Source organism: Poecilia reticulata, chromosome 12 (genome assembly GCF_904066995.2).
Source record: "Poecilia reticulata chromosome 12, P_reticulata-male-v2, whole genome shotgun sequence".
NCBI lineage: Eukaryota > Metazoa > Chordata > Actinopteri > Cyprinodontiformes > Poeciliidae > Poecilia > Poecilia reticulata.
Genome location: NC_088841.1, coordinates 25334203 through 25398491, shown reverse-complemented (window position 1 = coordinate 25398491; position 64289 = coordinate 25334203). Strand labels below are relative to the sequence as shown.

The 64289-nt window shown below is 39.3% G+C and overlaps 7 protein-coding genes across 9 annotated transcripts; 2 read left to right on the top strand and 5 right to left on the bottom strand.

Moving 5' to 3' along the window:
* Window positions 1–10710: 10710 nt before the first annotated feature.
* Window positions 10711–13905, bottom strand: LOC103473911 (E3 ubiquitin/ISG15 ligase TRIM25-like). The gene has a single exon (XM_008424560.3). The coding sequence runs from the start codon at window positions 13804–13806 to the stop codon at window positions 12133–12135; it is 1674 nt and encodes a 557-aa protein (XP_008422782.2). The 5' UTR covers window positions 13807–13905; the 3' UTR covers window positions 10711–12132.
* Window positions 13906–15889: 1984 nt separating this feature from the next.
* On the bottom strand, window positions 15890–16912 carry LOC103473912 (BRCA1/BRCA2-containing complex, subunit 3). The gene has a single exon (XM_008424562.3). The coding sequence runs from the start codon at window positions 16807–16809 to the stop codon at window positions 16027–16029; it is 783 nt and encodes a 260-aa protein (XP_008422784.1). The 5' UTR covers window positions 16810–16912; the 3' UTR covers window positions 15890–16026.
* Window positions 16913–19062: 2150 nt separating this feature from the next.
* On the top strand, window positions 19063–21884 carry LOC145554370 (uncharacterized). 2 transcript variants are annotated; one of them, XM_081613953.1, is made up of 2 exons: window positions 19063–19324; window positions 21569–21884. In XM_081613953.1, exons 1-2 carry the CDS (start codon window positions 19146–19148, stop codon window positions 21684–21686), a joined length of 297 nt encoding a protein of 98 aa, XP_081470079.1. In that variant the 5' UTR covers window positions 19063–19145; the 3' UTR covers window positions 21687–21884. The 2 variants fall into 2 exon arrangements, with proteins under 2 accessions (XP_081470079.1, XP_081470078.1); XM_081613952.1 differs by having other exon boundaries at window positions 19063–19354.
* Window positions 21885–25354: 3470 nt separating this feature from the next.
* Window positions 25355–31715, bottom strand: LOC145554140 (cryptic protein-like). The gene is made up of 6 exons (XM_081613533.1): window positions 31396–31715; window positions 31269–31315; window positions 30133–30333; window positions 28779–28893; window positions 28565–28674; window positions 25355–26773 (listed from the first exon to the last, which is right to left on the bottom strand). The coding sequence occupies exons 1-6, from the start codon at window positions 31416–31418 to the stop codon at window positions 26664–26666; spliced, it is 606 nt and encodes a 201-aa protein (XP_081469659.1). The 5' UTR covers window positions 31419–31715; the 3' UTR covers window positions 25355–26663.
* A 3014-nt stretch (window positions 31716–34729) lies between these two features.
* On the bottom strand, window positions 34730–40141 carry LOC145554328 (uncharacterized). The gene is made up of 6 exons (XM_081613888.1): window positions 40008–40141; window positions 39244–39691; window positions 38587–38670; window positions 38420–38518; window positions 38132–38337; window positions 34730–37606 (listed from the first exon to the last, which is right to left on the bottom strand). The coding sequence occupies exons 1-6, from the start codon at window positions 40139–40141 to the stop codon at window positions 35380–35382; spliced, it is 3198 nt and encodes a 1065-aa protein (XP_081470014.1). The 3' UTR covers window positions 34730–35379.
* Window positions 40142–44322: 4181 nt separating this feature from the next.
* Window positions 44323–51225, bottom strand: LOC103473913 (uncharacterized). Of its 2 annotated transcripts, XM_008424564.3 has the most exons (3): window positions 51067–51225; window positions 50830–50980; window positions 44323–47281 (listed from the first exon to the last, which is right to left on the bottom strand). In XM_008424564.3, the coding sequence occupies exons 2-3, from the start codon at window positions 50964–50966 to the stop codon at window positions 44653–44655; spliced, it is 2766 nt and encodes a 921-aa protein (XP_008422786.2). In that variant the 5' UTR covers window positions 50967–50980; window positions 51067–51225; the 3' UTR covers window positions 44323–44652. The 2 variants fall into 2 exon arrangements, with proteins under 2 accessions (XP_008422786.2, XP_008422785.2); XM_008424563.2 differs by lacking the exon at window positions 51067–51225 and having other exon boundaries at window positions 50830–51060.
* A 1606-nt stretch (window positions 51226–52831) lies between these two features.
* On the top strand, window positions 52832–57976 carry LOC145554111 (dnaJ homolog subfamily C member 25-like). The gene is made up of 5 exons (XM_081613452.1): window positions 52832–53202; window positions 55114–55266; window positions 55875–56245; window positions 56315–56414; window positions 57213–57976. Exons 1-5 carry the CDS (start codon window positions 52909–52911, stop codon window positions 57333–57335), a joined length of 1041 nt encoding a protein of 346 aa, XP_081469578.1. The 5' UTR covers window positions 52832–52908; the 3' UTR covers window positions 57336–57976.
* Window positions 57977–64289: the final 6313 nt, after the last annotated feature.

Genomic DNA, 64289 nt, shown 5'->3' with positions numbered 1-64289 from the left:
CGTTCAGACAGGATGAAATTCCACATAAAACTGGGAGAGAGGGCAAAAAAGGTTCCCGTCATCAATCAAAGAAACAACAAACCCCTTATAAGGTCGGATAAAATTGGGAGAGGGGGCGAGACGCTACCAATTAAAGCAAACCGTCAAACTCAGAAAGGCTAACACCGTTAGCTAAACTCCAACACGTGTACAAACACAGTGGTCATAAGCTGCGAGTTAGGAGAGGAGGTGCAAATGCTGTCATCACCAACAAACAGTAGCTTAAACGAAGATCTGTCGCAGCCCTAGGAGGGCGATACACCGCAACTCCGGCCAACAGGCAGTTGGGTGTCCAACGACAGCGAAAAGATTCTGAAGTCCAAAAGGCTGATGCCATACGAAGCGAACCACACATGAGAAGAAAAGAAGAACAGAACCTCGGATGACATCATGCTATTTAGCCTCTGATTGATCATCCGATATGTCACAGGTGTGACTCCATTGATATTATTGTTCGAACAGTGCAAGCGCGAAGGGAACATTCAGTGCTTTCAGCACCGCCCTCTGGCGGTCAGTAGGGATGAAATAGAACTCTACTGGTTGCTCGTGATCTTTGGGCCCTTAAACGTCACTGCACCTCAAACAGAAATGCCACTGTCAAGGAAATAACAGCATGGGCTCAGGAATACTTCCAGAAAGCATCGTCAGTGAACACAATCCACCATGCCATCCGCCGCTGCCAGCTGAAACTCTACAGTGCAAAGAGGAAGCCATTTCTAACCAAACTCCACAAGCTCAGCTGTTTGCACTGGGCCAGGAGTCATTTACAATGGAGTGAGGCAAAATGGACGACTGTTCTGTGGTCAGATGAGTCACGATTTGAAGTTCTTTATGAAACACTGGGACGCCATGTCATCTGGACCAGAGAGGACAAGGATAACCCAAGTTGTTGGTGGACCGGTGCAGGTTGGAGTCCTGCTATTGTTTGAAAATGGTGCGAGTTGAGTCGCCCATGTTGTTGAAAACGGGTGCGGGTTTAGAGTTGAGATAAATGATAAATCAATTAATCACACGATAAATTAAACCAATCAACCTCATTTTAATTATCGGCTTTATCGTCTCTTCCTGCCTTTTTTCCTTCTGTTGATGACACTGAATGAAAAAAGGCTCAGCTCCGGTGCTCTCCACTGACCCTCCCTTCGTCATTTCCTTAGAGTATAGCAGGCACGTGCAGAAGGGGGAGCTGGGGGTGCTTGAGAACCTGCCCTTTTTGCTCCTTGTCCCCAAGTGCCCTTTTGGTCAATTAAAAATTTTTTTTATTATTATTATTTTTTTGGTATTATTATTTCCTAAGCCCTCTTCTGACATATAAAAACGTGCTAAAATTCCTTGCTTTTTTGTTTCTTTTTTGTACAACATAATAAGCCGGTCACCTTGTTACCTTTGACCTTTTGCCCGTGACGCAAGACGCAATTGCCTCTCGCGCAGTGAGATTAGGCGGCTAACTCCGGAGTTCAATGTAGCGAACGTTCCAGATTACAGAACTGTTTTTGGTGAATTATAAAAAAAAAAAAAACGTTTTTGGTGAATAAAGTGGAGTAGACTTGCTACTTGTCAGATGACGGAAAACGTTTAAGTATCGTTTCTGCTTCAGCTCGGAGTCGCAGTCTAAGCAGAGAGGTAATGAAATACAACAGACACTGACAGGCCTCTGTATCTGCCTTTCTCTGAAGAACTACTGAGTGGGAGGAGACAGCCAGGTGAGGAAAAACTGTTATCTATTGATTCAGTATTTTTATCATACGGACATTAGGCTGTTGTTGATGTGCTATTAGCTAGCTGCTAGTTAACGACTTTGCTAGCAAAGCTTGATAACTAAAAACCTTCTCCCCTGTATCTTTAATGATATCAGTCATTTTTTAGTATTGCTTATGCAATAAGGGCCCATCGCCCATTCAAAACCGATCATGTCCATTATGGATATATGCCCGCTCTTCTAATTTCCTTTGCTGTATAATTTACATTGCATTTATTCTAGCGTTGGGTAAATGTCCCTTAAGGAGAATAGCACTTCAATAATAGTCCAACAAGATTATTCATTTAGAATTAAAAATAACTCACCCTGAATTACCATGATAGATATAACGAATGTAATAAAAGTGACATTAATGAAGGGGACAAAACTCAACCCAGACTTTAAGTTTAGGGTCTGGTTCGCTGAGTACGAAGTTACATTTGTTTCCCAATTATTCAATGGAAAAAAAAAAACTAAGCTCAGTTAAGTAAAATAAAATTGTAATCAAAATTTTGGAACGTGATGATTCCTTTCAAAAAAGTTTTGTTTAAAAGACTTTTAAATTAAATAACTTATTTTCACCAAACATAAACATTTATTTGCACACATCAGAAAACATTTGCTGTGATTTTAGGCCCTGCTCAAGACGTCATATGAGAATTACAAGCAAAACTTTGAGTCACAAAAAAACTTAGAATAGCAAGAAAAGATTTCTGACATGCGCAAATAAGTTTGTTTTGCAAAAAAAAATATTCATGAGTCAAAAATGTGATTTAAATTTTTTTAAAAGTTTTTTTAAGCAAAACTCAGTAGTCTTTTCTCATGGTGACATGCATTAACAATTCAAATTTTTTTTTTTTTCGTTTTTCTGCAGTTCCACGTTAAAGTTTGATGCAGCTCTGCTTTCCTGAATGGACCATCTTCATCTCCACTGCAAGTGTAGCAAATGGGCAGCTCTTTGTTTTATAGATTACAGTCCACTAAAAGGTTGCATTGTTCCCTTATATGTTTAATATTGTAATTCTGTAAAGACAAAATATGTCTGCTGGTCCAGCTCTAATTTACATATCTTGCCAATTGCGGGTTTGAATATTGCAATACTTTCCTATAACAAAATAGACCCGCGGAAAGACATTACTAATAAAATATCTTACATAGGCACAGTGTTATGCTCTATATGGAGATGTTCGTTAACTTTGATTGTATATGTCACATTTTTGTAATTTATCATTGTTTATTAAACTCTGAAAGCTGAGAGGCTTTGTTAATAATCTGTCCTAGAATGCGGTTAGATGTGCACTTTCTTTGTTGTTGAGCACCTGCCCCTTTAGTGGTCTCTGCCCGGCCTGGTGGATAGTCCAGCGCACACGACACGATTTGTCAGCCGACGGTCAGACCACCTTCAAAACCTGAGACCACACATTAGCCGACAGAAATCCCAGGTATAACGGTTCCATCGAATTGGTCGTGCCGTGTGGTGTCCAGCCACATGGGCAGAAAAAAATGGCTACAAGTCCAGTTAACTAATTTTAAAACCAGGCATTAATCAATGCTTTACTGAAATCTACCTGTGATGCATGTGGCTAGAGTCAGCGTAAAGTCCTGACTGAATGAAAATTAATGGTTGATTTTGGTTGAAGTCGACAAATGACGGTGGATCAACTATAAAAGAAAATAGTTGAACCAACTTAACCCTCCTGTTGTCCTCATTTTCTGTGTATAGGGAAAACGCATACAAATCTCAGTCATTTTGACCCGAGGACAACAGGAGGGTTGAATTGTTTCTGTAGGTAAGCAATTCAATTAAGTTTATCCAACTGAATTTATTAAATTTATCCAGCTGAATGTATTAAGTTTAACCAATTCAATATATTATAATCATCCAACTCAATTTGTTAATTTATTTTTAACAAATGTATTAAGTATGTTTAAGATAACAGATTTAAGTCAGTCTTACTCAAATCATTTAGTTTACTTCAAAAATGGTAAATCAACTTACATAGCACTTTTCCAGTCATTTTGACCACTGAAAGCGCTTTACACTAGAGTCACATTCATACATTTATTTAATGCACAGATCAGTTGGGGTTAAGTGCCCATGGGTCACATTGACATGTGGCATGATGGAGCTGGAATTGAACAGTCAACCTTCCCACCACAAGACAGCTGCTCTACCCACAGAGCCATGGTGGCTTTTACAAGGGAACCCGTCCCTGGTTAGCTAGAGTCATGGTGTCAGACGAGGGAACTTTATTTCAAGTAAAGTCAAAGTGAATCCAGTGTGTTTCAGCTCTGGTCTTCCAAGCCCTGCAAGTTTTAGGCATTTCCCTAATTCAGCACACATGATTTTAATTGATGTCTGATTAACGGTGTTTTGCTGCAATGAAAACATGCAGGTCAGTTTGCCTTGACAAGGTTTGGGGAAGAACTCGTGATCTAAATGTTCAATCAATGTAAGCTGTTTTTCACACCCTTTTCCCCCACCACCCACCCCTCACCTGGACCCATCTACCCCTCAATCTCCTCCCCCTTTCCACTCTCCTCCCCTCCTCCTTGGGCTCTGGGTGAAACCATTTTAATTTAAGGTGAGGGTTTTAAATTTCACATTTTATTTTGTTAAAAGATTTTTTGGCTCTAGTGCCCTTTATTTGATAGTTAATTGACAAGAAAGAGGGTAATGAGAAGAGGGGCAAGACATGCAGCAAGGGTTGCCAAGGCCGGGAATCGAGCCTGCGGCGGCTGCGTTGGGGACTGGGGCAGGGGTGGACAACTCCAGACCTCGAGGGCCGGTCTCCTTCAACTTTTAGATGTGTCTCTACTTCAACACACCTGAGTCAAATAATAAGGTCGTTAGCAGGACTCTGGAGAACCTGCCTGAAAAGAGGAGGTGATTCAGCTATTGGATCCAGGTGTGTTCTACCAGGGAGACATCTAAGAGCTGCAGGACACCGGCCCTCGAGGACCAGGATTGCCCACCCCTGGACTAAGGCCTCCATGTTTGCAATCTGTGCAGTTTGCTGCACCCCTCATCACCTTCTCATCTCCCCCTACTCCCTCACAAAACTCCCCATGCCACTTGCTCCTTCACCTTTTTACCCTCTCTCATCCCTTCTTCCCTTCCCCCATCCTTGAGCTCTGGGTCAGAACATTTATTACTAAGTGGGGTTAATCATGTTTCAAATTACACACTACATGTTGAGAACAGTGGGTTATGATTCCTTTATGTACATTTCTTACTTCTCTGTAAATATTATTACTGACTGTGCATAATGTGTTGACACAAAAACATCTACAAGTCTCTACTAGGAGTTATACAGTCCGACTCCCCCTTTTTACACTAGTGGTTTATCCCAACCAAACAGCCACTTTGCTGCTGGTTTGCTTGCAACCGGCTTCTGAATTGAATTCTCCTCTGAGCAGTTTTATGGTAAGTTTTTCAATATTACTTTGATCTGAAATGTGTTTATTGAAAAATAAGGGCATTGTTTTGTGTCCATAGTAATCCTGGTTATTTTGGGGCAAAACATATATTTTAATAATTGAGGTCATTTCTCATTTTGTACTATTTTCATCCTGCCCACTGCTCCAGGCCTAAGTATGAAATCCTGCGAGATTTTGTGAGATTGAGTTTTTAAACAGTAGGGCAGGGGCTATTTGGTCTGGGAGAGCATGTGGTGGACAAGGAAGTGTAAGGCTGGCTGATCCAGGTGGGCTTTTAATTGTGATAGTAATCACTTGTTTTTCATTTTTATTATGATGTGCTTAGGGACGTGCTTAGATGTGCCTCTGTTCCAGAATAACTGAGTTAGATGATTGCATGACCGTCTGCAGCGAGGAAATAATACAGAAATAAGTAGAGAAATAAATACAGAAATAAATACAGCAAATCTAAATATATATTTATTCTTTTATTTATATATTTCTACTTTTATTTTTATGTTGATTTTTTTATTTATTATGTTTGATATATATTTATTCTTTTATTTATATATTTATTCTTTTATTTATTTACGTCAGATATATATCTATTCTTTTATTTATTATTATGTCAGTTTTGGTCCTCCATAATGATCTGCCAATAATGGTGTTTAACACCAGTGAAGAAACTTTTAGTGGTATGTTATGTAGACCTATCGGACCTAAAAATGTACATAAATCCTTAGCTTTCATTCAATATGAAATCAACCCAAATATGCATGCAGATCCACAGTCAAATCAACATTGATTCAATCTAAAATAAACAGAAATATGTGTGCAGAACCCCATTCAGATGAAGATTGAATCAATGATTCCTAACTGATTCAATGTAATATCAACCCAAATATGCATGTAAATTGACATACAGATGATGGTTGAATCAACATTGATATGTCAGTTATGGTAGAAACCCTAACGTTGATTCAACATACAAGTCACTGACCGCTTTCATTGTTTCAATGTCAGCGTTCAACGTTGATTCAATGTTTCTGGCTGACATTGATTCAATGTTGTTTCAATCATTCTGTGCTATCTGGGATGTTACTATGGAGACATCAATGCCATACTAATACATATAAAAGGAAAATAACTTGAATTTCAGTCTAATTTTCCCATGAGAACAGAACCCATCAGAAGTTGGTATCGTCACATGGCCACAATGATAGATATAAACAGATCAGTTACAGCAGTTAGAAACAGCTCACCTCTCTGATGGTGGAGATCCAGGAGATTTAAAGTTAATGGGATCATCCATTGACCTGTCGCTCTTAAAGGACACACAGCTGGGTTCTGGTTCTGGTTCTGGTCTGAGTCTCTGATGGATCCTGACAGAAACATGATGATTAAAACTGAATCTGTTCAGTCTGGATGAAGCAGCAAAGAGGAGCAGCAGCAGCTTCATCACCACGTCTGTTTTGGCCTGATATAGTGAACGCTGTGTGAAAAGGGCTGTGGACAGTTAGAGATGGTGACCTCACCTCTGACCTTTGCTCTGGCTCTCATCTTCCCCACACAGAGTGGTTTTAGAGGGAGGGACTCCCTCCTCTCTGTCCTCACACTGATCCATGCTGCTGAATTCACATCAGCTCACACACACTTTCTAGCTTCACCTGCAGAGGAAACACACATCATTCATCTGCACATCAACTCTGATCATCCTTTACATCATTAGTGCTGGAAAAGATCAGCTGCTCCTCCTCTGATTGGCTCTTCTTCTCTGCTTCATATCAGTGTCAGGTGAATGCAGTCAGACAGCAGAGAGGCAGAGGAAGCTGCATCAGCTGCTGCACTTCTACTATCAGTCCACTAGATGGAGACATGGAGCAACATTTACATTCACTGATTCAACCTGAACAACAGGAAGGATTTTAGTTAAATATTAAAATCCTTCCTCTCTACAAGTGGAATATTCGCCCCATTAAAGATGAACTATTTCATCATCTGACTGAATCAAAACCATTTTAAGAATATTTTATTTTGAAAAGAAGCAATAGGAAACTGTTGCTGACGTCAATGGTCGAGACTAGAGTTCAGTACCAGGAAATAAAAACATGAATCAGTTCGGAGAAGAAAACACAGAAACATCAGCTGTTCATCATGTTTGATTCCAGTTCATCAGTAATCTAATAATCCTGTAGATTAGCCTTCAAACTGCAGAGATATTAAAGTTTGAGCCGCAATCAGAAGTGAAACTGTTCTCCAAACATGAGAGATTAGAAACAATAAGGAAAAAGTTAAGGTGATGAAAAAGTTGAGGAAATAAACAAATCAAACTTACAGTTTTTTCAAACGATCCAAATACTTAAAGAAGAAAATTTAAACAACAGACTGATACCCGATAAACGGACTGGAGCCACACCTAAACAGGTAAATTCAAACCGAAAGTAAATGTGACTGATGTTGCGTGAATGATGACGTCACAGTTCACCTGGTTTGTAGTTTCCAGGAAGTAGAAGCTCTGAGGTGAAATCAGAGGCAGGTTGATAAAGTCTTCATGAGGAAGGAGCGAAGTTCTGATGAAAATGAGGGTGTACTTACTTTTGATCTTGACTGTTGTGATGATTGATTGTAATAAAAAAGGTGTTTTAGTTTATTTAGTATGTCAGAAAAAAAATTAAAAATGCATTTTTGAAACAAATATTTTCACCATGTTATTTCATTAATTCCAAACTAAATATTTACTTTGCAAACTAAATTTTTGGAAATAAATATACAAACTATACAAATTTATCTTCAACATAACATATTTATATTCCAAACTAAACATTTAATTTTCAAATTCAATATTTATTTTCAAAACTACATATTTAATGATCTATTTTCATGTCTAGTTGTTCAGTCAGACGCTCCATCATGTTGTCATGTTTCAGTTTTTCCTCCATTCAGCAGCAGGTGGTGAACAGGTTTAATCCAGTTTAGTGTAATGTGAACAGGTTTAATCCAGTTTAGTGTAATGTGAACAGGTTTAATCCAGTTTAGTGTAATGTGAACAGGTTTAATCCAGTTTAGTGTGATTGTCTTTCTTGCTACTAGCAGCAGAATGTGCATCAATATGTAACATTGATCTTTAGTGAGTAAATCCTTGGTGATTCTGTCCAGCAGAAACAGAAGAGGCTCCATGGGGACATCTGTCCTTAGAATGTCCTCAATCTCCTGCTTCATTTCCTCCAGAAGGTCTTTATTTGTGCTCAGTCCCAGAAGACGTGTGTGATGACCGACCATTCCACAGATTCCTCCAACATCTATCTGTGGTTGGATCCTGGAAATGAAAGTTTTTAAAGGAGTTCTATTAAATCTAGTTTTTACTTTCCAGTCAAACTCTTTCCAGATTTGGTTTCCAATCCCTTTATGGCACAAAAATGCCCAGAAGAAAACTCCACTCCATGTTTTATCAATCTCCAGTTCAATCCAGTAAATTGATGAACTCAGTTTTCCAAACAATCCACCAATGGAGACCCCAAACTGTTAACAGCAGCACATAAAGTTCAGCCTGTAGCAGAACAATCAGCTTGGACCCACAGAACCGGTGCTGCTACGGCCCGACATGAGAATCTTCCACTTTAGCTACAGCACATTTGGTCAGCTGGTTTATCTCTGCATGCTCTGTACAATGGCTGTGTAAAGGTGAGACTCTGTTTCAGTAATCAGAGTAAGATGAATCTTTGTCATTAAAGTGTTTTTATTTAAAGCCAAACAGTGTAAAAGACTTTACCCACTGAACTCAGTCAGGAGAAGATCCAGTTGCCAGGCAGATTTCAGATGGATGTGATTACTGACATGAGAAGAAGTCAAACTTTCCAGGCCATCATGGAGCATCAGGAGATAACAGAGGGAGGAGCTGAACCTGACACACACTCCTTCCTCTCAATCTGCTGGTAGCAGAGAGATAAAACACACTTTTAAATTTATTTCACTACAGGGTTGAGAAGAGGCTCTAAAACATCTCATTCTGAACTGAACAGACTAAAATCTCATTACCTACGAAGGATTTTGAATAAAAATGTAATGAACATGTTTAGTTTGGCCCACAGACCGACCCAAACATTTTCAGGTCACTTTTAAAGTGTATGGAAGTATTTTGGTGTCATGATCTCGTTGATGTCGTCTCGTCCAGAAGCCGATGTGATCATGTTGATCCGGGTGGATCCATAGCCAGAGGTTCTGCTGCTGCCTGGACCGTCCTACCATCCAACCGGGTCGTGACCCCAGTCTGTTGTTCTGATGTTCTTCTTCATCTCTTTGGATCGTTTGAACAAACTGTAAGTTTACTTTGTTTCCTACTTGAACTTTGTCTTCAGGAACTTTCCTGCTTGTTTCTTCTCTCTGATGTTTGGAGAAAATGTTCACTTCTGATTTAAACTCAAAGTTTAATCTCTCTTCCTTTTGAAAGTTAATCTACAGGATTATTAGATTATTGATGAACTGGAATCAAACAACATGATGAACAGCTGATGTTTCTCTGTTGTCTTCTCTGAACAAACTGCTTCATATTTTTGTTCCCTGGTATTAAATTCTTGTCTCCACCATTAAAGTCAGAATCATCAGTTTTCTGTTGCTCCCTTTCAAAATAAAACATATTGTTAAAATGTGTTTGATTCAGTCAGATTATTAAATAGTGAATCTTCTTCACTTGTAGAGTTTAATGATTGTGAACTAAAATCCTTCCTGTTGTTCAGGTTGAACCAGTGAATGTAAATGTTGCTCCATGTCTCCATCTAGTGGACTGATAGTAGAAGTGCAGCAGCTGATGCAGCTTCCTCTCCTCTGTAAATCTTGTTTAGCTGCTGCTGCCACCAGCAGACGTGGCTCAGTTTAATGTTCCATGTCTGACCATGTTGGAGGAAGAAGAGAGGAAAATATTCTGCTGCTCTGACCTAAAGATCAGGCCTTCTGATGGTTGGTTTTTATTATCAATTTGGTCATAAAAAGTAAATATTTCTGTAAAGACCGTCACCGGTTCTGTAAGAAGGAATGGACCAGAACTCCAGCAATGTATCATGAGAACCTTGTGGAAGGAAACCAGAACATTTGACCCAAATTAGACTGAAGGAAATTCTGACCAAACCTGAGGAGATGGATGCAAACTTCTGAATATTAAGTTATGAAACTGTCTCCAATATATATTTATATATAATTTTTCTCTTTCTTATTTCTGAATCATGAGGCATTTCACATTCTGGGGTAAAAGTTACTCAAGACATCAAAATGTACAAATAACTTGAATTCAGATTTACTAGAAGTTTCCTGTGGAAAACCACCAGGGTCAGAACTGGGTCCTAAACTTTTCTCACTTTACATAAATGATTTATGCAACGAATCTAATTTGTTAACATTTACTTTATTTACTGATACATTATTTTGATCTGGTGAGTTTGGAGCAGCAACAGTTTAATGGAAGGAGAATTACAAATATTAATGATGCGACAAAAATAGATTAACACTAAATTATGGGAAAATTTTATTTAGTAACAAGAAAATAAAAAATGAAAAATATCACTCAACAAAAAGTTACATTGTAATGATTTTATTGATAAGGTAAAAGCTAGAATGTAAAAATCTATTGCAATATTTTCCACAATCAGTTTTTCTGAACATTAAATCACTTTACATGTTTTAATGTTGCCTAATATTTCCATAAATGAATTATTGTGTGTTGATCTGGAGAAACTCATAGAAAACCAACACAGAAGAAAATGATCTGAATTATAACTGAGTCTGATTATTTAATTTAACTAACGAAATATTTCTTACAGTGCAAACTTTAAAATGTTCTGATTTAGTAGAGATCAGAACAATATTGATTATTTACAAAGTCTATAATAAACTCCTTCCATGGTGTAAAGAAACATTGTTAGAAATGAAAGACACAAACAAGTTTTAAAGACACTATATGATTAATTTTATAATTGACAGGACCCCAATTTTTTTCTATTTCTATAAGAAAAAAAAAAGTGGGAGGGCCCCTGTCGGTCAGAGGCCTTTGGAATTGTCTTAACGTTTCTATACGGTGCTCCAGATCATAACACATAGCAAAAACGCTAAACAAAAAATTTGCTTGAAGTGATTATAATATGACGTATGATTGAACGATTAAATCCTCCTTGTTTCTGTATTTACATCAGGTTCTCCAGTCAGGACTCATCTGACCCATAAACAAAATGTTTGGTCGTTCCTTTGGAGCTTCCATGTGAAAAGAAACCAAACCACCAGAAAACATTACAAGATAACAAACTTAAAGGACTATAAAGGTGAACACACTAAGTAAACTGTAACTCTACTAAGGGAGCATTCACACATCCCATTTTAGTCTGTTTTAATCCAACTCCAGTCCATTTGCCAGGAAAGTCCGGTTCGTTTGGGGAGGTGTGAATGTTTAACCAAATTCGGATTCGGACCAAAAACTGGACTCTCGTCTGTCTAAAAACCTCAATCTGGGTTCTGTTGAAGTGAACTCTGCCAGACCAGTAGGAAGTGAACTACAACGCAGGGCATTCTGGGTAAAAACATCCAAAACAAACCTGCTAGCCTAGCGCTAGCAGGAGAAATAGCTTGTGTCCTTTTGCCAATGACAAAAGAGAAATATAATATAATATAATATAATATAATATAATTTTATAAAGAAGGAAGTTGTGCTTGGTGTCTTCAGAGGTTTCCGTGTTGGTTCCTTCAGTGTTTCTTGGTTCAGCGCCCCCACAGGTGAGGAGGGGAACATGTTTTCAGAGGGTTTGGTTGGTGTGACAAAATGCAGTGTGTGAAAGAGAACTGCAACAGCTGAAAATGTAACAACAGAACCAAGTATACTGGACCACCACCCTGACTGTACCAATGAGAACTTTAAAGGGAAACCTGAACTGAATCACATCTTTTATACAAGCAGTTGCCTACTTGATCTCACAAAACACAGCAGTGGACTGCGATGTCAAGCTGTGATAGGCCCTGAATGCAGCACAGAGCGGCTGAGTGAACGTGGTCTGGACTCTGTGAAGAAGCGCCATGGCTTCAGAGACGCTGTAGAAGGACAGAAGTCCTGCTCTGTGATCCAGGTAGACTCCTATTCTTTTGGACTGTGGACCTAAAATCGGAGTTACGCTGTTATTATGTCTGAATTCACGCAGAGACTCTGAACACAGCAACACCCAGGACTTGTCAGTTTTCCCAAACTCGCTATTGTCTCCCGTTCTTCTGATAGTTTTGTAAGCGACTCCAATAAAAGCCCCCAACCCGCTCCACTCCACCTCCCAGTAATGGCGTCCAGTCAGACACTCTCTGCTCAGGACCTGAGATCTGTTCTGAAACCGCTCACTGTGGGCCGGGTACATCTGCTTTATACTTCTATACGTTGCTCTTCTATTCCTCTCAGATAAAACTAGCTGCATGTTCACAGTGTTTGGATCCAGAGTGATTGGTTGGGAGAACTTTAGGAAATCTGCTCTGGCTGTCAGCTCCTCCAGTGGCAGTAAAATATCCGGATTAGCTACTGCACTGGAAACTCTGGGCCAGTCTTGACTGAGAAAGCTCTGCAGTTTATTTCCCACCTCTGAAATCGTCTCTGCAACGTCCTGGAAGTAGCGCCGCGTACGCTGCTTTGGGAGAGATGTCTCCACTCGTTCTCCTGGACCGGAAAGTGACGGGAACATGTGCAGGAACTCGATGTGGTCCTCAGTTTGAGAGAGTCGCTCCAGTTCAGCGTCTTTTCCTCTCAGCTCGGTGATCTCCTTCTCCAGCTTTTCCAGGAGTTTCTTGACCCGATTCTCCTCCGTCTTCTGCTGATTCTCTATTTGCTGCTTGATTAAAGACTTTCTACTTTCAATCAGACGAATCAGTTTGGTGAAGGTCTTCTCCGAGTCTGTCACGGCTTTATCAGCAGATCGGCTAATCGCTACCAACTCCTCCTGGAGAAGCTTAACGTCTTTTTCACAATCTTGTAGTTGCTGCTTCATTTTTTGCCGACTTGGCGTGAGTTGTTTTTGTCTTTCTGTCCTTTCTGCTGCAGCAGAGATGGTGGAATGGTCTTTGTGATCATCAAGGGAGCACAGATAGCAGATACACTGCTGGTCGGTGCGACAGAAAATGGCTTTCAGCTCTCCGTGTCTGGAGCAGATGTTCTCCTGGAGCTTCTTCGACGGGTTGATGAGTTTGTGATTCTTCAAGGCGGGAAAGTCCCAGTGAGGCTTCAGGTGCTGCTCGCAGTAAGAGACCAAACACTGCAGACAGGACCGGAAGGCTTTCAGCTTCCTGTCTGTGCAGAAATCACAGGCCACATCTTCAGGTCCAGCATAGCAGTGATCCGCTGGAGTCACTTGGAGTCCTATTTTCTTCATGTCATCCACTAACTCTGCCAACACGGTGTTCCTCACCAGGACAGGCCTCGGAGTGAAGGTCTGTCTGCACTGAGGACAGCTGTAGGTTTTCCTCTCCTCCCTGTCCCAGTGGTTTGTTATGCACTCCATGCAGTAGCTGTGACCGCAGGGGATCGTCACCGGGTTCTTCAGAGGATCCAAACAGATCGAACAGGAGAGTTTCTCCCTGTTAAGCGTAAATCCTGACAGAGCCATTTCGCCTCCGTCACAGTGTCAGACTGAATGTTGTTCAGTCAAACAGAGAGAAGAAGGGCTGCATTTTTTAAATTTCTCCTGCTTCCTGACAGAGGAGTGGTTCGAATGAAGAAGTGAGTCTTTACTTCCTGCATATTTGTAAGATGACAGAATGACAGTAGCATTAACATACAATCTCCATTATTTAAACGTTTGCAGTGAAAAATGTCAGAAACTAAACACCTCCTCCATTTCCATTGGTTGTAATTGAAAAATTTGACATTTCAAAACTAAATTTGCTCAAAAGAAACATTTTTTGATAGAACATTTTGGCCTTGGAAGGAGGTGGATTTGATTGGCTGTATTGAAATTAGTTTATTTTGTAAAACTTGCCACTGGAGCAAGATATGAAGACGACAGGAAGTGGCAGGAGGATGATGGTGTGGCATGTTTTTTAATGACTTATCATGTGAGCAAACTTATTCACATGTGATTTTAATTTAAGTTACTTCTATATATTTCCAATGGAAACAATTGAATTGTGAAATTGAGTTTTTATTCTATTATCAAAATAAAGACAAAGTTTTGTGCCCATTTTTAATGGAAACGCAGCTCATGTGATTCTGTTTTTACTGACCTGATGGAGCCGGTTCTGTCCAAACCTCCACAGGAATGAAGATGATGTTCTTTCTTCATCACTCAGTCATCAGACTGGTTTATCTTGATTCTATTCTTTCTTTGTTTAATATGACAAGCTGTCTGGTTATGTAAAGAATCCGACTTTGCTAATGCAAGAAATTTCTAAAAATCTATTTTAATATTTTATTCTCTGTCATGGGCCCAAAGTTAGGGAACGACTTGCCTTTGCAGGTCAGAGAGGCCCCTTCACTGTCCACTTTTAAAGTGCGTCTTAAAACCCATCTATTTTACTTGGCTTTCAACTCCACCGGGATCTAGTTTTAAATTGTATGTTTGTTTTTAAACTGTAAGTTTTTATTTTTTATTGTCATGTTGTGTTTTAATGTACAGCAATTTGCATCAGCTGTGGTTGTTTTAAAGTGCTTTATAAATAAAGTTGGTTTGGTTTAAATAACCTGAGTGGTTCATAAGTTCAACATGTTAAACTCTGCAATTTACTTAACAGACGTTGGAAGCCTTAAATTTGCGACAAAAAATAAGATCAAATGTCTATTAAAATAATTTCTCTTCATTAAGTTTTCTCCAAACTTTTATTTTAGTCTTACTGTGTTTTCACACCTGTAGACCTGCTTCGATTAGGGACCAAAATTGCGATATGTGTTATATTTTCAGTCAGTCCTTTTAAATACAAAGCATCTGTAAAGTATATATATTGCTTTACTTTTTCCACATTTTGCTATTTTACAGCTTTATTTCAACTTGTATTATTATTCCGCAAAATTCTACACACAAATATAACATGAAAATGTGGAAAAAAGTCATAATTCAGTGGGGGGGGGTTGTAATTCTGAGAAAGAATTTCTGAGATTTTAAATTCTGAGAAAAAAAAGTCAGAAATATGGAATTATAAAATTAGAAAAAATGAATTCTGAGATTAAATTCTGATTTTTTTTTAAACAAAGAATTGTGGTATTTAAGTTAGAAGTCTAAATTTCAAAAGTAGAAAATGTTCAGTTTTTGAAACTCTAGAAAATTTTAGATTAATCAAACAGAAAAAGATTTTTTTTCTTTTTAATTTTCAAAATATTTTTGAGCTCAGAATTTTTTTTTTCCTCCAGAAAATTTCTGAGATTAATCTAAAAATGTTGAGTTTGGTTTTAGCAGATTTGGAGCTCCAAAATTTCAAAAAAAATTCTTAGAAAATTTCTTAAATTAACCTAAATATTGTCTTGCAAATTTTCGACATTTGGAGCTCAGAAAGTTTTGTTTTTTTCTATACATTTTCTGAGCTTTTTCTGGAAGTTATTAGACTTTTAAAACTTAGAAATTTCTGTTTTTTTCTTTAATTATTCTTAAAATTACCTTGTTTTTTGCAGAAATGCAAAAAAAAACAAGGTTATTTTTTCTTGCAGTCTCAAAACATGACCGTTACCTTAGGGGTGACCAAACACTTTTGCACAAACCATTTTAACCATAAATCTTTTTATTAACATAACAATACATGTTTTTCAGTAATAGCAACAGAAAACGTTTAGAGTTCTGCCTGAAAAGCCGCAGACACCAGCACCGATGCACCCATTATCGGACAGCCGTCCCGCCGGCTCACAGCGCACCCAGCTCCCGCTGCAGCCGCTCCTTCTCCCGCTGGAGCTCCGCGATGCTCTGGCGGTTCTGCTGCAGCCGGTCCTCCAGCCACTGCAGCAGCGGCCCGCTGACGGCGGACATCTGGCTGCACAGGTTCTTGGTGAACACCGAGCCGTTGTGGATCTTGGTGACCGGGTCCAGGTGGGACAGCCCGTGGATCCGGCGGTACGTGTCCTGCTCCTCCTGGCACAGGATCCGCGGCAGCTCCACGGCGGACTCCAGGCACGCCTTCCCGATCGCCTCGCGCGGAACCACGTGCACGGGAATCTCCACTCGCTCGTACTCGGAGCCCTTCTGCGCCTGCGCGGACTGGAAGCAGGTGTAGAGGACGCGGCCCGTTCTGGTGTTCTTGTCCTCGATGAAGCAGGAGAAGATGAGCCCCACGAAACACTGGTCCAGCATCTGGTACATCGCCTGGGTCCGCACGTCGACGTGGGACGGCCACACCGTGATGTGCGGGTGGGAGTGGTACCAGCCCACCACCCGCATCGGTCTGCCGGTGGAGTCCGCCAGCCGCTCCGCCTCGGTGGAGGCAGCGGACAGCTGCTCCGGGGAGATCTCCACCCGGTCCTTCCGCTTGTCGGAGCGGCGGAGGATGATCACCGAGTGGATGTGGACGATCCGGGACGCCTCCACCTCCCCGATACATAAACCCATCACCTCCTCCTTCTCGGTGCTAAGCGCGTGGTTCATGCACACCAGGAAGGCGTCAGACTCCAGGTGGACCGCGCTGACGGCCATTTTTTATCAGAAAAAACAGGTTTCTGTCACCGGGAAGAGAGGAAAACAAAATAACACGAAGGCACGCGCTCACTTCCGGGTTCCTCTACTTCGCTTTTATCTGCTTTAGCGCCCCCATCGGGTCCGGAATGGTTCTGCAGTGACTTCATTAAAGTTTGCCATATTGTCAGCAGATACCAAATATCAACAACAAAAAGTTATGTCATTAATTTAATAAAACTGAAAATAAATACAGAAATAATTTTAAAAAGTTTTTTATATAATTGAACATTACTCATTCACAGAATATATAAATAACAGACATAGAATTGTGAAAAACAAACTAAATTGAACTTTTTATTTAATTTTTTTATGTAACAGAACACGGAAAATTCCCCACATTTATCAGCATTATAAATAACTTACCTAAAATAGCGACATTTAAAACAAAAACCTAAACAGAGCTTTTTATTTTAAGTTTTTTTAAATATAATTTAACATTTAAAATATTTTAGATATTAATGGAATGCATAAATTGCAAACCTAAAATCTGGGGAGGACAAAGAGAGGAATAAAAAATCAATTAAATTGATTCATAATATTACAGGAACATAAAATATTTTAGTAAATATTGAAATTATTCTTTCTAGTTTTTAAAATGAAATCAAATAATTTACTTGAGGCACATTTACTGAATATATATTATTAATTTATTTCTGTATTTACAGTTTGAATAACACATTTAAACAATTATTTCATAAGTTATTTGTTGTCACTGTTGCTTAAATATTAAATGATGAAATATTGCCCTGTTTTTTGTTTAATCCTTTTTTAATTCCCCTGTAGGCAGAAATGTATTAATATATCTATACATTTATTATTACTGATACTTTAATTAAAGATGAGTTGTACAAGTTTATGTCATGGGGGGAGGGGGGGCACCGATGACATGTTCTCATACACCTCAGAAAGTTTGTAGTTGCGCCCCTGCTGTTGTTACAACTCACATCTGCATATTATCAGGTTACAACTACAGATTTATTTATTTTAAACCTTCATGAGTTAAGCAACCTAATCAATAAATAATTTAAAATAAAATCTGAAAAGTGTGGCATGCATTTAGCCCCTTATTTTTGATGCCCATGAAAGAAATTCAGTGATTTATGGGTGACCATCTTCTAAATGTTTTTAAAAAAAACATTTTTCTAAAATAATAAATAAATCAGAGTTTGCATGTCGAGTAGAGAATCCATGGCTGCTTGATTCTTGACCTCTGGTCGGCTGGAAGATCTGGTTTTGGTCCACAGAGGTTTGGTTTCAACATGATATTTAGAAGGTTAAAGTCCAGGATGATGACATCACAATTACATCACAATTTTTTTAAATTTGGAAAAAAAATTAATGTAAAAATAAAAGATGAAAAAAAGCATAAAAATTCAGGCAGTGGTGCCTCCAAGAGGGGGCGATCGGGGGCCCAGGCCTCCCCTGGAAAAACTCTGTGCCTCTCAACCACCTCATGCAAAGACGCATAGTGTCGCCTTCTTAAATCAAGACACAAATGTAAAACTCAGTAAGTCGTAAAAATATTTTAAAAAGTTATTTTCTTAAGTATCATTATTATTTTTACTTATTTTCAGTTCTATTTGTTTACAAGAAACTTTAAACAAACATGCTACATCAATGAGAAGCTTAAAAATGGCCCAATATTTTTATTTACTTTATTTTCAGATCTGCCGCTCAAATTTTAACTATTTATTTTATTCAAAATAAAATAAATATTATTTACTGAATTGACAGACATGTTGTGTCAATTCAAAGTTTAAATATCACCTGATATTATTTATTTTAAATTGTTTTATAATCCTGTTGTGGGCAGCACTATGAAAGTTTTCTGGGAGTGCCGCCGCAGCCGGGGTGCCGGGCCAGAGAGGGCGCCAAAATGTGACTTCAAGTCTTTATTTTCTGCATTTAACAGCTTTTAGTGTGTAAATGATACAATCAATAACAGATGCACAGCATTGATTAGGCTCAATGTTGGGAAGGAGACGTTGTCCCATAAATTCATCCTTTATTCCCAGCAGATCCACTGAATAAAACTCAATCTGAGCAGTTAAAATCCCTGCAGATGTTAAAATGTTTTCAACTTTAAAGAAACATGTCAGATAAAGTCAATAAGAATAAAGAGGAAGAGAGAGAGTGAGAGGAGGAGGAGGAGGAGGAGGAGGAGGAGGAGGAGGAGGAGGAGGAGGAGGAGGAGGAGGAGGAGGAGGAGGAGGAGGAGGAGGAGGAGTCACAGCAGATGAAGAGTTTTTCAGTTGGCATTAAAAGCTGACGGGAACCGGAGTGGTCGTCTCCACATGCTGCTGTTTTGTGGATTTTTGTCCGCGCCGTCACAGCCTTCCTGTTGCCAGGCGATGAGCGCGGCTCGGATCCATGACAAGCAGAAGCTGCGGTGGTTCTGGGAGCAGAGGATCGTCCGGCACGGCCAGCAGATGGACCAGGAGGAGAACCGCCTGAGGAGCAGCGCCCTGACGCGGTCAGAAGACACGTCAGCTGCGAGTCGGAGGTTTTATCCATGCCAACCCAATCAGGACTCATTATTCCCACTACGTCCTCATCAGGCGCTAAAATAAGGACAAACATTTTACAACAACTAAACCAAAACACACAAGTAGATGATTATAAACCTAAAGAGCAGCTTCCGTCAGATTTAAAGGTTTTATGCTTCCTTGAACATGTTGAACTAAATCATTGCTGGATCATTCTTAGGAAATGAGATTCTAATCGGCTCAGTTCTCCTGTTTTAGGGCTTCCGTCACTTTAAATCCAAATAAGCTGCTGCTAGCCACGCCCACCAAATTCAATGCTTACGCATCTTTGAAAAGCACAAGTGGATCCTCCTGCACAACCAACAAGAATCAATCAAGGGGTTTATGTATGGCACATCAAGAACAAAACACTTGACTTTTCCAGCAGCCATTGTACAGCGGATAAAACCAGGTGGCCAAACGTGCTGGAGCTCCGCTTGGGTTGCTAGGTAACGGGCTGGGCTTGGCTGGGGTTGCTAGGTGTTGGTACACTGCACTGTCTTATTTACACTGTATTTCAGGAGTGAAACAACGGATTTACTGTGTTAGCATTTTGGCACTAGCATGCTAGTTACCTTGCTAGCTTAGCAGTTAGATGCTTGTTGTTAGCAGGGGACATCACTTTTCTATACAAACATGCTTAAAATAAAAACCTGAAATAAAAAAATAATTTAAAATAACCCCATAAAACTAACGTGCATAGATTGCACATTAGTTTTATTAAGCCTAGTTTGCTATCATTAAGTTGTTAGATTATGGGATGGATTGAAGTTTTCTCTCATTGTTTCTGAACTTTGGTTTAGTTTCTGGTAAAAAAAAATAATATACATACGTATTTCCTAAAACAATAATAAAAATAAAGTCAAATAAAGTTCTGGCAGGTGAACAAAGCCGTGTGGACAAACTGTCAGACAGGAAGGGAACGCTAAAAATAAAGTGCATTACCGAGGGATGGATGAGTTCATTAAACGCCTCGGTCGTGTTTGCAGCTTGTTTGTCTGTCATCGCGTCGTCGCCTGAGAATGTTGATCAGAGGCAGCGAGGCCGCAGGTTTGAATCCCGGAGATCAGCAAGAGAATCACTTAATTAATCCTTCAGCCAACACGGCTTTCCTCTTTCCACAACATGAGATGCTGGTGCAACGACCGAGGATCAACGCTGCAGGACCAGAACAGACAAAGAGGAGCAAATTTTCCAGACAGATGGTGGATACTTTGTGAAAAACATTTACAAAATGTACATTTGTGGAAAAAAGTCAAAATGTCCCTAAGAATTGGTCAGAACAAAAGTAGGATTTACTAAAAATTTTACAGAAAAGATCAAACATCTCCAGGTTTTCTGCACATACAGGATGTGACCTGATTGACGGACATCTGCCAGACGTCTTAAAAACTTTAAATATCAAACATCAGATTGTCTCATTAATGAAAATTATCTAAATTAGCTAATTAGCCATTTCTTCAGTCTGAAATAGAACCAGGAGAAGGAACTAAGTTCAAAGTTCACATTAATGTTGAGTTCACTTTTCATTTCTACAGTCTTTAAATCATATTTCTCTTTTTAACGCCACATTTCCACAACGGAAGCTGTAGCTAAAAATGTAGTTGCGCTAACCGTACAGCACCAAACTCAACCATTAGTTCTGCCAATGCTAAGCAGTTAGCATTAGCTAAGCTAAAGCTCCAAAGACCTAAATTAAATCAAGTTAATTTAGTAATTAGCTACTTATGCATTAGCATAAGTAGCTAAAGCAGTTTATGCTACCATTAGCATAAGTAGCCACTTATGCTAATGCATAAGTAGTATTACTTATGCATAATTACTAATGCATTAGCATGCTGCGAGACACTTCTCACATTAGCATTAGCATGCTACTTATGCTAGCATAAGCATATGCTAATGCTTTAGCTACTTATTCATTAGCATAAGTACCTAATGCATAAATAGTGCATTAGCTACTTATGCATTAGCTACTTATGCAAGCTAATGCACTAAATATTTTTGAAGTTAGCCAAATCACTCAGAAAAACAATTAGCAAATTAGCGGTAGAGTGCCTACTTCATTTTGAATAATTCTCCACTCATATGATGCAGTAAATTGACTAATAGCTTTTCCACAACTATAACTACCACATTTCTTGGTCTGGACCTGAGCTGAACCTTCTCGCCTCCATTTTGCTGTTTCGCTTCAGGCTCAGGGACCAGTGGCTGCTGCGCCTCAACCTGAGGAACCAGAACCAGCAGCGCTTCTTGGAGGAGAGAAGACAGCGAGAGCAGAAAGCTTCTCGGTTTCTCCAAAGGCCCAATTAACCAACAAACCAAGAGTTTAAAAAAAAACTGATCACAGAAATGAGATCAGCAAACCTGGAACTTCAGATTAAATCAAACATCTGAATGTTTAATATCAGAAAAGATCAAATAAAATGTACTGATATAAATCTGTCATTTTTCAACTCAAACATTTTATTTGTCCATCAAAAACTCAAATCTATATTACGATTTACTTAAACAATATTCAACTATTTTAAAGTTCTGAAATTATAGTTAAAATTTTCTTCATTTCTTCAGCACATTTCCACTTTCCCAATAAACTCCAACGCTACAAAACGAACTGTTCAGATTGATCAATTATTATCAATTACATGAATCGTGATGTTAAAACTGAGTCGTCATGTTTTTAGAGCTGAATTACTTAGAAATTAATTTTATGTGACGATACGTGAAGGACTGCATCCAAAACAAAGGCCAGATGTCAGTTTGAGAGGAGAACCAGTTAGAGGTGATGATGAGTGTCGGGATTTGTTTGCTGAAATTCTGTGGGTCACTTAACCAGTTTCCAGGGGTTTATTTAATCTATATGGTTATATGTGGGTCAGTGTAGTCCAGAGGTTTCCAAACTGTGGGGTGGTGCCCCCTAGGGGGGCGCCGTGCCATTGCAGGGGGGTCGCGGGAAGCCATCTGGATGAAAAAAAACAAAACATGAACGCTGTATGCGCTGGGTTTTTACCTTAGAATGGCAAACCTTCTGTTATTCCTGTTAATTTGATACAGTAAGAGCTTCCGCACTTCCCATATCTGTGTCCTCTGACACTTTTATCAGCAGTTAAAACTGTTTAATCCGTTGTTAACATGTGGTAACCTGTTTTTCCGAGCCGCCTTTAAACCCAACATGAGCGCTATGACGCTCGCGCTGGATTTACGCCTGTGCGGCAGTGAAGGAGACCTGCTGCTGCTGCTGGGCGGAGCTACGCAGGTTTGTGTTAGAATCATGGCAGCAAAACGCAAAGAACTTTTCACCGTTTTTCCCCCAAACTAACAGACTGAGTTGAGTGAAGCTGTTGGATGAAGGTAATGCTAGCTAAAAGATGACTAACTAATGTTAGCTAAAAGATGACTAACTAATGTTAGCTAAAAGATGACTAACTAATGTTAGCTAAAAGATGACTAGCTAATGTTAGCTAAAAGATGACTAGCTAATGTTAGCTAAAAGATGACTAGCTAATATCAATACAGCACCTTAAGCTTAACAGGTAGCCTGTAGGCTACTGGTGTTGTTGTCTATGTTCAGCTACTACATTCATTTTGCTCCCAAAGAAGTTGAATCCCCCACTCCCAGGGTCAGGGGGGCCCAGAAAATGTTTGGAAACCACTGGGGGGGCGCAAGAGATTAAGTTTGGGTACCACTGGTCTAGTCAAAGTACTGTATGGAGAATAATGGAGGGTATTCTGGGTCTTTAACTCTGAGCCCTCTTTCTGGGACTGGCCTGTAGGTGTCAGCAGAGAGCTGCAGTTTGACTCAGAGGGCCTGAACTCGTCATAATTAACTTTCCCTCACAGTTAAACCTGCAGGTGCCTGAATTTTACAGAAACTCTTTTTGTTTTTTTCCCAGCAGGCATTGCAGCTGTGACTCAGGAACTGAACAGAAATGTTCAATGTTCACTTTTCAGATTTAGAATAAAAGTTAGGTTATGACTAAAATTAGCTTTCAGCTCTATTTTCTGATTTATTTTTTTACACTTTTAGGTATTTTTACATAAAAACATGGCCATGTTGTGTATTGTTGAGAATTTTCTTTCCAAACCTCTAAACATTTTGACCAAAGTGGAATTATTTTCAGTTTTTAGTACCATTTAACTCTGTTACACTAAATGTTGTTAATCCCTAGTACCAATGTAATTTTCTAAATAATTTCTGACAGTTCAAATTTACACACAATAGAAAACAAACTAAAACTCATTAAGGCTTAAAACTATTCAGTTTAATATTTTACAGCGACTTGTTGGAAAACTGTGAATGAAAACATGAAAAACTGTTTTTATCACATTTATCTCTTCGCTTTATTTTCTCTGACAGGAAAAGTCGGATATTTGCTGAACAGTTTTTCTGTCAAAGGGAGGCGTCACCATGGCAGCAGGGAGTCGTTTGGCTCCTCCTCCTCCTCCTCCTCCTCCTCCTCCTCCTCCTCCTTCATTAATCTGTTTTAAATCCATCCAGATCCGCCGCAGCTTTTTCTCTCCTCTGCTGGTTTCTGAGTTTCTCCGCTGGACGTCTGACCTGCTGACAAACTGAAACTAAAATCACGTTAACAGCTTTTCATCGACTGGAGCGTTTTTAATTAACTTGTTAGGAGGAGTCGCCTGGGCAACAATGGGGAGATTACGCTCTGGTTACTCTGGGATTAAGACGGAAAACCTGCCTGATTATCTCCTCATCCACACATTTGTGTTTTCTTGTACACTGTAAAAAGTGTATTTGGGCTGCAGTTCATCTTATGGACTTATTTATATTAATTTCACTTAATTTTTTTGCTTTTGCTATGATAACTTACTTTCTTGTGTTCATTTAACTCAAAACTTACACATTTTTAACTTTTTACTTTGACTTTACTTAAAACAATTGAGTTCAATGCCAGTTTCGTATCCTATGTCTGAACAACTCAATTCACTAAGTTCTTATAACTTAATTCATAAGGGGGTTTAAGATAACAGTTTTAAGTCACTCTTACTCAAATCATTTATTTTCTTCTAATAAACATTTAAAATCTCTTTGACTTAATTCTACAGAAAGTCAACTCAAACTTTTAAGTCGTTAAAAACTACATTTTAATTCTCTTTTTACAGTGTCATCTAAATACACAAATCTTTTCCTTAAATGGCCTTTTTGCTTTGACTTTACTTGAAATAATTAAGTTAAATGCCATAAGGACTTAAACCCCAAGTTACCTACTGATCTGCACATTAAGTGAATGTGACTCTAAACTGCTTTCAGTGGCCAAAATGAATGGAAAAAGCACTATATAAATGTATTTACCATTTTTGAAGTAAACTAAATGATTTGAGTAAGAGTGACTTAAATCTGTTATCTTAAACATACTTAACAAATGTGTTAAATAAAACTAGCAAATTGAGTTGGATGGATTAGAATATATTGAATTGGTTAAACTTAATAAATTCAGTTGGATAAACTTAATTGGCTTGCTTGTTAGAAGCAATTCAATTAAGTTGGTTCAACTGTTTTCTTTTTAGAGTGTTCCTCTGCAGCAGGAAAACTCCTGGTTTGGATGTTTTCAGTTGAGGTTAAAGTCAAATGTTTTGGATTTTATTCAGGTGAAAAGGAGAGTTAGATAAATGTAGCTCTGTTAACCCAAAGCATTAACCCAAAGCAAACTAAGTGCTAAAAGGCTAACAGAAAATTAGCTTAGCTGTTAGCCAATTTCACAGCTTTGTGTTCTTGGAAACCAAACAATATTGATGCAGATTAAACAAAAGAGCCGACAGGAACATTTAGGTTTTCAGACAACATATAATAGACGCACTAAAACACACAATCGTCTTATTTTAGTGAAATAAAGCTGCAGACGAGGTGAATGTGACTGAAACCCTCTGCTTTAATCATCCAGACCTCCACTGACCTCCAACAGCTCTGGGTTTTATTTAGCGTCTCGTTGGAGGAGATTAAAAACACGTTCAGGCCACACTTTACTGCAAATTTTTATTATTTTCCACAACTTTCCCTCTTTACCCCATGAACCAAAACAACACATGGAATTTTATGGTTAAATAATTGAAATAAATCTGCAAAGATTCTTTATTTAGATTTGTTTCTTTAGGACTTACAGAAAACCAGGCGACGGACTGCAGAGCAGCAGCTTCTGTTTGTTTTAGATAAGAAAGCAGCAGATAATCAAATCCAACCTCATCAATAAAGTGGAGATAAGAGGCAGGAGAGAAAACGGCTGGAAATACCTGCAGATAACAGAAAGGCTGGAAGAAGAACCGCAAAACCGGTTCAAACGAAACCCTGAGCATCAGCAGCACGAATACGGCTTCAATTAAACAAACCAGGTTCAACACAAAACGTCACATCAGATTAAAACAAGAATCACAGGAAGTTTTTTCCTTCAAAGACAAAATGACTTTAAAACATTTTCCATAAAAATCTTATATACAGCTTCCTTCATTTCCTTTATATGGAAGGATATTAGGGCCACTGAACGAAAAAAAAAGTGACTTTTTCTCAGAATTTTGATTTTAATGTCAGATGAACGTCAAGAAAAACAAACGAGAAATCAGAGTTTAAAACTCTGAGGGAAAAAGCCACAAATTTTGAGAAAAAAAAACAAAAGATTCGGAGACAAAAAAGTCAGTATTACAGTTAGAAATATGAGGTTAAAAAAATAATTATGACATAAAAAAGAAATCATTTCTAAGAAGAAAGTCAAAATTCTGAGATTAAAGTTAGAATTTTTGTGGAAAAAGTCAGAATTTGAGAAAAATTTTACAATTTTGAGAAAAAAACAAATTTCTGAGAAAAAAAGTCACATTTCTGAAAGTAAAGTCAGCATGCTTAGATTACAGTTGGAAATCTGAGGTTAAAAAAATGAGAAAAAAGAAATCGTTTTCTGAGAATAAAGTCAAAATTCTGAGAATAAAAGTCATATTTCTGAGATTAAATTTAGAATTCCGGTGGAAAAAGTCAGAATTTGAGGAAAATTGTACAATTTTGAGAAAAAATAGAATTGTAAGAGAAAGTAAAATCTGAGAAAAAAAACGTCAGAATTCGGAGGGGGAAAAAATAAGATTTTTTTGTGGCACTAATCTTCCTCCATACATTTAGATCTTTCAGGCAAACAGGATTTATTTTGGAAGAACTCTTCTCTCTCCAGTTAGTTACATAAAAGCAAATCAGGAGTTGGTTTTTTCCTCATTAAAATAAATACTGCAGCATCATCAAGTTTATTATTCACGTCGTTTTGGAGCCGATTAGAGAATAAAATCTTATGAACGTCAGAAGACGAGCAGCACAGGAAGTAGCATCAGCAGAGACAGGAAACAGCTGAGCGGAGTCAACCTGACCGCCGATGAAAGATACCAACGAACCTCCTCATCCGAGTCATCTGGGAGAAAACGAAACAATCAAGAGTTTACATCGTTAATATCATGTCTTTAGAGCCATTTCATGTATTTTAAGCCGTTATCTTTTTCTTTCACTTTCTCTAAACTTGGCTTCGCTTATCTCGACTTCCAGCAGCTCTTAAAGATACACGTTTATCTCCCAGGCGGGACAAGGAAAGCCTTCACTCTACACTTCTGCAGCTCGTTTATTTTTGGAAAAAAGACAGAAGTAAGTGATGCTCTGTGTTGGATTAGCTAGCTAGATTAAAATTTTACCCGCTTAATTAAAGTATTAAAAGTTGGATTGATTTTTAGTTCCAAGTTGAAGATTTTATCTTCAGGACAAAACTCAGAACATTGTGTGACTTATGACTATGTGCAGAAGATTTGACACACATAGTGTTCCATAGAAGCTTTATTAAAGATATTTCTTTTCCAAAAATGTTTTATGCCTTTATTGCATCTATCCATAACAAATATTTGTGATTTTTCCTCTTTCTGATCATGAAATAAAGTCATTATTTTTACAAAAATATAAATCCCCTACATTTCATATTTGGAATTGAAAAACTTTTAGTTCGGTTTTTCCATTTTTGTCATCAATGTCAAAAAATAAAATGATGTCTAGAGACACGATTACCTGAAAACATGATGCAGTAATCGTAAATCTAAAGAGCTTAAGAAAATTACAATAATTAACTGTGGATGCTACCAGTAACATGCTAATGCTAGCAAGTATTACTGTTAGCTGACTCTGTTGACTGAGTTAACCTGGTTTAATTATTGTGCTTAAACATTTTAAATGAGTCTAACAATAAAATACAGAAATAAACTGGAAACATTCAATAACCAGAATTATCAAGATTAAAACAAGGTTTTGTTTAAGGCTAACATGCTAACGTGTTAGCCTTAAACAAAGAGCTAGGTGAGCTGGTGTGGGGATAAAGCAAAGAGACATGAGGTAGATATGCTTGAGCATTTTATAAACACGAACCTAAATCACAATATGTAGCTAACATTATTAATACGCTCCCACATGCTAATGCTAACATTAGCAGCTGTGATGGCTCAGTGGAAGCAAACAATTTAGCAGCTAGCATGTGTGAGAAGTTGTTCACTTCTAGATTCTAGTTTGAAAATCACAATAACTTTTAACATTTTTAATTCTCATACATGCTAGCGTTAGCAGTAGCATGTTTGGTGGGTCCAGAGCAGTTTTATAGAAACGAGGGAGTTTGGATCAGTTCTGATGGACCAGATTTTAGTTCTGTTGACAAATAAAACCCATAGGAGGAAATTCAGCATCAAACACTTTTGACATTTTGCTTTAAGAAACAAAGTTTTGGGGCCCAACAATAAAGATCAAACTAGATTTGTTTCTTTGTCTTTTCTGGGTTTCAAAATCATCCCAAACTCCACATCAGTGTTTCTGTGTTAAGGAGTCAAATAAGAAACATTTTGGAGGATAAAAGGCTTGAACTGTAAATGAGAAGGTGGAGCAAATTCATTCAGCCCCATTTACACTCAGAAGGAGTTTTTGTGTTTCAGGGTGAAACGTGTGAAAGGCGGGTTTTACAGCGACTGTGGGTGTTGATTCTCTTCCCCCCCTTTGAGATGACAAAACCTTTCAGGGATTACCTGAACCACACCAAGAAACCAAAAGAATTAAAAACTAGAATAAAACTTTGGAGGATCTCGTCTCAGAATGCAAAGCCGACAGACTCTCAGCTTTAACGCTTTTATATCTAATAAAAACAGAGAATACGTGTTGCTACGTGTGGCGACTTTCTTACCACAGTCTTCATGGAAAACGTGAGGGAAGCAATGCAAGACGCCGTAGAAACAGCGGCAGTAGGAGCAGCCTTTCTGGACCCACTCGCCGTGAGGAACAACGTCACATCGTCTGCAAACACACAAACAGTGAAAACCAGGCCACGGCGACAGACAGAACAAAACCATTATGATGTTAATGTTGCTGGAAACCCAGGAGACCATCAGCTGGGTTACCTGATTCTGGTGTCGTACTCGCAACTCCTCCCGGTGAAGAACGGAGGGCAGGCGCAGAAACTGCCCAGGATGCAGGTTCCTCCGTTTTTACAGCAGCTGCGGCTCTGATCAGCACCTTAGAAACATTAAGAACATTAAAAACATCAACCTGATCCTCCGTTTCCATCAGCCTCAGCAACGACGGAGGGAAACATTTCATCTTCACTGCAAAAACACAAAATCTCACCAAGTAATTTTGGTCCAGTTTGTAGTGAAACTATCAGTAACTTTCCATTTCAATCGGCAGATAAATTAACTCATAACATGAGAAAAACGTCTTGTTAAATAACCGCCAACGGAACTGCAGCTGGGTTGCTAGGTAACAGGCTGAGCTGGGCTTGGCTGGCGTTGCTAGGTAACAGGCTGAGCTGGGCTTGGCTGGCGTTGCTAGGTAACAGGCTGAGCTGGGCTTGGCTGGCGTTGCTAGGTAACAGGCCCAGTGGAACCAGAACTTTTTTAAAATATCAAAGGAATTACTGACTTAAAACAAGTCTATATGTATGTTGCTTTTAATTTAGTTTATTTTATTGCAAATAAACTAAAATATTTCCACTAGAAATTAAACCAAAACTACTTGGTAAGAGATTTTGTGTTTTTGCAGTGTTTACCTGTTGTAAGTATTCATTTAATCCTTGTTTTTTATCTATTTTCCTTCACAATGTCTGTATATATATATAATGTTTAGCTTTTTTTCCATTCAGAACACCTGAGAGTTACAGGTTAATATTAGAAATAAATAAAAAAGGAGCAAAATCTAGAAAAAGTTTTCACTGTTTTTCTAGTTTATAATCTGGAAAACTGAAAACAATAATCTGAATATGAAGTTTTACTGATTTCTCACATAATCGTCTCTGTTTAGCAGATTGTTTCCGTCTCGTTTTGTTTACAGATTTGAAGTTTTACTGGGTTTGAACATAAAGTTCAAAACTCCTCATGTAAGTTTTCTGCAGGTTTTCAGTCTGAAATCTGCTGTCCAGCTGCTGCAGCTCCTCTGTGTGTCGGTGAAATAAACCAGAGTCTGCAGCAGCTGGCAGCGCATTCCTGCAGCACTCCTCCGCTCCACACCAGTAAACAGCAGAGAGTCTGAGCAAACCTCTGAAAATGACAGAAAAACACTAAAACTCAACATCCAGACACTCAAAGCTGAAGCGTTTTGTTGCTTCATGCTGCAGAAACGTTGATTCAGTTTCACTTTTTATGAATTACTGAAACGTTTTCCTGCTAGAGACGTGTTATTTTCTGTGAGAACAGAAATCTGTGTGTGTGTGTGTGTGTGTGTGTGTGTGTGTGTGTGTGTGTGTGTGAGGAGGCGTACTGCTGGTGAGGCCGATGAAGGGCAGCACGGCGCTGGCGTCTCGGTGTTTACGGTCGCCGCTGTTTGGAGAATTCACCTGGGTAAACTGGGACAGAAACTCCTGGGAGGACTGGGAGGACTGGGCCGCAGGAGGAGGATGAGGAGGAGAGGAGGGCGATGTGGCAGCTGTAGAAGAAGAAGAGTGGAGGACTCCTTCAGAGCCTGAAAGAAAACAGCGGCAGGTTTGAGTGAATAAAGTAAAACCTCTGAATCATCAGCTGGTTTGATGGATTCAGGGTAAAATCGGTGAAATGTAAACCCTGACAGCCACATTGTTGGTTCCTCGCCTCCCTCATGTCTGGTTCAGAACAAAGTCCCTCCATTACATCTGACTGATGTGCAAATGAGGAGAAACCAGCAGCTCAATGGAGCCAAACTGGCTCAAAACCAGTTAAACCACAGAGGAGAAAACGTCTGAATTTACACTGAAAATATCTGATTGTTTTAACAGAGAGAGAAAAATTACAGGCAGATTACATGGAGCAAAAACTTCATGATGCGTTCAAGTACATGTAGAAAATATGCGAGTAAATACACAGTTTTGGATAAAACGTCTGTTTAAGGCCAAACGTTGACCAGTTAGGATTTGGGTCACCGGAAAAAATTATTCTGACTTTAATACAAGATTTTTATTCGATTCGAATAACCAAACATTCTTTGGTTTACGTCAATTTTGTAGTTAAAATGTGAAAATAGCCACATAACCTTTTCATTCTCTGTTTCATAAAAATGCACTTTATCTTTAACTTCATCCAAACCGAAAGTCTGTCTCAACTTTAGTTGGTAGATTTGAGTTTTAAGAACATAAACAATTAAAACGTTTGTGATTCAGAGATTAAAATCATTCTTCCGTGTTTCAGTGTCCCTAATCCTCTTCCGTAGATTCTTAATCAAATCTGATTGATGAACGTTGAAAATTGGTGCCAGATTTCCCTCGAAATGTTCTGAAGGTTGTGGAAAATTTAAGATGATTTATAGTTTTACGAGGTGCGTTTGAACGCATCGTGAAATGATCGCTTCTAATAAAGAAGCCCGTAATAAAAGATATATATACATATATATATATATATATCGTGGAAATGTGGAGAAAAACCGACCTGAGCGAGAAACAAGCCGGAGACACCAGAAAACACCGAGCAGGACTCTGAGAGAAACGGGGAATAAATTCATTAAACATGGAAAAAAATGAGGAAAATAAAAGTTTTTTCAGTTTTTAGGACTCACTTGAACTTCTGCTGTCGCCTCATAGTTAAACTTTTCAAAATTCCAACTCCTTGCAGTTTTAATATGAGTATAAAAAAAATAAGAAAAATCTGTTAATTTTATCTGTAAATATTCCTGAAGTTCCCAGAAAAAGAAAGAAAATCAATAAATCCAGGAACAAATGAGAGCTCGAGGTTTTCTCAGCCTCATTGGTGAACATCTGATCAGATTCAAATCCCTCCTCTCTGCTCTCCAGGTGATTTCCATTCCGGAAGTGGGCGGGACTCCGGAAGCCACGCCCCCTTTCTGTCTGCTGCCCGTTTCCGCCTGCAGGTTGGAATCAACAAGAACCGGAATGACGGAAGATGAGAGGATTCTGCTGAAAAGGTCCAGATTTTAATCCAGGAAACAAATATTTGACTCATTTATTCGGAAATAATTTAAATAAAGTTAAAACTGTTTATTTTTTTAGTGAAAGTGAGATAAAATTAATTTAATGAGATAAGTTTACTTAAAAAGTTTGGTTATAAAACTCTAAATAAGGAAAGCTGCTTTTATTTCCTCTGAAATTTTGTCTGTGAATTAAATCTTAAGTTTTAATTAGATTAAACTTTACATTTTATACGTTTTTCTCCATATTATTTTACTAATTTTTTATATTTTTATTTTGTTTTATCTTTGACTGGAAAAAGGGAAAATTTGTATGTTTTGCTGCAACAAAAATAGTTTGTCTTTATTTTTATTCGTATGATTATTTTTTGTATTTTTTTGCCATTTTGTTTTATCAAACTTAATTTTTATTTCTTGTGATTTTGTCATTGCTGTGAAGTTACGGAAGAGGATTAGGGCCACTGGAAAAAAAAATAAAACTTTAACCTCAGATTTCTGAGAAAAAAAGTCAGAATTCTGAAATTAAAGTCAAAATTCTGAGAAAAAAGTCGGAACTGTTTTAATTTTTTCTCAGTGGCCCTAATCCTCTTCCGTAGTGAAGTACTTCAGTTGAGGTTATTCTTCTTCTGTGGATGTTTAGCTGGATCTCTCCACCCCCACCAGCATGTGTGCTAACCTCATTAGCATGTGTGCTAACCTCGTTAGCATCCAGTCACATGTTAATCACTCAGCTGCTGCCAACAGGAAAAACTCCTCAACAGAAAACATGCAGAAACTTTTCATGCATGAAAATAAGCAGAAAGTTCAGGTTTAAACTTCATTTCTTGATATTTAAATCCCCAAAAAGCCTGAATTTATTCTGACACATTAAAATGTTTTTTTTTATCGACACCTTTTTATTCTTTCTGAAACTTTAAGAAACTTTTTAACTACATTTCAGTCCAACATGTTTCCGTTTTCAGAAGAATGCATCTCTTTCTGTTATAAAAAGGTCAAAATGTTTTGAAATAAAATGATTAAAAATAAAAAATAATGTGTTAAAATGATAAGATCTGCTATTCAAAGCGGTGAACCTCAGGGTTGTGTTTTCGGCTCCATCCACATGGAAACTTAACAGGTTTTTTTCACCTATGAAAAGCAAAAACGTCTCTTTGATAAAAACTCTGACATATTAGCCCGAACTCTAATCTGACCTTTAACCCCAAAAACATCTTAAATGGCAGATTTCATGTTCATCTTGTAGTTTATTAGTTTTCTAATTCATTATGTGACAGAGAAGAAGAAGATCGACTGATTTTAATTGGTTGAAATCAGATTTTGTTTGGTCGCTCATGCCAATAATCAATCAATCAATCAGACTCTGTGTGGACAGTTTACGACCCCAGTAAACATGCAGAAGAAGAACATCGATGTCGAACAGCAGCTCTTTGTCTACAGGATTGATTATGGATCAGTTTTAATGTTTTTGAGCAACAGGAAAATCACGACAAGAGAAAGAAAAGAGAAAACACGACCAACAGCTTCAGCCTTTGATTACATCCAGAGTTACTGTCCGTCTTCTTCTGGTGCAGAATCATGACGCACGTCTCACAGCACTGATGTAAGTTTGGATGAAACTCAAGATTCTGTTGGGATTCCAACAAGAAATAGGATAAATAACAACAAAAAATTAAAAAGTCAGTAAAAAAAACTGAGAAAATGAAAGATTATGTTGTCTAGTCCAACAATTATCTTGTTTTTCTGTTGACAAAAGGCTGATTTTGTAACTGTCTTTGTGTTGCTCTGAAGGTTCAGGTTTTGAGTCCAGGAAGCCGTTAAATCATGTAAAACTGAAGATGCTGCTTGTTCTGGTTCTTCTCCCTCTGAGGGACAAACAGAGGAAATGGGCTTTTTGTCGTCACAAAGAAGTTTGAGCTAAAGAGGAGCAGCAGGAGGGGCGACCTGATGGGACCCCAGCAGGAGGGGCGACCTGATGGGACCCCAGCAGGAGGGGCGACCTGATGGGACCCCAGCAGGAGGTCAGCATCCTAAAGCAGGAGGAAGACCTGCTGCAGGAAGAGAGGAAGACCTGCCTCGTTCAGCTGCAGCAGGATCAGGAATCAGAACAAAGTGACCTGATGTTGACAGCAGAGACTCATTAAAACTCAGATCTTGTTTCACCACTTTAGTTTTTTCTGACAGGAACCAGGAATCCTGACCACATGACACCAACTCTGGCATCTTTACACCTGCTGCCTGGTTTTTATCCAATAGATTTTAAGATTCTGTTGTTAAATCCCCCTTTATCTTCAGGACCTTTTAAATGTCCGGTCTGCGTCCAGAACTTTAAGATTATTACTGAATGTTCCTCGGATTCGACTTGAGAGGAAAGGAGATGGAGCTTTTTCTGTTGCTGCTCCTGTTTTATGGAATAACTTCCCTTTCCAGATTAGATCTGCCCACAGCCTGGAGCATTTTAAATCTTAAAACTCGTTTTTACTCTTTGGCATTTAATTGATGAAAAATATCCAAAGAAACGACAGATTAACCGACAGAAAATGTGATTTCAGCTTCAATTAGGGATCCAGAATCAAACATTTCTCTGTTATTCAGAGGAAGATATAAAACATGTCCAGTTGGTTTGAGCTGCTCTGGGTTTTTCCTGCGTGTTTCTTTCTTTGGTGAGGAAATATCAGTGAATTTCTATGTAATTAAATAAAAAAGCCTCGTCTTGACTCCACCTGGAAGCATCTAAACTGCTGCCGTTTGTCCCCAGTGGGGCGTAGTGACGCAGTCCCACCACTAGAGGGGGATGTTCCACAAGCAGTCAGCTCTTCTCTCCATCCGTTTCCTGTTTTTCTTTTCGACTGATCAGTTTGTTTTGCGGGTGAATTTTTTTGCCAACATGGAAACAAGAAAATAGTTTGATTTGCAAAGAAGCTGGAATCAAGCAGAGAAACATAATGACGAGCAAAACCGACAAAGATTCAATTTATTATTTAAAATTTATTACATATTTTTGATGTACAATTTACATATTTGTACAAATATTAACAGACAGTTTTTAACCTAAGCTTTCTAAGAATCTACAGATTATTTTCCTGGACGTCACGTTACACGTTACTTTCCAGAAACTCACCGGAAACCGTCCTGGTACGTAACCGATTTCAAAATAAAAGGCTCCGGTAGCTTGGAGTTACGTTCAGTAAACATGAAGTATTTTCTCATATTTACTACAATGAATCTACAGAGGACTTTCCTGGAAGGTGCAGGTTACTGTTTATTTATTTTAAAGGGATCAGAACACGTCATTAAATATTCTGGTGTTAGCCATAAAGGTTTGTTTTTATCCGTGCTAACCTGCTAACCTTTGAACTCGGGACACTGAACCAGAATTCACTGAATAATTAGCTGAAATGTGTGTAATTTATAAGGTAATACTTTAGCGTTAGCATCCATCTACACAATACTTTCCTGGCGTAGCGCTGTTTTGCTAGCAGAGCTAATATTTAAGTGCGTTAGCATTAGCGCAGCTAACGTTTTAGCCAGCGGTGAACACAAAGCATCTTGTAAGATCCAGGAAAGTTTTGATCAACGTCCATTAAAATGTCTCAGTTCATAATGTTTGATCACATTTCAGCTCTCCTCTTCATCCTCCTCTTCATCCTCCTCTTCCTCCTTCTCCTCCTCTTCCTCATCCTCCTCTTCGCCGTTAGCTGTGTTCATTTTCCAGCTCAGATTCCACTTCCTGTTTGTCGTTTCGTCCACTTCCTGTATGGCGTCCCGGCGGCTCCGGTGCTCCCAGCAGAAGCTCATCACCTCGTCTTCGTCCGTCTTCCTCCAGCGGCAGATTCTCCAGGACTCCTTCCAGGCCCGCCACTCGTCCCCTTCCTCCTCGCCCTCCTCTTCCTCGTCGTCTTCGTCGGCTCCGCCGCGGTGAGCCACGGCGACCATCCAGCAGCGCCGCCAGGCGGAGAAGGAGGCGTTCAGCTTGTGGAACTGCAGGTGAAGCGGAGCGTCAGGTTTGGTTTTCGCTCGTCTCCGTTTCTTCTTCTTCGTCTGTTTTAGAACGCCGCTCTTCGTCTCCTGCTCCTCTTCCTCTGTTTGTTCGTCAGCTCTTCCCTCCACAGGATTTTCTTCATCAGTTTCTCTGTTTTCCTCACCTTCATCTTTGTTTTTGTTGATTTCTTCCACCTCTTCATCATCTTCCTCCTCATCTTCCTCACAGCCCTCATGCTCTTCCTCATCCTCCTCTTCCTCATCGTCCTCCTCATCTTCCTCACAGCCCTCATGCTCTTCCTCATCCTCCTCTTCCTCATCGTCCTCCTCATCTTCCTCACAGCCCTCATGCTCTTCCTCTTCCTCATCTTCAGATCGCCTTTGTTTGGTTTCCATCTTCATCCTGTGAATGTTTCCATCGTCATCCTCATCGTCGTTTTTGACTTTCTGCTTTTCATTTTCTTCTGCCTCCTCTTCCTCCTCTTCACCTTCCTCCTCTTCACCTTCCTCCTGTTCACCTTCCTCCTCTTCACCTTCCTCCTCTTCTTCATCATCTTCTTCATCATCCTCTATATCCACACTGGAAACTTCCTTCTCCTCTTCCTCCTTCTTTCCCATTTTTCTCTCCATTTCTGTCTCTTCTTCTTCTACATCCAGTCTATCATCATCATCATCATCTTCCTCCTTGTTGCTCTTTCTTTCATCTTTAATCTCCTCCTCTTCCTCTTTTCCTTGTTTTTTGTTCGTTTCCTCTTCCTCTTCTTCTTCATCATCGTCTTCTAAATCTGGGCTCTCTTCATCCTCCTCTTCCTCTTCCACATTTACGTCTTCATCCTTTCCTTTTCCTTTTTCCTTCTCTCCTTCTTCATCTGCATCTTCATAGTCTTCCTCCTCTTCTTCCTCTTCATCTCCTTTACTTTTGTCGCTTTCTTCATCAAAGTCCAGAAACTCCTCCTCTTCATCATCTTCCTTGTCTTTTCCCAGCTTTATGGTGTTCTTCTCCTCTTCCTCGTCTTTTTCTGATTCGTTGTTTTTCTTTCTTTCTTCCTCCTCATCTTCATCTTCCTTCTTCCTCTGCTCTATTGGATCTCGACTCTTCGTTTCTTTTGTTTTGGTGTATTTGTGTCTTTCTTCATCATTGGCCTGATTTTTCTCTTCCTCATCTTCCTCCTCCTCATCTTCAGCATCCTCCTCTTCTTCATCTTCCTCCTCTTCCTCATCTTCAGCATCCTCCTCTTCTTCATCTTCCTCATCTTCAGCATCCTTCTTCCTCTGCTCAGTTTCAAGCTTTTGACTCTCCGTTTTGTTCGTTTTGGTGTTTTGCTCCTCTTCCTCATAAATTTCCTCTTCATCCTTCATCTTGTCAGCTGCCTCGTTGTCCTCCTCCTCTTCCTCATCTGCATTTTCACATTTTTCTTCATCCTGCTCCTCCTTCGTCACTTTGACACTATGATGCGTTTCTTCCTCTTCATCTTCTCCTCTCTCCGTTTCGTTTTCACCATTTTCTTTCTCATCTTCTTCATCTTCGTCTTCCTCCTCTTCATCTACACCTTCATCTTCCTCTTTTTCCTGCTCCTTGTTCTTGTTGAAGTTTTTGAATATTTTTGTCCTCCTCTCCTCTTCCTCCTGTTCTTCTTCCTCCTCCATTCCTTCATCCTCCTCCTCTTCCTCAGTTTCGTCTGCTTCCTCCTGCTCTTCCTCGTCCTCCGGTGTTTTCTGTCCTCTTGGAGCCTTCCAGGCCTCCGTCCAGTCACTCAGACTGGACCGGTCCAGACCCGAGAACAGGAAGACGTTTATGGCTCTCCGTCTCCTGGTCATCTGGTTGCTATGGTGATGGGCGGACAAGATGGACGCCTGACGCCACCTGAGGGGAAACCAGAGGTCAGTGTGGAAAAACCCAACGTTTATCCATCCAGCGCTAACAACGGAGCTAAATTTAGTTTTAGCATTTTTTGCTAAATCTAAAACCGTTTAGCGCTTTTAGCTCCCGCTAAGCTAATTTTCCCAGATGAATTCGATATTAAAACTTTATTCAACTTTTAGTTGAATAAAGTTTTTTATCTGTGTTGAAGTTTTAGTTTTCGGTTGTTAAGAATTCTTCAAATATTTAGACGTTCACATTCATGCTCTTATTCTGAAATCCGTGTGGCCTGATTACGCAGCAGATCCATTTCCTGTCCTCACCTTCTCATGACACATGCTAAGTGTCAACATGGCTAAATTTAGCTCATAGCATTAGCTTTCACTAAATACCAAGCTGCTGTAGTCATTTAGCGTTAGCAGAACTAATGCTAATTATTAGCGCTTTAGGGTTAGCTTAGTGGTTAGCGGTGGCCTCCTCTGGTGATGGGAACGTTTCGGTGGTGTGTTGAGGCTGAAACCGACCCACCTGACCTGCTGCTGGTACCCCCAGCAGCAGCTCCAGCTCCTCTGCCGCTCTTCGTGCTCCTCTGGAGGAGCTGCAGCCAGCAGGCAGGATTTGCTCCATCCGGGCATCAGCCAGTCGTTTATCTCTGCTGTGAACGTGGCGGGTCCATCCGCTGGATCTTCTGCTCCGGAGAGCCTCCATGAATCCTCCCAGCCTTCAGGCTCGTCCTAGTTAAAGACCAGAACACAGATTTTCTTTGGTCAGTCAGATTTGGGGCTGAAACCCTGGAAACGGCAGGAAAACAACAACCTGATCCAGCTGCTCCTGAATGAGGTCAAACTTATCGGACTTGTCTGTTGTTCCCTGTTGGTAGTTTTCCCAGCCGCAGTCCAGTTCTTCTTCTGCTGCCTGAAGGGAAAGTTCATGATCTTCCACGTTCCGGCCCAGACAGGAAGACGATATTCTCCTATTTCCACTTTCCTGTCCATCGTCCTTTCAAACAGAGTGTCCCACTCAAAGTCTCTGTCCTCTGACTGCTCTGACTGAGCTGGGCTTTTCACCTGGAAGCAAGAAAAACATTTAGAGAAAACATCCGTTTTGGTTCATTTCCTGTCTTTTTCTCTAATCCCATTTATTACGACAATAAAACCCAAAATATTAGAGAGGAAAACTGACAATCTAAATATCTACACATCATCTTTATTGTGAGATTTGACCCTTAAAGAACAATCAGTTCCACGGTGGTGGACACGGCTAACTAAAAGGTTAGCTTTGCTAGCCCTTAAAGTGCTACACAACACCATATTTAGCAGAGGCTAATGCTAAAACAATGAAACTGTATTTAGTCTAACCTAATGTTAAAGGGATACAATAACATATCTAACTAATAATAGTAGAAGCTAATACTAATGTGCTTAGTGGAAGCTAATGCTACAGCGCTATACCAACATAGTTTTAGTGGAAGCAGCACAAATGTTGAACTTTAATCAACTGAAAGTTGACAAAACAGCCAATAAATTAGCACTTTATAATGTAGGGGAAGTTAAATGCACTAAACGTTTCAAAGTTAGCAAAAAGCGCTAAACAAAAATTAGCTCTGCTATTAGCGCATTAGCAGGCGTGTGCATCCTGACCTGCTTCCAGGAGTGACTCCATTTAGAAATCGGACCCGTCCCGTCGGCGTCCGGTCCAGGAAGTACAAACCCGATTGATTTGTACTTCCTGTTCCTGGGACACTGTAAGCTCATCAGCAGCGTCCTCCTCTCTTTAGCCTCTCTGGCCTTCAGGTAAAGGTACTTTGGTGGCTTCAGGCTCATCCAGGATTCCCTCCAGCACAACCCAAACACGTCCACTTCCACTTTGCGTTTTTGCCTGTGACGTTTCGGGGAGGACGACCTCCTGGGGGGGGGCGGCGGCGGAGGAGGCTCCGCTTTGACTTTTGGAGGAGGAGGAACGATTTTGAATTTGATTTTAGGCTTTTTTTCTTCGTCGTCTGTCCGGGTCGTCGCCCTCCTGAAGTCAGAAATCTCATCCTTCACCTGTTCCCCGTTGGGCCAGTGGTAGGTCCACTTTGAGAAAAGACTGGAGCAAAACACAGAAAATAAAAACCATCTGTTAGATTGAATATGGAAAACCTGCTTTACATGGAACTAATAAACAGAATTCACTTACATTTCAATCAGTCAATTATATACGGAGGTCTGGTCCTGACAAAACTGCCCGTAGTAATAATAATAATAAGTACTGTTTCAAATAAAAGATGTAAAATATAAGAACTTTCCCTACTTACCTGAGTTTTTGAGTGAGACAAATACATATTTAGCATTTTTAGCTGTGTTAATTTTACTGTTTTATTTATGTGAAATAAGTTGTACGGAATAAATGTTTTGATCTTTACACTTTAACGGAGCTTTTCCGTTTCCATTCAGCCTCCTGTTTGCACTGGTCCGCCTCGTTCTGGGCTAGTTTCTCCCACTGGTCTCTCAGACGGCCGTTGCTAAACGATCTCTTCTCTTCCTTTTTGGACAACATCGTGTTTCCTACGAGAAACGCAGATTTATTATCACTGTAAATTATATTTTTAACATCAGTATAAAAGAAATAGAAAAAGTGTGGTAACATAAATAAGGTCCAGGTTTGTGTGTTAGTCTGATTTAATATATATAATCTAATTATAGAGTCATAATTAGCTAAAAAGCTAAAGTTAGCATAAATGCTATCATTCTATTGTTGGTGTATACTACGCGTTTTCATCAATCCTTTCAATAACTTATTAATTTATTACTTTTCTTTTATAATTTATCATTTGTTTTTTCCAGATTTTGTAAAAAATTGAAAAATAAATTTCTATACCACAGGTGTCAAACTCCAGTCCTCTGCTGTCCTGCAGTTTTTAGATGTGCCACAGATACAAAACACTGGAATGAAATGACTTAATTACCTCCTTCTTGTGTAGATCAGGTCTCCAGAGCCTTTATGGCCTAATTATTCTATTCTGGTGCAGCAGAGGCACATCTAACAGTTGCAGGATAGTTTTGACACCCCTGTTCCATACAACAAGGAATAAAACATTAGCAGAGGAAATAAATCAATATATTTTTGAGAAAGGACAGTAAATAAAAAAACACTAAATAAATAGCAATAAATAATATAATAAAACAATAAGTTTGGAAATAATGGAAAATTAAATAGAAGCGACAATGTTAAATTAATATTGTTGAAAATTACAAAGAAATTTTTGTCACACTGTCTAATCACATAAATTGGAAATGCTCTTATTTTTATTTTTTGAAGAACAAATTATTAACATTAAGTCATTTATTTATTTCTATGTTTTTGGATAATTCTGGCAGGATCAGTCCTCCGTACAATTAGCATTCCAGGAATGTCACAAGTTGTTTTCTCAGAGAATGAAAACGACAAGCAGCAGCTCTAAAATTAAACTCTGCCCGGCAACAAGAGCCTGTAAACTGAGGAATAAACACAGATATTAAATCACATTCTGTCCATCAACACAACAACTTTATGCTCAGATTTATCACTTTGATTTCCAGCTGACTTTACATAACTGGAAACCTGTAAATATGGAAAATGTTTAGTTTGTTATGTGAAAATGGAAGAGCAGCAGCAGTCAGAGGTTTTTAAAGAACGGCTAATTTTAAAACTAGCATCAGAACCGTAGACCGTCTGGAGGATTTACTTTGCATTTCAGCCTCATCCGTCTTGATAAACGCCGTAAAATTAGAGGATGACTTCAGGGACCCTCCACCACCTGCTGCCCCCCAAAAAACCCCAAACATGTTTCACAGAAACGATTCACATTAAATCTTTAACACAAAAGATTACAAATCTGACAGAAATTAAGCAGCAGCTGCAGCGCTCCACAGAAAAGGGAAAGTAATGCGGAAACGTTGCCATGGAAACCGGCTGACATGAGCCCCACTAGCCAACGGAGCGGCGGTGTTACGTTCAATCCTGTCAGGAGAAACGTCAACCCATAAATAAAACTCAAAACATTTCCCAGAAAAATTCAGTCTGTGGCAACTTCATGTTTTCACGCTTGATGTTTATCTCCTGATTTCTAATAATCACCTGAAAACGAGCGGCGATTGATTAGCTAGTGAGCGCCAGCCAGCTGGAACCAAAATGTCTCATTTGGACACATTTTATTTTTTTTGGTCTAATTTCAACATAAAGCTTTGTTGATCTGTAGTTTCTGGAGTTAAACTGCGTCTGTTTAGCAGCTGTCAGTGTTTTTAAAGAGACACAAACCATCGATCTGTTAGCGCCAAAATGCTAACCTAGAATCCCACAGAAACAAACTACAAAACATCACATGTTGTCGGCTAAAGGGACATAAATAATGAATTCTCACCTGTTTCTCTGGCTCGTCCTGGTTTTTCCTTCCTCTCCGGCTCCACTGATCGTCGCCTCGACGCTCCTGCAGCTGAAGTTTGACTCTCTGTCCTGAATAACCAGCCGGCTTCCCTCCTCCTATCTTTACATCACAACACATCCAGGGCTGCTGCTCTAAATTTAGAGCAGCCAGCGGGACAGACGAGGAGGATTAGATGAAAAACACATTAGTGAAATGAATCTTCATTCAACAGGTGCAGCTGCAGAAATACGACAAAGACGAGACGTTAAAGGCTGCAGGTCAGGAGAGACGTAAATATAGAACAACAGATATTAGAGCTGCTGCGTTTTCCACAGGTTGCTGATAAATGATGCACAAGATTCATATAGAATAAATAATCTGGTGTTAATTTAATGTTAAAATGTTTAATTACAGGAATAAGAAACGTACAGATTATGCAAAATGTCCAGTAGGATATAAATCTGTTAACTGTTTGGTTTATAGATTTGGATTTGGAAACTGAATCTGTGGATTTAAACTGAGAAAACAAGACAATTGAAAACTTTCTGTTTTTTTAAATTAATTTATTTTGTTTTTATATTTATTTGTATTTATATTTTACTCTATGCTTATATTACTTGTTTATTTTTGTTTTATTGATTTTATTTTAATTTATTTTTTCAGTTTTTATTAGTTTATTAATTTTTGTTTTTTATTATTGTTGATGTATTTAGTTTTTATTTAATATTTTCTTTAATTATATTTTTATTTATGGCTTTTGGGGTTTTCATTTATTTTAGTGTTTTTCTTGTTTTTATTTAATATTTTCTTTTTCTTTTTTATATAGTTATTTACTTTTACACATATTTATTTTTATAAATTCAGTATGCCTACTTCCTGTTTGCATAGAGGTTACATTTATTAACAGGAAGTTAGAAAAGCAGAAGTTTCAAACTCCAGGAACCTTGAATTGTTTATTCCGTCCATTTAGGCCAATAAGGAAAACAGGAAGCAGATTTTAGCCGTTTTCTTAATTTAACGTTGAATCTTGTTTAATAAATGTGATTTTTTATTTATTTTTTTGTTGGAATATTGAGCAGCTGTTTGTGTAAACTTAAACTATAATCTCCTCAGGTATAAACAGATCCTTTGTGTGTGTGTGTGTGTGTGTGTGTGTGTGTGTGTGTGTGTGTGTGTTTTCTGCATGTGCGCAGGCTTTCTGTGCGGTCTGAGCATGCGCAGTAGCTGCTGTGTCACTCGGCAGCAGCTGATCTCCGTCACCGTAACGAGACGCTCAGATCACTTTGCTGCTGACGTCACAGACCTGCCAGCTCTATTTTTAACACATGGCATCTTTAGGTTTCCATACGTTTGCTGTCAGCGAACACAGGAGAAAATGGATTTGTTGTTTTTTTTTCCAGATTTTTCACCAAACTTTAGGAATCGTGGAAATAGTTTTGCTAAATTGACAAAGTTCAACTGGAGGTCACAAATACACAACAACAGCATTAAAATACTAATTATTTTAATGCTGTTGTTGCTCTGTTTGTTTATTTATTCATCTCTGTCTCATTTGTTTCCAGCTGAATATGAAATACATTTTTCTTTCACTCCTGTTGCCACTAGATGGCGCTGTTGTCTGATTTATCTCACGCTGCTTAAACCTCACTTTGAAATTTCAACATGACTTTAAATCATATTTTTAAAACGACCAACTTTCAAATATATGTCTTATTTATATGGAGAGAAAGTTAAATCTAAGTTTAAGGGCATTAATCAGCTCCTGGTAAAATAATAAAAAATAAAGTACATTTCTGAATTTTGTAACCGTCTACAAACAGATTGTTGCACAGAGAAGCTGCAGCGCCTGTATGTTATAGCGCTTAAAAAAATAAACATATTTAAATATAAAGTTATACATTTTAGTTTTGAACAGTAAATATATATATTTTTTACAATTTAAATATATCAATTTAGAAAATATCATCTTTTACTAGCTCAATTTTCCTATTAATTTTTTTCCCCTTTCGCTTAGTTTATATAAATTATAATTTAATTAGAATTAAAAGAAGTTGCACTTATATATCTGCAGCCTTATTCCCAAATTCAAAGATAAAATGACAAAAAGACGTCAAACTCCAACTAAACTCCCAAGTTATTTTGGTCTAGAAATTGACTTGGTCACTATTTGGTTTGACTATATATATATATATATATATATATATATATATATATATATATGAAATTTGTGATACAAGTCTTACCAGATCTATCCACTAGATGGAGCCAGTGAGTGTTTGGTTTGTTAGGTTGAGGAAACTCCTGCAGTAACAGACTGAATAAAGACGCAATACTGTTTGTTTTTACTCCTTTATTCAGGAGACATTAGTATTTCCTTCACCTTCAACATCAGACAGTCCTGTATAACTTTCTCTTTCTCAAACTGTTTTAATATTCTCATCTTAAAACTACACCCATTCTTTTCTTCCTAACATCCTTATCCCTCTTCTTCTTTGCCTTTTTTTTCCACAAATAGCGATTTAAAACTATATTGTTCTGATTTATTTGCCTTCCATCCACACTGTTCTGTGCTAACTATTAAAAAGACATTCTCATTTTATGGGCCAAATGCAGATCCTTGGGTTCAACTAATTTCTTGAAGCGATTGTTTTTGTTGGGCTTTAGGTCAGTTCAGTGGAAGGAGGAACTTCCAGGATTCATCCCAGCCAGATATTAGCTTAAAGCTCATCTGTTTTTTCATGTTTTTGGGACGGATGAAGAATCTCCACGACTCTCCCCACTCCTCCAGGAACTTCTTAAAGGCGCTGTCTTCAGGCATAAGCTTACTGTTAGAACCGCTGCCTTTCTTGGGACGAGGTTGGGTTTTACCCAGCAGGTGGCATCCTGCCCACTTCCTCTCCGATTGTTTCTCCTTCTCCATGCCAGAGTACAGTTGCTTCCTCATTTTGATCTTTGTTGGTAAAATTACCCTTTGATCACTGAGTTCTTTGGATCTACCTTTGGTTTTAAGCTGGTCATTGGGTTTCTGTAGGAACCGGTAGGAGTTTGCCCAAAATGTGGCTGAAGCTAACACTTTGTTTAGGTCGGATTTATTGTTGGTTTGTATCTTGTTTTTGCTTGACCATAAAACCTGGTGGTAACCAGGGTTCTGGGGAGACTCCATCCAGGGCTGATCCAGTTGGGGCGTTGGGTTGGCGAGTCTGAAAGATCTTCCCCATTTACATCCACACTCACTCAGGATGGGATGTTGCTGCTGAGATGAACTACTTTTGCTTGATTGGTTGTTTAGAAGTGATTTGATGCTCCATGAGGAGATCCACTGTTTCTCAGGGTATCTTTGGCCAAATATCTTGCTGTCAAAGGAGCGGCTCACTTTAGCTTTTGCTCCTTCTGAGGACATTATGTTTTTTGGGCGTTGGATCTCAGTGGATTCATCCACCCACTTGTCTGTCGATTCTAGTCCAGTCCAGTGTGGTGTGTGGTAGATAGACCACTTCCAGGATTCCCTCCACTGAGCAAATGATGGTTTGTCATGTTTCAAATCTGTTTCTGTGATCATCCAGGCATCTTGCCAATCTGACATGGACTTGGCATGACTTCCATGTTCCCTTGAGTTATCAGGAACATTCAACTTCCTTTTGCCGACTTGATCTTTGGCTTGTGCAGGTTCTGATCGATGCTGGTGTCTAGAGAATTTGTAGGATTCTCCCCAAACCCGTTCACTTGTTGGGCCATTTTTAGGGAATTCCTCCACTGAAATCTGACTCTGGTGCCTCTCCCAGTTCACCCGGACCTGTATTGAAGTGGACCAACCTTGTTGCCACAGCTCAGGGTTCTGATTCAGAGACCGGCAGGTAAACTTCCAGGAGTCTTTCCAATCCGACGCATTGGACTTTGAATCTTCCCCTTTCTCTGACTCTCTGAAAGGCTTCAGAGGATCCGGCTTGTATCTTCTCCTCTCCTGTCTTATTCTGTGTTTTATTACCTTCCAAGAATCCCTCCATTCAGAAGGTGGAAGTATTTTCTGCAGGTGTTTCAGAAGAAGTATCTTTGACTCGGGGAGCTCCCTCCTTGTGTGATGTATCACCTCACGTCTTAGTTGCTCATACCTTGGGTCTGCTTTCTCTGTCAAGTAATTGACCTGAGGGATCTTTTCCACCCTTTGAGTCTCAATCTTTGGTGGTAAGGATTTGAGGACTTTATCTATCTCCGCACAAGGTTTTGAGTTATTCTTTGGTATCTCCCAATTGGTATCCCAATTGCTCCAATCGCCCATTGCCTCAAATTTATCGTAAAACTGAAGGCCTCTCTTATGAGTTGTGGAGGTAATTTTGTGAAAACCATCTCTCTCCAGGCTGTGATCATCAAAGCCGTGATGTTGGTTCTGAGAGGAACTCTGCTTGTTGTTGAAGACGCCGCCTGCTGTTCTCCATGAACTGGCCCATTCTGGACTGAGCGATTTCTGGTGACGAGGAAGCTTGAAGCTGTTGCTGCCATGATGGTTGAGAAGCCTCCAACATTCCTTCCATTCTGGGTTTATTTCTCTTCCCATATCTTTATTGTCATCAACTGTTGCATTCAGTAAATCTTCGTTGCCTGGCTTGGTGGACGTCCAGGAATCACTCCACTCTGATGAACACAAGAGTTCATTTTGGTGCTGGGTTTCCACCAGTGAAGTGAAGAATCCATGTTTAGAGGCTTTCTCTTCATCTTCAGCAGAATCTTTCTTGATTTTCTCAAATCTTTTCCAGGATGTTTGCCATTTGTCAGCGGGCAGCTTCAGGTCCAGCTCCTGTGATTGCACCATCTTGTGAAAGTCTTTTCTCCAGAGATGATAGCTTTCTGGATCCACCAGGTTGGGCTCGTTTGGCCAAGGCTTACCTTCCTCGGCTCGAGGTTGATAGGGAGCAAACATCCAGCACTGCCCCCAGTCTGGACTTGCGCCCTCTGCTGGTGTTGGTAAGGACTTGTTGGACTTCCAGGACTTGCCCCACACCAGAGATGACGGCTGAGTTTTGGTGATTGACATGAGTAGCTGTAGTTTCTTGACACTTTTGTTTTGCACCTTTTTGCCCTTGAGATTTGGGGTTTGAGCAGAAAAGCTTTTCGTCTGAACTCCTGATCTGCCAACGGGACCCGAACCTCTGCCAAGAGGAACTGCCTGAGGAACCGGCGGCTGCTTGCTCTTCCAGATGTTGTCGTCTGGTTGGATATCGGAAGGTGTAACTTTCCTCTCCACTCTTTTGTGTTTCCCCATCTTGGCAGTCATACGGTCTGCCCACTCCTTGTTGATGCTGTGCAAACAAAAAAGAACAAAAGGGCAGCTAGTCATTATTCATTTATTTTTTGACATATGAAACCTGCGGTTCAAACTTTTTGTTCCTAACATATATTTTCTAGGTTTTCTGAGCCAAAACTTGGTAGATCCATCTTTAAACATCAATTATCTTTAGGTTGTTTAGTTCTTGTTTGGAGGATTTCTCCAGAAATGTTTCGTACATCATTGAATATTTTGGACACTTCTGTTGACTGGTTATTTAGTTTGGCCTGATTTAAAAGATAATTGTGTCACAAACCAACACCAAAAGGAATCATATGCTCCAGAAAACCTGTATGGTGTGGAGATAAGTCTGTTTTTCTTGTTCTGGAATAAATTTGGCTGTTCTGTTTATATCCAGGCAAATGATGATGAAACCCTTTTGTAGTCTGAGGTAAAGTTACTGAGGGGTAAACTGATGCTACCATCTGGTAGCTCTTTAATAACACAACAATGTTTTTATTTATAGATAATCTGTTTCGTCCTGCTGCTAGGAGATCAGACTACACTGGTCACACTTAAAAAAGGAAAAATACAATTAGGAAACATTATTTACTGTACAGTTTTAGTTCAACAAGGAAACAAATGGTTGGTGTTTTTCTTTTGTGGTTTTTGTGTATTTTCAGATCTGGTATTGAGGAAAAAAGTGGAAACTTCAAATAAGTTTGGAGGTTTTTTACAGTGTTGCCATAAATTGTTTGGTGACACCTGAATGATTATCAGGTAACTTTATTTATTGTTTCATTGGAAACTTCCAGAGTTTCAAATGTGAAAAATTTTCAACTTTTGAAACTCAGAAATTTTTCAGAAATCAGAAGTTTTGAGATTAATCTTAGAATTTCTTTAGATTATTCTAAAGAAATTAATCTAATTTTAGATTAATTTATTTAGATTAGATTAGTCTAATATAAAGAATTTGCAAGAAAAAGTTAAACATTTTTCTCATAAATTTTAAACTTTTGGAGCTCAGAAATGTCTGGGAAAAGCACCGTTGTAGTTTTCTCTCTGCTCTGAGTCAAACCAGCCTGTTCCCCTCCTGGCCTGTGGGGGCGCTGCACCAAGAACCACTGAAGGAAACGACACAAAAACCTCTGAAGACTCTGAGAGCAACTTTCCTTCTTCACAAAATGGAAACAGAAATGGAGGCGTCAGATTTTAGTGGTTGTAGGATTTCTGTTTTTGTCTTTGGCTAAACGTCTCGAACCATTTCTGCCACTGGCGCTAGGCTAGGACGTTTGTTTTGGTTGTATTTACCCAGAATACCCTGCCTTGTAGTCTGCTTCCTGCTTTTGGAGTGGCCTCTCTGGTCCTCTTGGTGTTCACTTATCAAACTGAACCAGAGTGCACTTCAACCGAACCCAGACTGATGTTTGGGTTTGATTCTTTGGTTCTTATCAGAGTTCAGGAAATGTTTGATTGAAAGCAGCAAAATAACCAGCCTGAAACACACATTCCCTGCAGTGTGCACCATAAATCACTGTGTCACTCCGTCTGAGAGTTCATTTCAGCTCCCGCTAAATCTGTTCGGCTCTTCAAGCGGCTCTGGAAGTCGAGACATTGCATGCCTTCTTGGACCGGTACCTTTTGTGGAGATCTGGTGGCGAAGCTAACTGGTGACCTTTGCTGCTCTGGTGGGTCAAGTTTCCTGCTCTGGACAGCGTCATCATCATGATGTTTCTGAGAAGTTAGCTCTTGCAGAATAATTTGATAAATTCCTATTTAAAGCCATAAGGATGTTCACACTTAGTAAACATTACATTTGCGGTTACAGAACTGATCTCTGCATTAGCCTGGATGAAGAGCACAGGTTCAAACGCAAAACGAACTGCAAAACGTGAATGAATCTGAAACAAAAAAATAAATGCAACAGAAAAATGTTCCAAACACAGGAAACGGAAGCTAAAGGGAAAATACTGCAAATACAAAAAAGCAAACAAAAAAAACCCTGAAAATATAAAATGTTACAAACTAGCGTCACAATACAAAAGTCCTCCAAACCACTAGAGGGAGTCTGGAGTCGGTAATGTTACCTAAGTTAATATGCTGCTGTTCTATAATAATAAAATGTCTATGCTGCTCTATAATATTATAAAAGACAAAGTATGACGAGGATCTGGGCCCATGTTATTTAGTGGCCGACTCCCCCTAGTGGTCTGGAGGACTTTTGTTTTGTCTGTAGTTGCATTATTTTCTGTTGCATTGGTTTTTTTTGTTTGTGTATCAAAATTTGCATCATTAATTATTTTTTTCAGCGTCTTTCACCTGCTGGCTCTGCTTTTCAGAACCTTTCTTTGGACTTTTGCTGCTTTTTCTCTGCAGGCTGAGAGTTGCAAACTAAAAAGTGGGAAAATCTCCACTTTTCATATTACACCATATAAAGTCATGCGATTAAGTGACAGGAAAATAATCCAGAAATTCATCCAGCTGGAGGTAAAATCCTCGGTTTAGTCTGTAAAATGTGTTTTCAGAATTTCTTTTCTGTTTTTGTTTTAGACTTTACTTTGAAAACGAGGACAGATTGTGTTTCTCTTCCAAACTGCTGTTATAAAAAGTCCAAAAATCAGAAAATCTTTACCAACTTTGTTCAAACCTTTGAGTTTAAGAGTCTTACTATTTGTAAGCGATTCAATCAGTTGGTCGACTAAAACTAGGTAAAAAAGAAAAGAAAGAAAAATGCCTTAATTTTGATTAACCAAATTATTAGTTTCTAAAACTGTCTTATATTTTGCAGAAAAGTTACTTGTAAATTAGTTTTCAATCATTTCAATTGCACTAAGATATTTACAATTGAAACTCGACCAAAAATACATTTTGTGTTTTTACAGTGTTCTGAAAGTTTGGAGCCCTTTGGAAATCTTTTTAGCATCAGAAATCTCTTCACAATATTTTTTTTTCAGTATTGAGAATCTGTTCAGCATCTAAAACAATCAAATTTAAGGAACGGAGTGAAAATGGGTTTAAAAAGCAACCAAAGAAGAAAGAAAACCTTCAAATTTCAGAATCTTCAAACCTTTGAGTTCAAACATCAGAGTGAATTCAAAATGCGAAACTTTATCTGCAGATGGAAAATGGGTTTTAGAAAGCTGATGACCAAACCCAGTCAGTCAGGAATCTGTTCAGTGTTGGGAATATTAAGATACAAGAAAAATCTATAAAACATCTAAACATTCATGCAGACGGTTTGATCAAAACCATTTTTAAAGATTAGAGGAACTTCTGATTGTCTGGAAGGACATTAAAAAGAAACTAGGAAGGTTTTTGCAGAGACTTGTAGCTGTTTAAGTTTTCATAATCTCTAATTTAAGATTTACTAGTTTATAGTGAAAACTAACTTTGTGCCAAGAGAAAAGTGGCTGCAGTTTCTGCAGGGTGAAACTTCAGCCTCTGGTTTGGGTTCAGGATCTAAAATGTCAAACATTTTGGACGTCTCTCTGCTGACAGCAGGACTTTCTGTCCTGATTCGTCCCGGTTGGGTTCAGTTTCACCTCATCGGCTGCAGTTTGTCTTAAGGTTTAGTTTTCTCACGCGGGCAGCGCGCTCCTCTCCAGCCGCTCCTGCTCCAGCAGCATCCTCTGTCCGAACTCCCTCAGCCGGATCTCCCACACGTTCCTCATGATGGAGGCGTCGCATCCCACCACCTCTGGGTTCGTCTCACCGGACATCTTCAGCCTGGTTCCTGCAGGAAGCAGAGCCACAGAGCCGTTAGCGTCTCCATCGCTCAGCCTGCCGTGGATCATAGTGAAATCTGGATGAGGCTGAGACCTCCTGCGGAGACGCAGCTTCAGCGGCGATAATCAGAGTGGAGACGCTGCTGACAGCTCTGCTGATCTGTGCTGAGCCAATAACCAGCTGATGGATGTGAGGGGCTGCACCAGCTAAAAATAACGCCCTACCCTGACTACAGCGCGCACTTTTTACACTCAGCCTCCATCAGCACTTTTTCCACAGGGTTGATGTTTTCCAGCTTCCTCCTCCCATAAATCTGTTTGCAAAGCTGAAATATAAAATTCTGTCAAAGTTCTGACCAACAACTGCAGCTAAAAACTGCAATATTTGTGTGTTGGATGGAAAATGGTCAAAAACAACTAAAGTTAAACTAAATCTGTCATGTATGATAGTGAATCTGGGCCATCGCAGTTAGAAAAATAGGGAAGTACATTTCTGCCAAAAAACTGACATTTCTTAGAAAAAAACTAGAAAACTTCTGAGTTTTAAAAGTCAAAAGATTGTTAGAAAAAAATCACATTTTTGAGACATTTACTAAAAAGAACTTGGACATTTCTCAGTTTGTAAAGTGGAAAATTTTCAACTTTTTAAAAATGTTCATGTTTTTTCTACAACATTTTTGATGTTATTCTCAGAGTTTTAACAGAAATTTACACCTCTAAGGTTTTTCTTTCTATAATGTCCCTATCATGCTGTGATTTATAACGGCTTTGGTGGAATCTTGATTTTTCTCACAAATCTTTGTAAATGACAAAGTCGTGCAAACGATGAGGAGTTATCCCAACGAGAATGTTTTCCTTTGCAGTCCAACTGGAAACTAATGCAGTGGAAAAGTTGCCTCCCATTTCTCTTAAATCTCTAAATAAAATGATCTCTTTGAATTTTGGTGTCAATATTGTAATTCACTGGTTTTCTGCCTTAAAGTTTTTTTCTTTTTATTTTCAGTAAAATACTGACTTGATCCTTTTCAATCCATCTATAACAGTGTTTGCAGAATCCAAACTGTCCAGATTGTATGTTACTCCTAACGTCCAGTTGGCTTCTCTACTTCACACTTGTAAATCTCAGTGTTTAAACTCTCTTGGCCTGCAGGTGACATATTTTTAAGGCAACGTCATCACTTGGGCCTGGAGTCAAAGATCTTTTATAGAAAGCAGATGTGTAGCCGTATTTTAATACCTGAACTGCAGCGGTTGTATCGGTGAGATGTGGTAGGTCAGACCTTCAACCTGTCTAGATTAGACAAAACCGATGCTAGTGAGCCGTCAAGATTTTAATAAACTTGTAACAGTTCAAATAGAAATGAGATGCATAGGTACAGATCAAATAAGTCAAAAAAGAAATAAAAAATTATAATAAAAAAAACAACAACTGAAAACATGTTTTTGGTCTATAAAATTACTTTACTCCATTATTAAATTTAAAGTTATTTTTATTAATACTTTTTATAAAGTCATCCAAGTACTACATTTGCCGCAAGATGTCATTTCTTTACAGTGTGTTTCGGTGTTTACCACAAACATCTTAATGAATCAAAAATAAATCACTTTCATGCAAATATTCACATTTTATATTATTATTTTATATTATTATTAAATATTCACATTTTAATCAAAGCCATAACAAGTTAAACTCCGACATTTTACAAAGAAAACGTGATAAGTAGGTCATAAATATCTCCTACATTAATAAAAACCGTGTATGTTATTTTTAAAATTGAAAATTATAAAACATTAACGGCGCTAACCTGAAAGTTGATTTTCATCAAAGTAAACATTCTTTTCCGGCGCTCCTGTGACGTAAGCAGAATGCGACGGCGCCTGGAGCTCCGTGTCTGAGCAGCAGCGGCAGCAGCAGCAGCAGCAGCAGCGGGGAGAGATGGATCCGTTCCCGGAGCGGAGCGGCGGCCTGTGGCGGCTCACGGTGCTCCTGCTCTCCGTGTCGTCGCTGCCCGCGGTCACGGCGCTGCTGGAGGGGCTCTACTGCGGGACGGAGGTCTGCTACGACGTGCTGGGAGTCTCCCGGGAGGCCTCCAAGGCGGAGATCGCAAGGGCTTACCGGCAGCTGGCCCGCCGGTACCACCCGGACCGGTACCGGCCCGAGGAGCCCGGAGATGAGGAGAACGCTCACACGAAGTTCCTGCTGATTGCTACAGCTTATGAGACACTGAAGGTGAGTAACGGTTCTGTCCCACTTTACTCTCATTCAGAAACTTTATTTCATCTCCTGCAGCAGTCCGCATTGCAGCGATCACAAAAAGCCTCTGACTGAAGACACTCAGGGTTGTCCAGAATGTTCTGGATTTTATGAAGAGTTCTTTTTTGCTCCGTCATCTACAGTGGCTCTTATCTACTGCGGAGTATTAGGGCCATAATAAGAAAAAAATAATTAACGAGAATAAAGTCATAGAAAAATAGTCAAAATAATATACAAAAAAAGTTGTATTTGAAATAATAAAGTTTCATATTATTCCTACTTTATTTTTGTACAAATTCTCGTAATATTATTACTTTATTCTCATTATTTGTATGTTATTTTCATGCAACTTCTCCCAATACGAAGACTTGAGGTCTGGACTTTGACTAGACCACCTGCATCCTGCAGATCTGCTGTTGTGTTTGGATTTATGGTTCAAATTTCTTCTCATTTGACTCAAGAACATGTTGAAATAAAGAAAAGTTTATGACTGACTCAGATATTACCCAAGCCCACATCATCACCCGTCCACCGCCGTGCATTAGAGTTGATGTTAGAGGTGTCCGATCGATCACCCACCGATCATAATTGGCCGATGTCCGTGAAAAAGTGTATGATCGGTGATCGTCGATCACACAAACCGATCACCTGCATCTCATTTCTCAGCCTGCCTGTGCAGCTGGTCTCCTCTTTCCTTCACTCTGCAAACGCGCAGCAACAAATCCTAAAGGATGTGGAATTATAACGCACTGAGTGAATGGGGAAATTTGTGTGTTGAGGCGGAAAATTGAAGCAGGTCAAAATGCATCAACACAACGAAGCTAATACGTCATAAAAACAATGCCATACTTGACGGAGTTTGGCTACATCGAGGCTCATTGCAGTAAAAAAGACATGCAGAGGATCAGATAGCAGGTAAAGCAGCGCACAGCTACAAACACTCACCCGGATTAGCATGACGGTCAGAAAGCTAAACAAATAACCCACAAAATGATTTAAGTCTTCGAGCTGCGATGTAAGACGCTGGTTCTGCTCTCGCTGTTGAACCGCTGCTACGCTACAGGTAGTAATATTTCACAGACGGAGCGCCGCTTCTGCTCCACCTGGTAGTGACTCTCACACCGAACCTCTGCTTAAAGCTGCAGCATCTAACTTAAAAAATAAATTTTACATACGTATTAAAACTTTCGCTGTCCTAACATGAGACAGATAATCTCTAAAAAAATAATCGATCTCCTCCCTGCTCTGCATAATTACTCCGCTCAGTCAGAAACAGCCACTCAGAGCTAGCAGTAATCAGCTAGCCGCCATGCTAACAGGAAGTTTTCATTCAGTAACTCTGGATTGTTTATTGTAATGGATCCTGTATTTGCCTTTGAATGTTAAGTTTTATACTTGAATTTTTTGGGAAATGTTGAGAGGTTTTATTGTGGCTCTTTGCATTATTTAGCCTCTTCAGAGGCTGATATGTTATCAGTCTGTTAAAGATAGTTTTACTGATAGCAGTACAATTTGCACAATGCCTGTTTTGTTTAGTTTTCTTGGAAAAAGTTATTAAAAACAAGTTCTTGTCTAAATTAAGGTGAATTCATGGTTCCTTTATCCACATAATGTAACCGGTAGTGTTTATGATTAAAAATAATAATTATGTGATCGGTATCGGTGATCGGCCCTCATGGGTGATCGGAATCGGTATCGGCAGGAAAAACCCTGATCGGCACATCTCTAGTTGGTACAAACATCCTTCTAAAACCGCCATCTTGTTTTTAGAGAGGAGAGTTTTTCCCCGTTCTAAACTTCCCAGCCTGCCTCCAATATTCTGTGTTTTTATGTTATTTTTCTAGTGATGCTGGATAATCCTGATTTAGTTTTTTCCTCCCTCTGCAGGATGAAGACTCGCGGCGCGACTACGACTACATGCTGGACCATCCTGAGGAATACTACCAGCACTACTACGCCTACTACCGCCGCCGCCTCGCCCCCAAGGTCGACGTCAGGATCGTCATCCTGGTCACCATCTGCGCCATCTCTGCCATCCAGGTAGGAGCGCCGCGTTCAAAGACCCGGTTCTGGTTCTGGTATTGCATTTTGTTTTCATGAGGACTTTTATCATTTACTCATATAATTTATTTATTAATAAATAACAAAAATATGTATTAGTTTTGATTTCTTGGGGACATTTATTGTTTGCTTATTAATAATGAATACATTTATTTTGCATTAATAAATAACTATTTATTAGTAAATAAATGTTTATTTTTAAGTATTAATAAAATATATTAATAAATGAGTTTTTATGTTATTTGCATATTTATTATTCACTTATTTCATTTATTTAGCAAAATATTATTTACTACTTTATTTATAAATATTATTATTAATAAATATTCATTACTCTGTTAAATTAGAATAAAGGAAATGACATTAATGCGGGTGACAGCACCCCCTGCTGGCTGGAGTTTGTCATTAAAAACATGTTAAACACAAATCTAGATTTAGAATCTATTCCAATAGATCTGTGGGTCTGAAGCGTTCTGGTTCTGGATGTGAAACGTTTCCTCCAGCCTCTTCCAGGCCCAGGATAACCAGTACAACTGGTATAACCAGCATAACCAGTACAAGCAGTGTAACCAGTGTCTGCTCTCCAGTACGTCAGCTGGTGCAGCAGCTACAACAAGGCCATCAACTACCTGGTGACCGTCCCAAAGTACCGCATCCAGGCCATGGAGATCGCCAAGCAGCAGGGCCTGCTCAGCCGCACCAAGGAGAAGGGCAAGAACCGGCGCTCCAAGGAGGAGATCCGCGAGCAGGAAGAGGAAGTGATCCGTGACATCATCAAGAACAAGATCGACATCAAGGGCGGCTACCAGAAGCCGAGCCTGTCGGACATCCTGCTGTGCCAGATGGCGCTGTTCCCCTTCTACCTGAGCCGCTACGTGGCCTGGTACGCCCGCTGGGTGTACCGCTTCACCGTCTGCCGGGAGGAGTACGGCGAGGAGGAGAAGCTCTACCTCATCAGGTCAGTGGCGCCGGCCCACGCCGCTCGGTTCTGGCTGAGGTTCTGACGGCCCGGTTCTGCTCTCATCAGGAGGAACATGAAGCTGCCGCAGGCGCAGTTCGACAGTCTGGAGGAAAACACCAAGCAGACGTTCCTGGAGAAGCAGCTGTGGCTCCGAGAAAACTACGAGGTACGAGGCCCCTTTAAGAAACTCTGGGCCAATCAGAGGCCACTTCCTGTTTCTGAAAGTTTAAAAATACTAAAAAAAGATACTTTCACTCCAAACCGCTAACATATAACATCTGATTCAAAATCTAAATATTTTATATTTTATTTACAAGATTAAAACAATAAAATTAGAAGAATAACGTTATTAATAAATAACGAGGATAAACTCGAATAAATTCAATAAAATCACATAAATACAGGAATAAAGTCGTTATATGAGAATAAATTTGAAACTGAGAACAAAGTCATGTTATGAAAATAAAGTTATAAAATAAAGTTAAAATAATACAGGAATAACATTAGAATCATAAAATAAAATCATAAAAATGCAAAAATAAACTTGTAATAACAGGAGAATAAAGTTATGAGAATAAAGTCATAAGAGAAAAAAGTCTTGTTTCAAAATAATATTACTTTTAGTAATTTATTCTAGTCATTTTACAACTTTATTGTTGTATTATTACAATGAGAATAATTATTAAAATACAAGAATAAAGTTGTTCTGTACGTTTAAATTCTCATTATTTCTACTTTATTGTTTAACATTTTTTCGTAACTTTACGACTTTATTTACGTTACTCTGCTGTAATGATCAAAGTTTCTGTTTTTCTATTTTTATTTTTTGCATTATCAGAGCCTGGTTCTAACACTGCACTGTAATTATCTGACTTTCTGTTTTTATGCATTTCTTATTATCTGCTCCTGGTTTTAATCTCCTTCCTGTTATCCAGCCTCTGAGTCTCTCCTGCTCTCCTTCCAGGCCTACAGGAAGGAGCGCGAGGAGGAGATGAAGGCGAAGCTGGCGACCGACCCGAAGATGAAGCGGTACCGCCGCTGGATGAAGAACGAAGGCCCGGGCCGGCTGACCTTCCCAGAAGACTGAGGGCGGCGCCGCCCATCCAGAACCAAAACACCTGCCTCAGCGCCGGCTCAACGCCCGACCCGGTCCGACCCGATCCGGCCCGGCGCCGGCGGACTCCAGCCCGGCTGTTTGCAGCCGTCGCTACAGATATTTTCCTACAGACGCGCCTCAGACTGACTGAAGTTTGACGTATTTCTGTAATCCAACATTTTTACCCCATTAAAAGAAGCAGATCAAGTCTATATTTAAGATTAAACGACGTTTGTGATGATTGTGTTATTTCCTCCACATTTCAGCCTTTTAAGCCTGAAACATAAATATAAGTGTCCTTTAAAAAGGCAGCAACAAATAACCTCCTGCTGCTGGTGAAGCCGTTAAAGACATGAATGTTTTTCTGTGGTGCCTGCAGTACCGCAGCGTTCCTCCGGGGGCGATGGCGAGTCGCTGCGGCGGCTGTGCTGCTTTCTGTTCGCCATTGTTTAACGGCTATGCAATGTGATGGTTAACGCGACAAAGTGGCCAAAGTTTAGAAGGAGCGAAACGTTTTTAGGAAACGGTTGAATAAAGATGGTTTCGGTGTTTTAAAGCACCAACAGAAGTTCTGGTGTAGAAAATGGATCCGTTTTCACTGGGATCTGGTCTGATTGGGCTGATTACAAACAGAAATAAAAAGTTTACAATGACATGGTAATAAACTGTATTTATTCAGATTAGCTGAATATGTAAATCCAGATCAAGACATTGTTTATAAGAACTGTTGGGTCGTTTTATATCAACATTGTTCCTATAAATCCTGTTTATCTGTTGGATTAAAAATAAAATCAGATTTCTTTCATACCAGATCCAGTTTCCATTTCTAATGGGTCTTTCCCCTGGATGTCTTTCTTTTTAAAAAGGGGAATTAATTACAGAAAATAATTTATTGTATGTTTGATACTTTTTAGGGATAAAAAGTGAAGAACAGAAAATTTGTCAAAAATGTTCAACTTTTGAAAGCTTTTTTTCTTGAAATTTTCTGAGATACTTTTTTTCCCCTTCTATCTATAATGGCTGTAATATTTTCTATCATTTTTTTTTAGAAAAGTAAGTGAGAAGAAACATTAAAATGGGAAAAACATGGAGAAAAGTTTATCTGTTTATTTCAGTTTGGGAATTTATCTAACATTTATAAGTCGTGCTGTTTTCTGATGTCGTACGATGGCACATCAGGCCTATTGTAGACAGTAAAACGGAGCAAATTTGTAAAAAGTACAGTCAATTTTGAGATTAATATCCAAAATTTTAACATTTCTGAGATGATTCTCGAGAGTTTTTTACCTACTTTTCAGACTCAGAAATTTCCTAAATTTCTGAAGATAATCTAAAGGTTTTTGAGGTTTTTCTTGGAACAACTGGATTTTTCTACACAATTTCTAAAAGAAAATAAAAACTTCTAAACAATCCTGATTTCTGATTTTTTTTTCTAAAAAAATTTCAAACTTTTATTGCTCAGAAACTTTCAAGTTATTTCCAGAAAATCTGAGATTAATCTCAAAATTTCAGTCGTTTCCTTCACAAATTTTGTAGATTTGACTTTATAGCTCAGAAATTTTTTCTAGAATTTTTCTGAGATTAATCTTGATTTTAAATTTTTTTTTTTATGGAAAATTTCTTCATTTTATACAAAACGCCGCCATAGATTTGGTTTAGTTGCTGAATCTTGCACCAAAAAGAGTTTTGGATCCAGGAGGAATGTGACATGTTACAGTTTTATAACTAAATAAACTTGAATAAAAAAGTGAATTCATGAAGTCTGCTGCTGATTAAAACGTTGATGTAACTTAAACTAATCGTTTCTTCTGAGGAAAAACAGAAATGATGCAATAAGATCAGATAATGTGTGAAACCGAAGGGAAGATGATTTTCACATTCAGACTCATGCTGGTTTCCTCTTTGGCTTCCGTGTAAATTTTATAGGCAGATGTAAAACTCAAATTATTATCACGACAAAATAACTTTAACTGGCTTTTCCATCTCATTTTAAGGATTTTTATCTCATAACATGAAAGTTTCTGATGATAGTATATAAAACTCGTCTTGTTAACACAGCAGCCTCCCCTAATTATTCCCTATTTTTATAGCTTTTCATTCTTGGCCTCTGCAGGTTCCAGCAGTGAGACGTCAGTTATTCACTGACTCATGGTGTAAAAGGAACCTGAAAACACGAAGCAGCAACTGTTTGCTCTTCATCACTGATTGCATCACTGGCAGCAGAGAGCGGTCGGCTCTGAGGGCAGCGCGTTCAATAAACCGATCAATACGTTTGGGACTGAAATGATTAGCAGTCATAAAAAAACCCACCTTGCATTAATATGATAAATAATTTGTGTTTCCAACCAATAGGAGCTGATGTTTGGTGTAGAAAAGCAGAACTGCATACAGAATGATTTCAAAAGTCTGAAAGGTTATGAAATGTGAGAAACAGGAAGAGTTCAGGCGACACAGATGGAAGATACGGTTCTCCGTCCAGGGCGCTTTTCACCAGAGGGCGAATAAATAATGAAAAATATATATTTTTTAAATTACATTAAAATGTATATAAATAAAAAATTATTAAATGAAATTGTGAAATAAACTCATTGCTCATTTAATGTTTTCATAGTGAATCATCTGATGAGTCATTATATCATAGTAAATTAGCTTTTAATGTAGTAATTAATTTGCGTTTTGTTTCCCAAACATATCAGATCTGTTACATTGTCAGGTGTCGTAAGACACCGCTAAACTGGTGTCTTACGACCCCCTTGTGGGTCCCGCCCCCCACTTTGGGAACCCTAGATTTAAAACGCCACAATTTTAAGTAAAACTGGAAGCTATAAAGGCATATGATAGCCATGGTAGATAGAAAAAATAAAGCAGAAGTATATTTCTGCCAAAAAAAAAAATCTTTTTAAAATTTTGATTTTTCTAGAAAAACTTGGAAAATTTTCTGTGTCAAAAGTTTAAGATTTTTTACTATTGAGCCTAAGAATTGTCCCAGGTCTTTTGACAGCATTTCTGATATTAATCTCAACATGTTTAAGTGTTTTTGGCAGAAATGTACTGTTCCCTCCAATGGTTTAACAGGCAGCACACTGCCCTCTGGTGTAGAATATTTTAAACATTTCTGTTTGATACTCGAAAAGTGCTGCTCTAAAGACATTTATCTGTAAACAATTGATAAATACCATATATCTAAATCAATTAGTTGGTTAATTGTATTAAATTGGATCAACTTGGATTGTTTTTAGGTCCGTTTCTGCTGTAAACATGCAGCTGCGGTTCCTCTGGCGGCCACTGGGCGCCGCTGCGAACTGAACTTCTCAAAGTTTATCCTTTAACACAGAAAAAGAAACAGGTTCTCATGTGAAAACCTCCTCGTTGATGAGCTGCTGGTTTAATTCTGTTCCTCTTTAAGCTTCAGTTTAAATATATCTGAGTCAGAAGGAATGTGGGACAATTTAAAAACTAAAAGCTCTACAGAACAGGACGTACACGCTCTCCCCCGTGGAGCATCCTGAAGATAAACATCAGACCTTTCCCGTCTAAAGGAACCACAATCTCCCACAAACTGGCTGTTTCAAATATTCAGTCGTTAACGCCAAAGGCTTTACTAAGTAATGACTTCATCACCCAGCCAATGAATTAACCATCTTTTTTCAGGAGAAAATTCAAATAATCTGAAGCTTAATCCAGTACCAACGCTAAACCCAAACACAACAAATGCAGAAAAAATGACCAACTAATTAACAATAAAACCCTCAAATAAATTATAGATCGATTAAGAGCTCAGGTTCCTGAATATATATCTATAGATTCAGAAACCTAAGCTCTAAATTTATTTCAAATTTTTTTAGGGTTTTATTGTTAATTAGTTGGTCATTTTTTCTGCATTTTTTGTATTTGGATTTAGTGTTGGTACTGGTTATATATAGTAATATGATAATAATAATACATATTAATAATATAAATATTGTTACAACTGGCTCAAGGTCATAACAAAAACAGGAGGTCATTCAGGGGTTAAAGTGCAGAAAAATGAATATTTATTAACAAAAACAACAACAATGTATTGTGGATGTCAGTATCAGTGGTGTAATGCAAACGCTTGGATGTGACGTGTGAGTGCATATGGAAGTGTTGAAGTGCAAAAACAAACTGAAATGTCCGACAACAGAGCACCACAAACATCAAGAAGCAGAGTGGATGCTGAAGGTGGAGACCACCAGGTTTAAATGCTCTGTGCTCCAAATGAACCGGATCAGCAGCACCTGTAAAGGGGAGGAGCACAAAGACAGACAACAAGACACCTGGAGCCCAGCCCTTCAGGCCCAGGGCCGTAACAACAATAATACACATCCATAATAAAGTGCAGTAAATGTTATTGGGCTGTGGGAGGAAGCCGGAGCGCCCAGAGAGAACCCACATATGGACCTGGAGAAGCAGAAAACCCCATGCAGACAGAACCAGGCTGGGATTCAAACCCAGGACTTTCTTACTGCAAGGCAGCAGTGGTACCAACTGATCCACTGTGCAGCCCTGATGTTTTATTCACAAAATGAATGTTTTATTCTCACCAGAGGAAAATTTAGAGACTAATCAACCCAACAATGATGACTTTAGATTGTAGCAGGAAGCCGGAGCGTCTGGAGAGAAACCTGCAAACAGGATATTAACTTTTTATAGTTGATTCACAATATTCATTGTTTCCTGCTCCTCTCCAAAACCAGCTTGGTTGTTTTTGAGAGGAGTGGCAGGAGAAATCGTTAGCTAGGATTTTCTGCAGAGTGTGGTGTTTGTCTTCATGTGTTTGAGTCTCATGATGAATCTCCCTCTTGTACACGTCGTCTTCTGAACGCTTTAAAAACAACCAACCATTTCTGAGACTGTTGTGAAACTGGTACAGAGGTTGTCCTCCGTCGTTGTCATGAGGCTCCTGTCTTTGCGGCAGCTGTAATCGCAAAATAATCTTTTTGTCAAAGAAAGTCATAGAAAACTTCACCATCTGGATCAGTTTTTCCGTAGTAAAAACTGGTCCCAGAGTTTCTCCTCCTCTTCCAATGGCAAACCACCCCATCCAGGATGGTTTTTCCTTTGTGAAATGTTCAAAATCTGGTCCCAAAGTCCACAGTCGGAAGAAGAGGTTGAACCACCCCGTCCGGGATGGTTCTTCCTTTGTGAAATAGTCAAAGCCTGGTCGAAAAGTCTTTCCTCGGAAAAAGAGGTTGAACCACCCCGTCCGGGGAGGTTCAACCTCTGTGAAATGTCTAAAGCTTGGTCGAAAAGTCTGTCCTCAAAAGAAAAGGTCGAACCACCCCGTCTGGGGAGGTTCGACCTCTGTGAAATAGTTAAAGTCTGGTCGAAAGGTCTGTCCTCAAAAGAAAAGGTCGAACCACCCCGTCTGGGGAGGTTCAACCTCTGTGAAATGTCTAAAGCTTGGTCGAAAAGTCTGTCCTCAAAAGAAAAGGTCGAACCACCCCGTCTGGGGAGGTTCAACCTCTGTGAAATAGTTAAAGTCTGGTCGAAAGGTCTGTCCTCAAAAGAAGAGGTCGAACCACCCCGTCCGGGGAGGTTCAACCTCTGTGAAATAGTCAAAGCCTGGTCGCAAAGTCCGTAGTCAGAGAAGAGGTTGAGGTTATGAACCTTTCACAAACCTGTCCCAAATTCTGTCTTCAAATGAAGAGGTTTGACCACCCCGTCCGGGGTGGTTTGTCCTTTGTGGCAAGTTCACAACCTGGTCCCAGATTCTGTCCTCAAAAGAAGAGGTCGAACCACCCCGTCCGGGGAGGTTCGACCTCTGTGAAATGTCCAAAGCTTGGTCGAAAAGTCTTTCCCTGGAAAAAGAGGTCGAACCACCCCGTCCGGGGAGGTTCGACCTCTGTGGAATGTTCACAAGTTGGTCCCAAAGTCTGTCCTCAAAAGAAGAGGTCGAACCACCCCGTCCGGGGAGGTTCGACCTCTGTGAAATGGTCAAGTCCTGGTCCCAAAGTCTGTCCTCAGAAGAAGAAGTTGAACCACCCCGTCCGGGGAGGTTCAACCTCTGTGAAATGGTCAAGTCCTGGTCCCAAAGTCTTTCCTCAGAAGAAGAAGTTGAACCACCCCGTCCGGGGTGGTTTTGTCGTTCTCCATCCGGGTCAGGTTGTTCTGTGGGACGGGAAGGAAATCCGTCCCAGAACCAATCTCTCTCTTCATCCACATCCAGGTCAGGTTGTACAGTGGGACGGGATGGAAGTCCGTCCCAGAACCAATCTCTCTCTTCATCCCCTTCCGGGTCAGGTTGTGCTGTGGGACGGGATGGAAATCCGTCCCAGAACCAATCTCGCTCTTCATCCCCATCCAGGTCAGGTTGTGCTATGGGACGGGATGGAATTCCGTCCCAGAACAAATCTCGCTCTTCGTCGTCCTGAATGGTCCTGTCGTCTGAGTCGTCTCCACTCCTTTCGCCTGAGTCGTCTTTTGGGAAGAAGTGGTCATACACCTTCTTCATCCCTTTTGTCACCAGATATCCGACTCCTAAACCAAGTGGTAAAGCAAAAGGATATGGCATGTTGGAAAATGAAAATGGTCACTAGTCACAAAATAATCTCAATGAAGCGTTTGGATTCTGGCTGATGTGTTGAGATTCCAGCATTCAAAGCCTCAGAACTTCTTTGATCTGCTGTGATGCACATGATGTCACATATGACCTCATCAGTGAACTCGCTGTAGTTCTGGGGCAAGGTCTTGCTTCTGATCGTTGCTATGGAAACGATAAGATCAGTTGTGCCTGACTCAAACTGCAATAATGACTAAATATTCATTCTTGAGAAGGAAGAGACCTCCTTTCTCACAAAGGAAGGTTGAGGTTAAGAACCTTTCACAAACCTGTCCCAAATTCTGTCTTCAAATGAAGAGGTTTGACCACCCCGTCCGGGGTGGTTTGTCCTTTGTGGCAAGTTCACAACCTGGTCCCAGATT

Coding starts and splice junctions, on each gene's coding strand:
- LOC103473911 (XM_008424560.3), bottom strand. CDS start 13,806: ATGGCTCTGTCAGGATTTACGCTTAACAGGGAGAAACTCTCCTGTTCG.
- LOC103473912 (XM_008424562.3), bottom strand. CDS start 16,809: ATGGCCGTCAGCGCGGTCCACCTGGAGTCTGACGCCTTCCTGGTGTGC.
- LOC145554370 (XM_081613952.1), top strand. CDS start 19,146: ATGCTGCTGTTTTGTGGATTTTTGTCCGCGCCGTCACAGCCTTCCTGT. Junction 19,355..21,568: donor ACGTCAGCTGCGAGTCGGAG/GTTTTATCCATG, acceptor GTTTCGCTTCAG/GCTCAGGGACCAGTGGCTGC.
- LOC145554140 (XM_081613533.1), bottom strand. CDS start 31,418: ATGAGGCGACAGCAGAAGTTCAA. Junction 28,675..28,778: donor GAGTACGACACCAGAATCAG/GTAACCCAGCTG, acceptor GTGTGTTTGCAG/ACGATGTGACGTTGTTCCTC. Junction 26,774..28,564: donor CGTTTTCCATGAAGACTGTG/GTAAGAAAGTCG, acceptor GTTTTCTCCCAG/ATGACTCGGATGAGGAGGTT.
- LOC145554328 (XM_081613888.1), bottom strand. CDS start 40,141: ATGTTGTCCAAAAAGGAAGAGAAGAGATCGTTTAGCAACGGCCGTCTG. Junction 38,671..39,243: donor GGAGTCACTCCTGGAAGCAG/GTCAGGATGCAC, acceptor TCTTGCTTCCAG/GTGAAAAGCCCAGCTCAGTC. Junction 37,607..38,131: donor GGGTACCAGCAGCAGGTCAG/GTGGGTCGGTTT, acceptor GTTTCCCCTCAG/GTGGCGTCAGGCGTCCATCT.
- LOC103473913 (XM_008424563.2), bottom strand. CDS start 51,041: ATGATCCACGGCAGGCTGAGCGATGGAGACGCTAACGGCTCTGTGGCT. Junction 47,282..50,829: donor GAGAGGAGCGCGCTGCCCGC/GTGAGAAAACTA, acceptor TTGTTTGCACAG/CATCAACAAGGAGTGGGCAG.
- LOC145554111 (XM_081613452.1), top strand. CDS start 52,909: ATGGATCCGTTCCCGGAGCGGAGCGGCGGCCTGTGGCGGCTCACGGTG. Junction 53,203..55,113: donor CAGCTTATGAGACACTGAAG/GTGAGTAACGGT, acceptor CTCCCTCTGCAG/GATGAAGACTCGCGGCGCGA. Junction 56,415..57,212: donor GGCTCCGAGAAAACTACGAG/GTACGAGGCCCC, acceptor CTCTCCTTCCAG/GCCTACAGGAAGGAGCGCGA.